Source organism: Molossus molossus, unplaced genomic scaffold, assembly GCF_014108415.1.
Source record: "Molossus molossus isolate mMolMol1 unplaced genomic scaffold, mMolMol1.p scaffold_m16_p_2, whole genome shotgun sequence".
In the NCBI taxonomy this organism is placed as follows: domain Eukaryota; kingdom Metazoa; phylum Chordata; class Mammalia; order Chiroptera; family Molossidae; genus Molossus; species Molossus molossus.
Window position 1 is genome coordinate 108410508 of NW_023425355.1, and position 72089 is coordinate 108482596.

Below are 72089 nucleotides of genomic sequence, written 5' to 3' on the forward strand. Positions count from 1 at the left end.
AATGAGGGCCATAATAACAGACAAAGAAGGTCACTACATAATATTAAAAGAATCAATCCAACAAGAGGATGTAACTCTGGTAAACATATACTCACCAAATATGGGAGCAACAAAATATAGTTTAAAACTGCTGGAGGATTTCAAGGGAGAGATCAATAGCAATACTATCATAGTGGGTGACTTTAACACCCCATTGACACCACTGGATAGAACTTCTAGACAAAAAATTGACAAGTATACAGAGTCCTTAAATGAAAAACTAGATAAGTTGGACTTAATTGATATTTACAGAACATTTCACCCCAAAATTGCAGAATATACATTCTTCCCAAGGGCACACGGTACATTCTCAAAGATAGACCACATATTAGGACACAAAGTAAGTCCCTACAAATTCAAGAAGATTGAAATCGTATCAAACATCTTCTCAGATCACAATGGCATGAAACTAGAACTCAATTACAACAAAAACATCCAAACACATGGAAGCTAAATAGCATATTATTAAACAACAAATGTGTTATCAAGGAGATCAAGGAAGATATTAAAAACTTCATGGCAACCTATGAAAATAAACAGACAACACAAAATCTATGGGACTCAGTGAAAGCAGTCCTGAGAGGGAAGTTCATAGCACTGCAGGCCTACCTCAAGAAACAACCTCTTAAAAATTAAATAATAATAATCCACTTCTAAATAATCCATGAGTTAAAAAGAAAGTCCTAAAGGATGTTAAAAAAGAAACTTCTAGAAGTGAATGAAAAATGAAACTGTAAAGTAACAAAATTTGTGAGATGCAGCTAAAACAATCTATACACAGATTAAAAAACAATTTTTAGATTGAATTTTTTTTAAAAAAAACAACCTTATGGGAACTCCCTTGTAGGTAATTACTCTATCCTGCAAAGCTGTCATTTAGAATTGATGGCCATATAAAGAGTTTCCCAGATAAGAAAAGTTAAAGGAGTTCATCACCACCAAACCGTTATTATATGAAATGATGAAGGGTCTTTTTGAAGAAAAAGATAAAATATATGAACAAACAAAATGGCAATGAATATATATCTATTGACAATTGCATCTACAAACAAAATGAACAGGCAGAACAGAAACATTCTCATACAGAGAGTACTTTGTTGGTTGCCAGATGGGAGGGAGGTTGGGGGAATAAGTGAAAAAGTTGCAGGGATTAAGAAGTACAAATTCACTGCTAAACTGACAAACCTCAAAGGGAAAGGGGTTGGGGGAGTGGGGAAGAAATAAACCAAAGAACTTATATGCATAACCAATGGACAGAGACAATAGTGTGGGAAAAGGCGGGAAGGGGGTGGGAGGGAGGAGGAGGGGGTCAATGGGGGAAAAATGAGGAACATCTGTAATACATTCAACAATATAGATTTAAAAAAAGATAGAGTGGAAAGGAGACGGGGGAGAGAGAGAGAGAAAAATATGTATTTTATATATATATGAGTTTATTTGTCAATAAAACTGAGAAAAATAAAAATAAAAGGGTTAAAAATAAAAGCAAGACCTGCCTATATGCTGTATGCAATAATGTATAATTAGGGGGAAAGTATAGCATTAAATGTTTGTATTAGTAAATAAGAGGGATCTCAAATCAAGAATCTACTCCTCAATCTTAAGAAACTGAAAAGAGCAAAAATTTGTTCTACACTTCTTATTAACATTTTGAACTTGTCTGTGCTCGAAAAGAATTTTAAGGTCATGCATTTCATTTCAAAATGTAAGTTTCAACATGTAGTTTCTACTTTACAATGAAATATACCCTATCAGTCGAATCTACAAAACCAGTCTCATGTGAACCTCAGTACACTGGAATTGAATCAACAAATGGTAAATGGGCCTCTGGTAACCTGTCTGCATTATTGGATCTCACTTTTTTTCTAAGGAAACCATGGACACTGAGGATGGCATACAACAGCCTTCTATGAAAATGGACCAAATGAAGCCAATGGTGTCAGTCTGAATATTAACTGCTCACAAAGATTAATTTCTTTATTTTTTAAAGGAAAAATTCTAATATTTTATTTCCATACCCCAGTAGATCATATCATCTACCACAATTCAGAAACTTCTAAGCTAGAAAATAAAGTGCTAAAAGGACTTAGTTATGAAGTACTTTCATCTCTGAGATGCTCCCATGGAATTCACACAACTGACAGACTATACTGAGCCTAAAGTGAAGCCATGTAAAGGGTAGCTATTTCTGAGGCTGAAATAATCCTTCCAAGAACACATTGTATTTTGTTAAATTGTCAACCATTGGGTTTCTCTAACTCCTTGTATGTCGTGTTGTGACTATCTTCTAAATACCACATTCCACTGTCAGCTTGATATTTAAAACCAGCTGGCCTCACTCCACTCCCATCCATTTTGTTGCACTGTTTTACAAGAAATGTGACTTCTCTGGAAGAGGACATGTTGATCCAAGGAAACTGTATTTCACTTTTATCATGTGGATTTTTTAAATATATTTATCCTAAACACAGAAAACATAACCTTAAAACAAGTGAACTTACCCAAACAGTTAATAGTTTTGTATATGTGGCTCAATTCTCTCAAGATGACTTAATTCTAAATATCTTAAAAATAAAGTTTAAAATCCCATCTTTGCTGGCTCAGATGCCTGAGGGGTGTTTGCTCATAATACTTTCATGTTCAGGATCATCTTCTATTGATAAGAAATTTGAATATGCTTAGGGATGACTTAAGATCATTGGTAGAGACTTCCGGTCAAGATGGCGGCGTAGGTAAATGCGGTATCGCGTCCTCCCACAACCACATCAAAGTTACAACTAAACTACAGAACAACCATCATTCAAAACCGCCTGAAATCAAGCTGAATGGAAGTTCTACAACTATGAAATTAAAGCAGCAGCCACATCCAGACTGGTAGGAGGGGCGGAGGCACAAGGGGCGGCGGCGGCGGAGGTGCAATGGGCTGGTCCCACACCTACGTGTGGCGGATAAAAATCAGGAGGCTCCCGGCAGGGAAGGTCCTTCCTGAGGACTTAGGGGTCCCCGTCCCACACCAGGTGTCCCGCTCAGGGTTCCAGTGCCAGGAAGAGAAGTCCCCATAACTTCTGGCTGGAAAAACCAGCGGGAACTGAGGCTCAGGGAGGCTGAAGCGGCTGGAGCCCCAGGCAGGTCCCTAAAGGGCTCGCGCACGGATTTATCGGACTCTCTTCCTCTAAGTTTGGAGGGGAGGCAGTTCCAGGGGTGCCAGAGACATACATGGGAGAAGTGAGCGGTTTGGAACTGGAGCGAGGGCTGGAAAGGGGGCTTTCTCGGGGACAAACGTGCTATAAGAGGCTTTTGTTCCTTTGGTGAGCCCTTCCCTGGGGCGGCAGACAGTCGCTGTATCTGGGACTCCAGCAACCTGGCTCACACTGGTAGCCCCACCCTGGTGACTCCCTGAGGCCCCGCCCCATCCAATGTTTAGGCCCACCCAAGCTGTTGCCACTTACTTAACCATAGGATTGGCCTGTCTTGGATCCTGCTTCAGGTTTTTCCTAAATTCTTTCAAACGAGCAGCATCTGGTCTCAGCGAGCCCCAAACCTCTCATTAAGTAATACACTGAAACAAGCACAGGGAGGCAGCCAAAATGAGGAGACAAAGAAACAGGTCCCAAATGAAAGAACAGAACAAAACCCCAATAAAAGAACTAAGCGAAATGGAGATCAGCAACCTAACAGATACTGAGTTCAAAATACTGCTTATAAGGATGCTCAATGAACTTAGTGAAAACCTCAGTGAACTTAGGGAGGGCCTCAAGAGCATAAAAAAGGACCAGTTAGAAATCATGGATACACAATCAGAAATGAAGGAGGCACTAACTGAAATAAAGAATAATTTACACAGCTTCGATAATAGAGTACGTAAATCCAAGGAGCAAACCATCAATTTGGAATATAAGGAAGCAAAAAATGCCCAATCAGAACAGCAAAAAGAAAAAAGAATCCAAAACAATGAGGATAGTGTAAGGAGCCTCTGGGACAACTTCAAGCGTGCCAACATTCGCATCTTGGGGGTGCCCGAAGGAGAAGAGAGAGAACAAGAAATCGAAAACCTGTTTGAAACAATAATGGCAGAAAACTTTCCTAACTTGGTGAAGGAAACAGACATACAAGTCCAGGAAGCACAGAGAGTCCCAAACAAGATGAACCGCAAGAGGCCCACACCACGACACATCATCATCAAAATGCAAAAGGTTCAAGACAAAGAGAGAATCTTAAAAGCAGCAAGAGAAAGGCAGCTAGTTACCTACAAGGGAGTTCCCATTAGGCTGTCAGCTGATTTCTCAAAAGAAACTTTGCAGGCCATAAGGGAGTGGCAAGAAATATTCAGAGTGATGAAAAGCAAGAACCTACAACCAAGATTACTCTATCCTGCAAAGCTGTCATTTAGAATTGATGGACATATAAAAACTTTCCCAGACAAGAAAAAGTTAAAGGAGTTCATCACGACCGAACCGTTATTATATGAAATGATGAAGGGTCTTTTTGAAGAAAAAGATAAAATGTATGAACAAACAAAAGGGCAATGAATACATATCTATCAACAATGGAATCTACAAACAAAATGAACAGGTAGAACAGAAACAGCCTCATAGATACAGAGAACATTTTGTTGGTTGCCAGTTGGGAGGGGGGTTGGGGGAATGGGTGAAAAAGATGAAGGGATTAAGAAGTACAAATTCATTGCTAGACTGACAAACCTCAAAGGGAAAGAGGTTGGGGGGGGTGGAAATAAATAAACCAAAGAACTTATATGCATAACCAATGGACACAGACAATAGTGTGGGAAAAGGTGGGAGGGGGGCGGGAGTGGGGAGGAGGGGATCAATGGGGGAAAAATGTGGAACATCTGTAATACATTTTACATCCAACAATAAAGATTAAAAAAAAAAAGATCATTGGTAGAAAATGTACTTAGAAACTAATCTCTGAGTGGCCATTTTTACATAAAGAATCTTGGTTAGATAGACTTTCAAACAGTAGGTAACTTCATTTTCTTTTGACAATAGTAGGAGCTCAAGCCTGAAATTTAAGCATAACCCATCACTATCATGGTCAATATGATTCAATATTCAGGGTGATTTTGACTCTATTAGAGCCTGAATTTTCTTTCTAAATCCCAAGTATTTGCCCTGATACAGAATGAATAAGAAAGTGTAAATACTTACACACCACACGTTTCCATATAATGAGTATATTAGGTATTATTGCATAGTAAATTACCACATATATTTGTTGCTTAGAACAACACACAATTATTATCTCAGTTTACATGAATTAGGAATCTGAGCACAGCTTAACTGAGCCCTCTGCTTCAGGATGCCTTATGAGGCTGAAATTAAGATGTCAGCCAGGGCTGGAATCTCATCTCAAGGCTCAACTAGGAAACAATCCAATTCCAAGCTCAGTACATGATTGTGCACAGCATTCAGCTCTTTTTCGATTGTTGGACTGAGGGTCCCAGTTACTCATTGGCTGTTAGCCAGAAGTTGTCTAAATTCCTTGTCAGGTGAGCCTCTTAGAAAGGCAGCTTGCTTCATCGAAGCAAGCAAAGGAGAGAGTCTGGATAGCAAGATGGAGCTTACAATTTCTTATAACCTAATCACAACAATGACATCTCTTCATGGTTGAGATAGTCCACTGAAGCAAGTTACTCAAGTAAAAAGAATTACACAACGCCATGAACATGAAAAGACAGGAATATGTTGGGTTATCTTAGAAGGTATTTATCACACTAAGACACAAGGTCCCTCTTTCTTTTGTTACGGCCACTTTCAGCCTTCTCATTCCTTTTTTTTTTTTTTTTTTTTTACCCCAGAGTCTAGCTCTGCCCCTTTTATTTACTTATTTATTTTATTAATTTATGTTTCTTACAGATGTTTTGCCTTTTTTCCCCCATTGACACCCTCCTCCCCATCCCCCCACCCCATACCCAGCTCTGTTTTCTGTGTCCATTGGTTATACCTACATGCATATAAGTTCTGTGGTCCATCTCTTCCCATCCCCCACCACTCCCTTTTCTGAGGGTTGTCAGTCTGTACCCTACTTCCATGTCTCTGGGTCTACCCTGTTCTTCAGACTGTTATGGTCATTATATTCCACAACTAAGTGAGACCATGTGATATTTGTCTTTCTCTGCTTGGCTTGTTTCGCTTAGAATAATACTCTCCAGGACCTTCCATGTCGTCTCAAAAGATAAGAGATCGTTCTTTCTTACAGCTGCATAGTACTCCATTGTATATATATACCACAGCTTTGTTTTTTTGTTTTTTGTTTTTTTTATCCTCACCCGAGGACATTTTTCAATATTTTGTTCAGGTAGAGTGGGAGGGAGAGAGAGGAACAGAGAGAGAGAGAGAGAAAAACATCGATGTGAAAGAAACACATCGAGTGGCTGCCACCCGCACAACTGACCAGGGCCGGGGACAAACTGCAACCGAGGTACGCGCCCTTAGCGGGAACCGAACCCGGGTCTCTCAGGACCGCAGGCCGACACTTGAACCGCTGAACCAAACCAGCCAGGGCTTTGTTATCCACTTGTCTACTGATGGACACTTGGGCTGTTTCCAGATCTTAGCTATTGTAAATAGTGCTGCTACAAATATGGGGGTATATATATTCTTTCTGATTAGTGTTTCAGGCTTCTTAGGGTATATTCCTAGAAGTGGGATCACTGGGTCAAATGGCAATTCCATTTTTAATTTTTTGAGGTAACACCGTAGTGTTTTCCATAGTGGCTGCACCAGTCTGCAATCCCACCAGCAGTGTACTAGAATCCACTTTTTTCCACATCCTCGCCAACACTTGTTTTTTGATGATTTGTTGATGGTGGCCATTCTGATGGATACCCCTTCTTTTTTTCCCCAATGCACCCTCCTTCCTGCTCCCAGTGCCCCACCACCACCTTCACCACACTGTTGTCTGTGTCCATTGGTTATGCATATATGCATATAAGTTCTCTGATTTATCTCTTCCCACCACCCACCCCCCTTTCCTCTGAAGTTACATGCACACAATTTTTAAAGTCTGTTCTGCTTATAAGTGATAATGTGCCAGTTAATTCAGCCAGGCTATAGGGCTTTAGACAGAATTTTTATTTTTCAACTTCTGATAACAGCATTTGTTTTTTTTTCTTGATTTGTAATCTTTACCACTAGTAGAATCTGAATATATTTTTAACAGATTAAAATTGGACTATAGTATTTTTCAGACAATTGGTGCCACATGATAGTTACAATTCAATAAAGAGTCTCAAGTCTCCATTAGAAAACTTAAAGACTAAATATATTAGAATCACTGGCTTTATTTGGATTTCTCTAAGAAGAAAACTTGAGACAAGTTTTTAAGTGTAAGTTATTTTTGCAGGGAGGCACTATCAGGAAACAGTAGGGAACTGGGGAAATGAGAATGAAAGTGAATGCAGCCAACAAAGAGTGTTGTTTTTCAGCTAGTTATCATTGTGGCAATTGGAGGTCAGTTCCAGTGGGGAACTGTAGGAGATAGTAAAGAACATACCCCAGAGCTATACCAACTAAGAGTGAGAAAGCTGGGGTATGTTTTCCCTAACTCCCTGTTGTTATTGTTGAAGACTGATTTTGGAAGCATTAACCCTCTGGCACATATACATATTGTGTGTAAGGGTTGAACATGGTTGGTTGGCCAAAGAGATTAAAACGCCTCTGGCAGGGTCACAGGTGTTTACAATAACCAATAGTCAGCATGTTGAAGTGAATGTAAAGAACTACAGATGGTCCATCAATAGCATCTGCTACACTCACTTATAACTGAAGAGCTTTTGAGACCACCCAGTCCTTTCCCTGCTTTCATCAAGGGTTATACTGAAAAACATCCCTAAGGAGACAAACAGTTTTTATTTCATGTCAAGTTACATCACACATTCCTGACCATGGCAGACAAGTGGTGAGACAAAACGAGGATGAAAAATGTATAAGAATCCCTGAAACTCTCCCAAAAGAGCCTGTGCCTTCAAAATGAAAGCAGTGGTTCAAAGTAGCAAGAACTCTAATAAACTCTGGCCAGTTTTTCTCAGTGGTTAGAGCATCAGCCCTTGGACCAAAGGGTATCAGGTTCAATTCCCAGTCAAGTGCACATACCTGGGTTGCAGGTTTGATCCCTGGCCCTGGTCAGGATTGTTTGGGAGGCAACAAACGGATGTGTCTCTCTCACATTGATGTTTCTCCCTCTCTCCCTCCATTCCTTCTATTCTATCTAAACATCAATGTAAAAATGTCCTGGGTGAGGATTAACAACAACAACATTGGTTGTTGGATTGGGCTTATTGATCATTGGATTGGGCAGGCCCCTGGAAGATCACTGGTTACCTGACAGGCTACAAAGTACCCTTGGAAGTAGTGACAAGCCACAGAAGCTTCAAGTTACCCTAAGAGGTGGGACAGATCACATCAACTCCTAAGTAAACTGGGAGATGATACTGGGCTACATCAGCCCCAAGGTACCCAGAGGGTTTGGATGGCCCAGATAAGATCCAGGACAGAGGAATCTCTGATTTTCTAATTTTAAAACACCTCATCACAGACAGAACAAATTGGAAAATACAATCAGCAACAAGCACGCTCTGACAGTTATGCATTCATCCAACCACCTGAATTCTAACTGACATTAACTAATAACTGAACTAAGATTCCTAAAAATAATTGAGCTTTTTTCAAATTTAAATTGAATCAATATTTGAAATCACAGGTAAAATAATTAATAGCTCCACAAAGGCAGGGTTATATTTTGTTTCCCTTTGTATCTCTAGTCTAGTCCTTGGGATAATAAATAGGTATTAAATAAATGGGTGAATGCCTTAGTTTAATTCTCCTTTAAGCCAGAAACTATCAATAAACACTTCTTTTCCTGGCTGGATTTGCTCAGTAGTTAGAGCATACGGCCTGCACATACCTTGGTTGCAGTTTGTCCCTGTCCCTAGTCAGGGATGTGTGGGAGGCAACCAGTCGATGTGTTTCTCTCATATTATTTCTCTCCCTCTCTCTCTCTCTCTCTCTCTCTCTCTCTCTCTCTCTCTCTCCATCCCTCCCACTCTATCTGAAGATAAATGAAAAAATATCCTCGGATGAGGATAAAAAATAGATAAAAATAAATAATAAACACTTCTTTGGAATAGAAGGAATGAGGTATCTGTTTTGATATACATATAGGAACCAATGAATTAAATAAAGTTAAACAGATTTCTTTACTGCAGGAGTTCTCAGAGTCTTTAGTATGTCAACCTGCATTGTAAGTCACCAGGCTAGGGAGATGGCACATACTTCCTGAACTTATTGAACCACTAAACTCTTTTTTTATTTCCCCATACAGCATTTCAAAATCTCAAAGAATTGTCAGATACTCTAACTTTAAAAGTCGCTTAATGATTGAAAAGCATGAACAACAGCAAAACTGAATTGCTCTGGGGGGATTTCAGGGGAAGGATGTAGTTAAGATAAGTGAAGTGGAAACATAATGATTTAGGGTCTCACATGAACTGATTGTGGCCACTGGTAAAAATTAGATTTGTCATGGGTTATGTCTTGTCATAAAACAAGAACAATTGTATTGTAAGGGACTTGGGTTAGTTCCTGCAATTATGACACATCTTTGATGACAATTAGATATTCTCCACCTTTGTATCCCATAACCAGTACTACCCTTAGACCTTGGCAACTGGGACCCCTCACTTGGTCTCCTGACATGTAAGGAAACTCACACTAACTCTAGTTTAGGAGGCCTTGCTCTAGAATCCCTTCAACTGTGCCCTCTATATAAGGCAAGTACTCCATACAGTCAAGGGGAATTGTTCACTCAAAGCCGGAACCTCCCTTCTAGGTCAAGTTCTGGGACTCTGGATCCAGAAATTCCCTGCCCAAAGGAGCCCAAGCCACTTCCAGGACCCATGCAGGCCTGCCCTTGGGTCCATCCTTTTAAGAGCAGATTTGGTAAGGGGTGGCCGGTGATTGGGGTAAAAGGAGTATAGGAGCAGATGAACTTAGTCACATGGGCTAGAATAGCCAACCAAGGCCCTTTGTGGTTTAGGACAAAATCAGAGGTGGAAAGTAAAGGGAGTAGGGTCTGTATGGCTGGGGTCTCCATTAATACTCTTCCCTCAAATCCAGAAAATATTAGGGGCATGCCTACTCTTGAGAGTGTAGTTTTTCTACTCAATGAGCCTATGTGAAGATTCAATGTAAATGCTACAAAAAAAAAATTATCCTTATCCTAGTAAAATTATTTGTAACTTCTTTATCATTTGCACAATTATTATCAGGTAACATGGCATTTCCAAGATTTATATCTAACATCTCATACTTCTTGCACTCCTATTTTGCAAGCATGTACAATAGATTCACTCATGCATATCACTGTTTCATTTATATGTAATATAACCACAAAGACACTTTAAAAGACCCCTGAAGAAACCATCTGTGTCACAACAGCAAACTTGCATCAATTCACAATAAATCATTGAAAAAGCAAACAGATTATCTCCACCAATAGGCTATATTAGGATGACAGGAAATGCCATGTCTCTGATCCATGAGTGACCCTCTTCTAGCTTATATTCAATCTGAAAACTGAAAAATGGGGTGTCAAGAGGATAAAAAGCCACGATGGGTCTGGAGCATTGTGAACCCAGAAGCAATGGGTAGAGATTGCTCAGAGAGAAAGACATCCACTGAGCCAGGTGGAGAAGCCATTCCTAAATAACAAGTGACTGAAATTGGCAGAGAACATTAGAATAAATAATGTTTTCTCTTTTTACATTTTATTTTATTTTATTGTAGTAAGAACACTTAACATGAGATCTACTCTCTTAAATTTTTATGTGTAATACATTATTGTTGACTATAGGTTAAATGTTGTACAGCAAATAATCTAGAGTTTATTCATCTTGCTTGACTGAAGTTTTATATCTGATTAGCAACTCCCCATTTCTCCCACCCCTTAACCCTTGGCAACCACTATTCTACTCTTTGATTCTATTAATTTGACTTTTTTTTTTTTTGGTACATGTCCCTAGCAGGAACTGAAACCAGGACTCTCTGGTCCTCAGGCTGATGCTTCAACCACAGATCCAAACTGGCCAGGGCAAATTTGACTATTTTAAATACCACATATAAGTTCAATACAAATACATGCAGTATTTATATTTCTGTGACTGGCTTATTTCATTTAGCATAATGTCCTCAAGGTTTATCCATATTGTCACATATTGACGAATTTCCTTCTTAAAAACTGAATAGTATTCCATTGTATGTACATACCACATTTTCTTTATCTAATCATCTGGCAATTGACATTTAGTTTATTTCCACCTCTTGACTATTGTGAATAATGCTTCAATGAACATAGGAGTGCAAATAACACTTGTTATCTGTTGTTTTTTTAATAATAGTTATAATTGACAGGTATGAGGTGATATCTCTGTAATTTTGATTTGCCTTTCCCTGATAATTATTGATATTGAACATCTTTTCATATATCTGTTGGCCATTTGTATGTTTTCTTTGAAGAGAAATGCCTCTTTATGTCCTTAGCCCATTTTTAATCAAGCTATTAGGTTTTTTTTACTAGTAGTTGAAGACGTTTCTTATGTATCTTAGAGATTAACCCCTTACCAGAAAGATGGCTTAAAAATATTTTATTAGTTTTTGTAGGTTACCTTTTCACTCTGCTGATTTTTTTTTTCTTTTTTGCTATACAGAAGCTTTTTAGTTTGATATAGTCCTACTTACTGATTTTTGGTTTTATTCCTTATGAAGAACTATCTTACATAAGTCAAACTGATGCTGTTGATCCATGGACCACCCTTTGAGAAGTACTCTGGATCCCCAAAATCCTACCTCAGATCCAGGGAATCAGAATTTCAGCGGAGAGGACCATGATCTGATTTTTTTCATAATCTGATTTTTTAACAAACATTCCTGATGATTGTTCTTGTCTAAATACACGACACCTATTATATGCACTAAAATTCATGTTCTTTCCTTGTTGAGGAGCTTCTCAGACACAAACCAAAGCCTATTATTCTTATTCTATACAGTGTTCTCAAAATTCTGATTAACTGGTTCCTCAACATGAAGAATATTAGAAGCAATATTCCACATGGCATGTAAGCAATTTGTTCATTTGCTTTGGTTTTTAACCTGTAATTTGATATTTTGTTTGTTTGCAGAAAATGATTTGCATTAATGAGGAAGTTTAAAATAAATGTTATATTTATTAAAGTTATAAACTCCAAACCCAGTTTTTCATTAAGCTTATAAGTTCAACCTATAAATCTCATTATTCTATTTATAAATCTAGTAAAGTTTACTGATCACTTATCCAGACACTTTTGACTGATGATTGGTCCCATTTCACTAAGTGCCCTTATAAATTAAAAAATTTAATTTATTTTTAAACCCCCAAATCTTCTCAGCACTTAATTAATTGCTATAAATATAATAAATTAAACATGAGTATAGTAAATCTTAAAATTCTCTTAAATATTCAAACATGTCAGTATAATGTCCTTAAAACTAGGGAAAAAGCCTTGAGAAATTCTTCTAGATATATTTTTAAAATCTGTAAGAGTTGCATTAAAAGGATGGAAAATGCAAAATTATGTCAAGTTCAAAGTAAAATTAAGCATAAAGACTTTAAGTATCTTGAGTTATTAAAATTTAAAATTCCATCTTGAAGGGACAGCCTAAGGTTGCAGGAGTTCTTCAGTGGATGGAATAATTTGGTAATAATTAGGCACAAACCAGTGTCATGGGCTATATGATTGTGAAGGTTAATTTTATGCGTCAATTTGACTGGATCATGGAGTGCCCAAATATCTAACTAAACATTATTTCTCGGTATATCTATGAGAGGGTTTCTGGATATTAGCATTTGAATCAATGGACTCAGTGAAGCAAATTTCCCTTCCCAATGTCAGTGGGCATCATTTAATCTTCTAAGGGCCTGAATAAAGCAAAAGACAGAGGAAGAGAGGATTCACCCCCTCTCTGCCTGATTGCTGAGCCGGGCTGCTGGACTTCTCCTACACTTAGACTAAGACTTACACCATTGAATCCTCTGGTTTTCAGACCTTCAGATTCAGATTAAACTATACCACCAACTTTCCTGTTTCTTCAGTTTGCAGATGGCAGATTGTGGAATTTCTCAACTTTCAAAATCATATGAGGAAATTCTTCATGATAAATCTCTCTCCTTTTCTCTCCTATGAGATAGATAGATGATAGATGGATAGATAGATAAATGATAGAGAAAGATTACATCAGATAGATATTTCACTGGAAAATCCTAATTAATGCAGTGATCACCCTTCTTTATTTTTTGTTTTTTGCAGTTTTTATTAATTTATTTTTGTTATAGATGTTTCTCCTTTTCCTCCCATTAACACCCTCCTCCTGATTCTTTTTTTTTTTTTTTTTTTTTTTTTTTTTTTTATTTTATTTTATTTTATTTTTTTTTTTTTTTTTATGAATTTTTATTTATTTTTTTGTTACAGATATTTTACCTTTTTACCCCATTGGCACCCCCCACCCCACCCCCTCCACCCTGTCCCCGGCTTAGTTGTCCATGTCCATTGGTCATGCAATACATGCATATAAGTTCTGTGGTTTATCTCTTCCCACCCCCCCCACCCCCCATCCCCTCTTCTGAGGGATGTCAGTCTGTGCCCTACTTCCATGTGTCTGGGTCTACTGTATTCCTCAGACTGTTATGTTCATTATATTCCGTATATAAGTGAGATCATGTGGTATTTGTCTTTTTCTGCTTGGCTTCTTTCACTTAGGATAATACTTTCCAGGTCCCTCCATGTCGTCTCAAAGGATAAGAGATCTTTCTTTCTTACCGCTGCATAGTACTCCATTGTGTATATGTACCACAGCTTTTTGATCCATTCGTCTACTGGTGGACACTTGGGCTGTTTCCAGATCTTAGCTATTGTAAATAGTGCTGCTATGAACATGGGGGTACATATATTCTTCCTGATTGGTGTTTCAGGCTTCTTAGGGTATATTCCCAGCAGTGGGATCACTGGGTCAAATGGAAGTTCAATTTTTAATTTTTTGAGGTAACACCATATTGTTTTCCATAGTGGCTGCACCAGTCTGCATTCCCACCAGCAGTGTATTAGAGTTCCCTTTTCTCCACACCCTCGCCAACACTTGTTGTTTGATGATTTGTTGATGGCGGCCATTCTGACAGGTGTGAGGTGATACCTCATTGTTGTTTTAATTTGCATCTCTCGGATGATTAGTGATGTTGAGCATTTCTTCATATGTCTCTTGGCCATTTGTATGTCCTGTTTGGAGAGGTGTCTATTCAGCTCCTCTGCCCATTTTTTAATTGGGTTCTTTGTCTTCCTTTTGTGGAGTTGTGTGAGCTCTCTGTATATATTGGAAATTAACCCCTTATCTGATACATCATTGGCAATGATGTTCTCCCATACAGTGGGTTGCCTTTCCATTTTGATGATCGTTTCTTTTGCTGTGCAGAAGCTTTTTAGTTTGATGTAGTCCCATGTGTTCATTTTCTCCTTTATTTCTGTTGCCTTAGGTGATGTATCAGTGAAAATTCTGCTCCGTATGATGTCCGAAATTTTGTTGCCTACATTTTCTTCTAGAATTTTTATGGATTCACGGGTCACATTTAAGTCTTTTATCCATTTTGAGTTTATTTTTGTGTATGGTGTAAGTTGATGGTCGAGTTTCATTTTTTTGCATGTAGCTGTCCAATTTTCCCAACACCATTTATTAAAGAGGCTGTCTTTACTCCACTGTATGCTCTTGCCACCTTTGTCAAATATTAATTGAGCGTATTGCCTTGGGTCCATTTCTGGGTTTTCAGTTCTGTTCCACTGGTCTATATGCCTGTTCTTGTGCCAGTACCAGGCTGTTTTGGTTACAGTCGCTTTGTAGTATAACCTGATATCTGGTAATGTGATCCCTCCAACTTTGTTCTTCTTTTTCAAGATTGCTGTGGCCATTCGGGGTCTTTTTTGGTTCCATATGAACTTTTGAAGTATTTGTTCTAGTTCTATGAAATATGTCGTTGGTATTTTGATGGGGATTGCATTGAATCTATAGATTGCTTTGGGTAGTATGGACATTTTAATTATGTTAATTCTTCCAATCCATGAACAGGGTATGTGCTTCCACTTTTTTATATCTTCCTCTATTTCTTTTTTCAATGACCTGTAGTTTTCTGCAAATAGGTACTTTACTTCTTTGGTTAAGTTTATTCCTAGGTATCGTAATTTTTTTGGAGCGATGGTAAATGGGATTGTTTTTTCAGTTTCTCTTTCTGTGAGTTCATCATTGATGTACAAGAATGCCGTCGATTTCTTGACGTTAATTTTGTATCCTGCTACTTTGCCAAATTCATTTATTAAGTCTAATAGATTTTTGATGGAGTCTTTAGGGTTTTCTATGTACAATATCATGTCATCTGCAAATAATGACAGTTTCACTTCCTCCTTTCCAATTTGGATCCCTTTTATTTTTTCTTCATGTCTGATTGCTGTGGCTAAGACTTCCAGTACAATGTTAAACAAGAGTGGCGAAAGTGGACATCCCTGTCTTGTTCCTGTTCTTAATGGAAATGTTTTTAGTTTCTGTCCATTGAGTATGATGTTGGCTGTAGGTCTTTCATATATGGCCTTTATTATGTCGAGATATGATCCCTCTATTCCTACATTGCTGAGCGTTTTTATCAGAAATGGATGCTGGATTTTGTCGAATGCTTTTTCAGCATCTATTGATATGATCATGTGGTTTTTATTCTTCATTTTGTTTATGTGGTGTATCACGTTTATTGATTTGCGAATATTGTACCAGCCTTGCATCCCTGGAATGAATCCCACTTGGTCATGGTGAATAATTTTTTTGATGTATTTCTGGATCCGATTTGCTAGTATTTTGTTCAGGATTTTGGCATCTATGTTCATCAGGGATATTGGCCTGTAGTTTTCTTTCTTCGTAGTGTCTTTTTCTGGTTTTGGAATTAGAATTATGCTGGCCTCATAGAACGTGTTTGGAAGTCTTCCTTCTTTTTGAATTTTTTGAAATAGTTTGAGGAGAATGGGTGTTAGTTCTTTTCTGAATGTTCGGTAAAACTCCCCCGTGAAACCATCTGGGCCTGGGCTTTTGTTTGCTGGGAGAGTCTTGATTACCTCTTCAATTTCCTTAGTTGTTATTGGTCTGTTCAAGTTTTCTATCTCTTCCGGGAATAGATTTGGGAGACTGTGTGTTTCTAGAAATTTGTCCATTTCGCTGAGATTGTCGAATTTGTTGCCATATAGTTGTTCATAGTAGTTGTTAACGATCTTTTGTATTTCCGTGGTGTTGGTTGTTACTTCTCCTCTTTCATTTCTGATTTTGTGTATTTGGGTTCTCTCTCTTTGTTTCTTGGTGAGTCTAGCTAAGGGTCCATCAATCTTGTTTATCTTTTCGAAAAACCAGCTCTTTGTTTCATTGATCCTTTGAATTGTTTTTTTGGTCTCTATGTCATTTATTTCTGCTCTGATCTTTACTATTTCCTTCCTTCTACTTGCTCTGGGGTTTTCTTTTTGTTTGCTTTCTAATTCTTTAAGTTGTGAGGTTAGACAGTCAATTAGAAATTTTTCTTGTTTTTTGAGGTAGGCCTGTAGTGCTATGAACTTCCCTCTCAGAACTGCTTTCGCTGCATCCCATAGATTTTGTGTTGTTGTGTGTTCATTTTCATTGGTTTCCAGGAAGTTTTTGATTTCTTCCTTGATCTCCTTGGTGACCCATTCATTGTTTAATAACATGCTATTTAGCCTCCATGTGTTGAAATGTCTTTGCATGTTCTTGTTGCAGTTGATTTCTAGTTTCATGCCATTGTGATCTGAGAAGATGCTTGATATGATTTCAATCTTCTTGAACTTGTAGAGATTTAGTTTGTGTCCTATCATGTGGTCTATCTTTGAGAATGTCCCATGTGCACTTGAGAAGAATGTGTATTCTGTAGTTTTGGGGTGTAATTCTCTGTAGATATCTATTAAATCCATTTGGTCTAGTGCTTCATTTAGAGTCTCTGTTTCCTTGCTAATTTTTTGCCTAGAGGATCTATCCAGTGCTGTCAACGGGGTGTTGAAGTCCCCAGCTATGATTGTATTGTTGTCGATTTCTCCTTGGAAGTCCTCCAGAAGATTTTTAATATATTTTGGTGCTCCTATATTGGGTGCATATATGTTTATCAAGGTTATATCTTCCTGTTGGATAGATCCTTTCAATATTATGTAGTGGCCGTCTTTGTCTCTAGTTATGGTCTTCATTTTGAAATCTATTTTATCAGATATGAGAATTGCTACCCCAGCTTTTTTTTGCTTTCCATTTGCTTGGAAAATTTTTTTCCATCCCTTCACTTTCAACCTATGTGAGTCTTTTGTTGAGAGATGGGTCTCTTGTAAACAACATATAGATGAGTCATGCTTTCTTATCCAATCAGCTACTCTGTGTCTCTTTATGGGAGCATTCAGTCCATTTACGTTTAAGGTGATTATTGATATGTACTTATTTATTGCCATTTTTGTTTAGTGTGGTTCCATTTTTCTTCCCATTTCTACTGCTAATTACAGCAGTCCTTTTAACATTTCTTGCAGTGCTGGTTTGGTGCTAATGTATTCCCTTAGCTTTTTTTTGTCTGGGAAGCTCTTTATTTGATCTTCTATTTTGAATGATAGCCTTGCTGGGTAGAGTAGTCTTGGATTCAGATTCTTGTTTTTCATGACTTTGATTACTTCATGCCATTCCCTTCTGGCCTGTAGAGTTTCTTGTGAGAAGTCAGCTGAGAGCCTTATGGGGTTCCCTTTGTAGGTAACCTGTTGCTTATCTCTTGCTGCTTTTAGGATTCTCTCTTTGTCTTTAATTTGTGGCATTTTAATTACTATGTGTCTTGGTGTGGGCCTGTTTGGGTTCTTCTTACTTGGGACTCTCTGTGCTTCTTGAACTTGAATGCCTTCTTCCTTCACCAAATTAGGGAAGTTTTCTCTCACTATTTTTTTGAATATATTCTCTATCCCTTGCTCCTTTTCTTCTTCTTCGGGGACTCCTATGATGCGAATATTATTACGTTTCCAGTTGTCCCATAGTTCTCTTAAGCTGTCTTCCTGTTTTTTAATAGTTTTTTCCTTTTGTTTTTCTGATTGGTTGATTTTTTCTACCCTGTCTTCTAATTCGCTGATCCGGTCCTCAGCTTCCCCTACTCTGCTTTTTAAACCTTCCAATGTGTTTTTCATTTCGGATATGTCATTTTTTATCTCTTCTTGTTGGTTTTTAATTTCCATTTGGCTTATTTTCAGTGTCTCTATGTCCTTACTCATGCTGTTCAGCTTCCTCAAGATCATGGCTCTGAATTCTAGCTCTGTTAACATGCCTAATTGCTCCACATTGATCTCATCTTCGGTGGAGGTGGTTTGCTCTTTCATTTGGCTTCTGTTTCTGTGTTTCACCATTTTAGCTATCACTCTGGGCTTTGGAGCCTGTCAAGTTCTCCCTGTGGGTGTTGGTGTTCTGCTGTTTGTGGCTCCCTCTCCTGTGTTTAGATGAGCGAGGGAGGACCCGCGTTGAACACCACTGTCAAGTCTTACTTTCCTGGTTAAAGTTGCCAGCCCAGGAAACGTACTGTTATCCTCTAGCTTTTTGCCTGGAAGCTAGCAGTCTAGGTTAATTGATGAGTTTTGGGTTGTCAGTTGATTGAAAAACTCCCTCTGGTGCTCAGCCAAGGGGCTTTCCCGAGGGTGGGGCAGATGCTGGTCCTTAGTGAGCCTCAATTAACACTTCAATGGCCCACAGGGTGGGGTTGGATCTCCGAGGGAGGGGCTGCTGCCTCTCTCAGAGCCCTGGGAAGAAGCAATGTGGCCACCGTCCTGAGTGGCTGCACTCAGCCAAAGCTCCGAGAGCCCTCCAAACCCCGAGTGTCCCGACACAGTTCCAGTCCAGTCTGCCCTCCCTCTGCCGGAGCCCAAGGTGAGTGGCTGTGGCTGTTTCAGCCTCTGTCCCGGCTGCGCTGTGGGGCCGCCTGGGAGTGTAACCCGCGGGCGCCGCTTATAGCTAAGGCCGCTGCCGAGCTGCCGACCGTGCGCTCCCAGCCCCGTCTCGCGCCTTCGCAAGCCTACCGGGATGGAGTCAGTGTCCCTCGTTGTATGGTCCACCAGGCTGCTTTTCTGTTGGTTTTTCCCGTCGATTTGTCTGTGTTATAGTTGTAATTCCAGTTTGGTTCTGGGAGACGGTCTGTGTAGCTCCGTTCACTCCGCCGCCATTTTTCGGTCCTCCCCTCCTCCTGATTCTGCCCCTCCCCCAGCATTGTTGTCTATGTCCATTGGTTATGCATACATGTATACAAGTTCTGTGGTTTATCTCTTCCCTCCCCCATCCCCCTCTTCTGAGGTTTCTCGGTCTGTATCCTACTTCTGTCTCTGGGTCTATTTTGTTCATCAGCTTATATTGTTCATTATATTCCACAAAACAGTGAGATCGTGTGATATTTATTTTTCTTTAATCCTTACTCTGTATATGGTTCAAGACACTATGAATATAAAAAGAGGACTCAGCTTGGCAGCTGGGATCATAAAACAAATTTCCCTAATTGCTGCTCCAAACCCTACATCCTACCTGATACATCTGGATACTATGTAATATCAGATGTCAGAAAATATCTGGGATGGTGTAATGAGGCTATAAGCAGACCTCCAAATCTTAGCAGCTTAAAATAAAATAAGTTCCTTTTTCTTCTTTTTAAATTAATTAATTTATTTTTGTAACAGATGTTTCTCCTTTTTTCCCCACTGACTCCCTGCTCCCCCTCCATCCCCGCCCTGCCCCAGCTTTGTTGTCCATGTCCCTTGTTCATGCACACATGCATAGAAGTTCTGTGGTTTATCTCTCCCTCACCACCCCCTCCTCTGAGGATTGTCAGTCTGTACCCCACTTCCATGTCTCTGGGACTACCACTACCCCATTCCTCAGACTGTTATGTTCATTATATTTCACAAATAAGGGAAATCATATGATACATGTCTTTATCTGTTTGGCTTGTTTTGCTTAGGATAATACTTTCCAGGTCCCTCCATGTCATCACAAAAAATAAATGATCTTTCTTTCTTACAGCTGCATAGTACGCCATTGTGTATATGTACCACTGCTTTTTTATCCATTCGTCTACTGATGGACCCTTGGGCTATTTCCAGATCTTAGCTATTGTAAATAGTGCTGCTACGAACATGGGGGTACATATATTCTTTCTGATTGGCATTTCAGGCTTCTGAGGGTATATTCCTAGAAGTGGGATCATTGGGTCAAATGGAAGTTCAATTTTTAATTTTTTGAGGTAACACCATATTGTTTTCAATAGTGGCTGCACCAGTCTGCATTCCCACCAGCAGTGTACTAGAGTCCCCTTTTCTCCACACCCTCGCCAACACTTGTTTGATAATTTGTTGATGGTGGCCATTCTGGCAGGTGTGAGGTGATACCTCATTGTTGTTTTAATTTGCATCTCTCTGATGATTAGTGATGTTGAGCATTTCTTCATATGTCTCTTAGCCATTTGTATGTCCTGTTTGAAGAGGTGTCTATTTAGATCCTCTGCCCATTTTTTAATTGGGTTCTTTGTCTTCCTTTTGTTGAGTAGTATGAGCACTTTATATACGTTGGAAATTACCCCTTATCTGATATATCATTGGCAATTATGCTCTCCCATACAGTGGGTTGCTTTTCCATTTCGATGATTGTATCATTGCAGTACAGAAGCTTTTGTGTTTGATGTAGTCCCATGTATTATATCCTTTGTTTCTGTTGCCTTAGTGATGTATCAGTGAAAATTCTGCTCTGTATGATGTCTGAAATTTTGTTGCCTAGTTTTTCTTCTAGGATTTTTATGGATTCATGAGTCACATTTAAGTCTTTTTTCCATTTTGAGTTGATTCTTGTGTAGGGTGTAAGTTGATGGTCTAGTTTCATTTTTCTACATGTAGCTGTCCAATTTTCCCAACACCATTTATTAAAGAGGCTGTCCTTAATCCACTGTAAGCTCTTGCCACCTTTGTCAAATATTAATTGAGCATATTGCCTTGGGTCCATTTCTGGGTTCTCTGTTCTGTTTCACTGGTCTATATGCCTGTTCTTGTGCCAGTACCAGGCTGTTTTGATTACAGTGGCTTTGTAGTATAACCTGAAATCTGGTGATGCCTCCAACTTTGTTCTTCTTTTTCAAGATTGCTGTAGCTATTCGAAGTATTTTTTGGTTCCATATGAACTTTTGAAATACTTGTTCTAATTCTGTGAAGAATGCCATTGGTGTTTTGATGGGGATTGCACTGAATCTATAGATTTTTTTGGGCAGTATGGAAATTTTAATGATGTTCATTCTTTCAATCCATGAAAAAGGTATGTGCTTCCACATTTTTGTATCTTCCTCTCTTTCTTTTTTCAATGTCCTGTAGTTTCTGCGAATAGGACCATTATTTCTTTGGTTAAATATATTTCTAGGTATATTAATTTTTTTGCCACAAAGGTAAATGTGATTCTTTTTTTATTTCTCTTTCTGTGAGTTCATCATTGGTGTATAAGAAAGCCGTCAATTTCTTAACATTAATTTTATATCCTGCTACTTTGTCAAATTCATTTATTAAGTCTGATAGATTTTTGATGCAGTCTTTGGGGTTTTCTACATATAGTATCATGTCATCTGTGAATAATGACAGTTTCACTTCCTCCTTTCCAATTTGGATGTCTTTTATTTTTTCTTCATGTCTGATTGCTGTAGCTAAGACTTTCAGTACTATGTTAAATAAGAGTGGTGAAAGTGGGCATTCTTGTCTTGTTTCTGTTCTTAACGGAAATGCTTTTAGTTTTTGCCTATTGAGTATGATGTTGGCTGTAGGGGTAGGGATTTTACAAGGGTTGTGGGTCATTTCGGAGCTTTCTTAGAATTCTGCCTACCACAGGAATAAGCTTCTATTAACTCCAGGAAGATTTAAAATTAAAATGTAAATCTTTAAGTGTTATATGTTTGGGGGTGGTTGCATTACAGGGTGTGCATGTTTTGTATTTATGCACTTGTAATGTCTAAGAGAATTTGTCTAATTGGATGAAAAAGTCAAACTTATAATTCCCATTTAAGATAATAATTTACAAGAATTTAGGCAGATGTGTTAAGTTAAAACATTCTAGTATCTTCAATTTTAAAAGAATTTAAGAATGAGCCCTTTTCACCATTACTATACCAGGATTCCACCATGTCTGTGCTCTTTATATGGTTGACCTTGTAGGAGTTGAAGGGATACCATTTCTGACTTCTTATTTGCTCAGAGAAATCTTAATCTTCACTGAGGTTGTAGCTAACTTCCTCAATCTTGATTAGATTCGTACTTTTTTAAAGGTGTCTTTATCCTAATATCTGGTATACATTTACAGGCGCTATAAGGTAAATGAGTTACTCTAGAAGTAATTGAATAAGGCCATAGCAAATAGTCCACCTGTATGTCTACAACGCATTTTATTCTCTCATTTCCTGCCCAATGCCACAAACTCCCAACAAACACCCAAAGATGCCAACTGCCAAGTACAAAAACAAATGATAGTTTGTTTATTTATATATACGTTTTTTTCCTCATAATTCTGTTTCTCTAAAGAACCCAAACTAAGGGTGATAAACACATAATACAGTGTACATATTATGTGCTGTGGAATTGTTGCTTCTGAAATCTGTATAATTTTGTTAACCTGTGTCACCCCAATAAATAAAAAGGAGGAAAATGAACCCTAACTAATATACCCTATTTGACAGATTCGTAACCCACAGTGGTTTAATGATTTCTAAGCTTACACAGATGGAAAATAGCAACACCAGTATTCAAATACAAAGTATCTGACTCTACAACCCATCCATGCTTTTAACCATTACATGAATGAACTGCTCCAAGGTCATCAAACCACAAGCTCACCATATTTCATACTTGGCCCTTTCCCCATCACTGTGGTGAAGTTTGGGTAACTTCCCCAGTACCTGTCAATAACAATTAATAATCCAAGTGACCCTTTACAGTAGAACATCCAGAAGAAGCAATCTTAGCCATGCCAGGACATCTATCTAACCCAGAGGCTCTCCCACCACTACTAGAAGAAGAAGACTTTCCAGTCAATTTGAAGAAGTCCTTTGAAGAAGGACTTTGAAGAAGAAACGTGAGTCTTCAGTCAGTAGTACCCACTATTTTTAAGCAGCTATATCATTGTTTCTTCATTTTTTAGCCTCAATGTAGTGGATTAGGTTCAGACATTCTACCTGTTTCTGTGATTTCAGGGTCACCAATATGGTGAAGTTGAAGAGTACAAATTTGTGACAGTCTTATTTTTAATGAAAATGTGAAACCAAATCTGAGCAGATGAATAAATGAAGAAAACCACCACATTTTGTTTCTTGTCCTTCCCAATACCAGCACCTATAGAGCCACCCTGTATGAAATGAAAACATGAACAAAACCTCTGAAAGGAACATTCTCTTACCCCAGTACTCTAACTTCTTGCAGTTCAACAATGTGCTGACATTAAATTAAGATGACAGACCTGAGCAAGCTTCTCTTGGACTGTCGCTTTTTCTTGCTGATTTTAGAAGAGTCTCAGAAGCCCTCAGGCATGGTTGCTGAGAAATTCTAACTTAAACTACAAATTATGTGTTATAATTAGCAAATGGGAAAGCTGTAACACTAATATTTTTTCAGAAAATGAGGCTCCAGCTTTTAGTTTAATGCAAAGGGTGCTGGTTGCTGCTTTTGGAATTCAAAGTACAGCTCAGCTCTGCATCCAGCTCCATGATGCAGGTGCTCAGTTAGCAGGATGGTTCAGCAGTCATACACAAGGATGAAGGCATATGACACCATATATAAAGGAAAGTCATGGCGATTACTTTGATCTGAGCCTTTCCTATGTGAAGGTGATGCAACCTAAAGATTGAAATGTCCCCACTGTGCACAAGACTGGTAGAAATGACCCCTTTGTGCCCAGGGAACCCTTAATAGCTGTGGTAAATACAGTTCCAACAACTTTCAGCTACCACCAATTTTGCCTCAGTAAAATAGACACAACTTCAGTTTGCTTCAAGGGAAAATAAACAGAATGAAAATTTTTATAATAAAATTATAACCCTCAACAAATTGGGTATAGAAGAAGCACACAACAACATAATAAAGTTTATATGCAACAAACCTACAGCTGACATCATACTTAACATTGAAAGATTGAAAGCTTTTCCTCTAAGATCAAAAACAAGATAAAGATATCTACTGTCACCACATCTATCAACATAGTATTAGAAATTCTAGCTAGAGCAATAAGAAAGATAAATAAAAGCCATTCAAATTGTAAAAGCAGAAGTAAAATTGTCATGATTTGTTGATGATATTCTATTACATATGGAAAATCCTAAAGACTTCACCAAAAAACTGTTGGAAGTAATCAAATAATTCAGTAAAGTTGTAAGATATAAAATCAACATATAGAAATCAGTTGCATTTCTGCACACTAACAATGAAATATCTGAAAAATAAAGAAAGCCATCTTATTCACTGTAGCATCAAAAACAATAAACTAAATAGGAATAATTTAACCAAATAAGTGAAAGATTAGTATGGAGAAAACCATAAAACTTTGTTAAAAGAAATCAAAGAAAACACAAATAGAAACACATGCCACGTTCATGGATTGAAAGAATTAATATTGTTAAATGTCTATACTACCCAAAGCCATCTATAGACTCAATGTAAAACCTATCAAAATTCCAATGACAATTTTCACAGATATATAGAAAATTCTAAAATTTGTATGAAACCACAAAAGGCTCCAAATAGTCAAAGCAATCCTGAGAATAAACAAAGCCAGAAGCATCACATGTTCTGATTTCAAACTATACTGCAAAGCTGTAGTAATTAAAACAGTATGTTACTGGTATACAAATAGACACATAGACCAATGAAACAGAATAGAGAGTTCATAAATAAACCTTCACATTTACAGTCAGCTAATATTTGACAAGGGAGCCAAGAAAACCCCACGGGGAAAGACTAGTCTCTTCAATAAATGGTGCTGGAAAAATTATATATTCACATGGAGGAGAATGAAATTGGACCCCTATCTTATACCACTCAAATTAACTTGAAATGAATTAAATGCTTAAATATAAGATATGATATCATAATACTGCTAGAAGAAAACAGGAAAGAAGCTCCTGATGTTGGTCTTTGCAATGATTTAATTTTTTTATCTTTATTGTTGAGAGTATTACAGATATCCCCCTTTTTTCCCCTCACTGTGCCCTACCACTGATTTCTGCCTCACCCCAGGCCTTCACCACCCTATTGTCTGTGTCCATGGGCAATGCATATAAATTCTTTGGTTAATTTCTTCCTGCCCCCTCTCTCCCCTTGACTCTGAGATTCATCAGTTTGTTCCATATTTCCATGCTTCTGGTTTTATTTTATTTATCATTTATTTTTTATTAGATTCCACCTATTAGTGAGATCATTTGATATGATTTATTCATTTTTATATAATACCAAAAGCATAAGGAATAAAAGCAAAACTCAACAAGTGAGGCTACACCAAACTAAAAATCTCTGTAGAGCAAAAGAAACCATCAAAAAATGAAAAGACAACATACAGAATAAGAGAAAATTTTTATAAACTATATATCAGAAATAAGAGTTACTATCCAAAATATATAAAGAACTCATACAACTAAATAGCAAGAAAAACCAAGCAATTCAATTTAAAAATAGGCAAGGGAGTTGAATAACATTTTTTTCAAAGAAAATATCCAAAGGCCAACAGGTACATGAGAAGATGTGCAACATCACTAATTCTCAAGGAAATGTAAGTCAAAACCAGAATGAGATATCACTTCACACCTTGTTAGAATGACTATCATCAAGAAGAGCAGATACTATGAGTATGTGAATAAAAGGAAATCCTTATGCACTGCTAGGTGAGAATGTAAATTGGTACAGCCAATATGGAAAACAGTATGGAGTTTCTTCAAAAAAATTAAAAGTAACCTGGCCAGTGTAGCTCAGTGGATTGTGTATTGTCCCATGGACTGAGAGGTCCTGGTTCGATTCCCAGTCGGGGCACATGCCCAGGTTGCAGACTCAATCCCCAGTAGGGAGTGTGCAGGAGGTAGCCGATCAGTGTCTCTCTCTTATGTCAATGCTACTTTTAAAAAAAAAAAAATTCTCACCCAAGGATACCTTTCCATTTATCCTCAGAGTGGGAGTGAGAAAGAGAGACATTGATGTGAGAGAGACATATTGATAGCTTGCATCCTGCAAAACCTGGACAGGACCAGGGACTGAACCACCACTGAGGTACATGCTCCTGACCGGAATGGAACCTGTGACTCTTTGGTCCACGGGCAGATGCTCTAACCGCTGAGCCAAACCAGCCACAGCTCACATCTATGTTTCTCTATCTCTCTTCCTTCCTCTCTCTCTAAAATAAACAAAAAACAAACAAACAAAAAACAATAAAAACATTTTAAAAAATTAAAAGTAGAACTTCTACATGATCCAACAATTCCACTTGTAGGTATATCCAAAGGATATAAAAACAGGATATCAAAAATATATCTGCTCTTCTATGTTTATTACAGTATTATTTACAACAGCCAAAATATGGAAACAACCTAAGTATCTGCAATAAATGAATGAATAAAGAACATACGATATATGCATCTATGTATAGACAATATATATACAGTGAAATATTATTTAGCAATAAATAAAAATGAAATCCTGCCATTTCAGAGAACATGTGTGGACCTTGAGTATATTATGCAAGGGAGATGTCAGAGAAGGACAATACTATTTGATAAGTAAATCTACAAAAACTAAACTCATAGAAATAGATAACAGATTGGTGGTTGCCAGAGGAGGGGTAAATGAGTGAACATGGCAAAAGGTACAAACTTTCAATTATAAGATGAATAAGTTCTGGGGATCTATAGTTAACAATACTATATTGTATATTTGAAAGTTGCAAAAAGAGTAGATCTTAAAAGTTCTCATCACAAAAATAAATTGTAAATATGTGAGGTGATGAATGTGTTAATTAACCTAATTGTGGTAATTATTTTGTAATATATCCATATATATAAAATCATTATGTTGTATATCTTAAACTTACACAATGTTGTATGCCAATTATCTCTCAGTAAACCTGAAAAAGAATACTGCTGAAATTTTAAAATTGTATGTCTAGAAATACATATAACAAGGATATATAAAATACAACAATTACACATAACAATTATAAAATGTAAGATTGAATCTCATAAAATCAAATTGCATGTAGAAACTAGAAGTTCTGAAAGTGAAAAAAAATTTAAACACAAATGGGAAGTTTCTAAGAACTCGAACAGAAAAATCAAATTTTCAATCAAATCTGCTAAAGTGATGCTTTTGCTTCCTTCGGTTTCCCATTGAGAAAACTGCATATTCCTTGTTTTGGGAAAGCCTATGGGCTAAGGGAAAGGAAGATAACAATTACTTTCTAAATGCCTCTTGCTTGACAGGAAAGTTGCACACACTTCCTCTGATAGACCTCACTAATATGAGACCAAGTATTATTGTTTATGGTTTATAGAGGAAGTCACCAAGGCTGAGCGTCTTAGTGTCAGGTCCCAGCATCAATAGTAGACAAGAAGATGAGCTTCAGACCACTTCTGTCTGGTTCAAAAGACCAGAGGCATTGTGTCCTAGTCCTTCAGCCAAGGAAGGCATTTTTGACATGCATACCCATATCTGTAGTTTTTTCCTCCATGAAAGAAAGCTTTACTTACCGATATATTTGTTACCAACTTTCTATTCTTCCTCCTGTCTTTCAAGGGTTCCCACAGTTTCCTTTGCATCCCCTTCCAATTTCTGTGTCCCATGTATCTTTACTCTTTTCCTGAAGTAGCAATCATACATCAATTCCTTCTAAGGGAAGACCTCTGTCTTAGTCTCAAACATGGTAGCATGATACGAAGGCAAAGCAGAATATTTCAGTTATCAAAGTTGGGTGTTCGAGGGATGGAAATCCAGTGTTTCTTGACAAGTACTCCTCCAAAGCCCACATGCAGATGACAGAAACTGTTGTAGCAACTGAGATATTATTCAGTGAAAATTATAAAGGGAGTTATAAAACGCTGTCCTCTACCAGAACTTTCCCCCAAAAAAGGTTTTTTATTAATGAATCTCATTATATCATAATGAGGAAAAATGCACTGTTTCTGTTTATCTAAATGTTAAAATAAAAGAACTTATAACCAGGCTTTCCATACATGCCCCACCCCAGGGACACACTACCCACCCCAAGAGGGCATTTCTGTGTGTTCTCTGTGTATAGCCATGCTGAGAATTAAATGAATCCCTCTAGAGATGGGATACAGATAAACCAAGAGTCCCTGAGCCTAGGGTCCTGAACCAAGAAAATCTTGCCTCCTCTTTATACTCCAGCTATATAAGGACATCTAGAACTAAATCAGTGTTATAGAACAGTGACAAATCATCAAATACACCTCTCTAGGCCAAGTTTCAGAGAGGAATGAAAGAGGGTTTTTTTTAATGTGGCCAGGACTCCCATATGTAAAATCTTTAACAGCAAGAGATGTTAGCACCTGAAAACAAGCTAGCAGAGTTATTCAGCAAGCAATGAAAGAGTCCTGCCCCATGATGGACAGGTAAGAGGACCCACTGAAATGTGCTTAGAAAAAGTATTGCCACAGGCTCAGAACCAAAGCACCACACTGAGGGACCAGCTGTCAGGCCTGCTCTATCTGCACCTGAGAGTCCAGTGACAAAAGCATGAGATGCACCATGGAACCAGAGTGATGTCCAGTAGTGGCCCTGTGCAATTTGCATCACCTTCTTGTAGCCTAGGTTAGCTGAAGTCAGAGAGAGCAAAGAATTCTAAGAATTGAAAACTCTTAGGAAAAAAAATTAGTGTTCCAGCTGTCAGGGTGGCTATAGGACCCTCTCCACCTGCTCATTCCATAGAGATGTCCAGCATGTTTTCCAAAATTCTGGCACAGATGAGACACTACTCCTCTAAAACCAATTGAACACATGGCTAATAGGTAGCATTATATCTAAGTGAGAGTCTTTGTGTGCTGGAACTGAAATATTTCCCTACAGTAATTGTACCCATGTTCCTCCATTCTCCATCAATAATTATTGGCTTTGGAGGCTGAGCAAAAGGAAAAGGAAACAATGAGGGGATGGGGGACGACATAAATGCTGAGAAATAATGCTACAATAACAGTAGACACAGAAAGGAGAAATAGCAGGTATAGACAGAGACAGACAACGTAAAGAAAAACATAAGAAATTCCACAACTTGCCCTGGCTGGTTTGGCTCAGCGGTTAGAGCGGTGGCCTGTGGTCCAGAGAGACCCGGGCCAGTTCCCGCTAAGGGCACGTATCTCGGTTGCAGTTTGTCCCAGGCCCTGGTTGGATCGTGCAGGTGGCGGCCACTCGATGTGTCCCTTTCATGTTGATGTTTCTCTCTCTGTCTCTTCCTCTCTCTCCCTCCCACTCTATCTGAACAAAAAACGAAAAAAAAAATGTCCTTGAGCGAGGATAAAAAAAAAAAAAGGAAAATAATGTCCTCGGGTGAGGATAAAAAAATTAAAAAAAAAAAAACAAAAAAAAGAATTTCCACAACTCTTTATCTGGGGGAAATCAGCCACCTATAACTTTTAACCCTTAAAATCATAGGCATTAGACCCCTCCACTCTGTGTATGACGGTGGAGAAAAAAACTAACAACTAATAATAACGCAAAGAATTCTGAAGGACTAAGCATGGGGTTTGAAGAAATGTCAATTAGTCTTAGTCTATATGTAAATTAATGTACTTAAATACCTTAAGGGTACCAACTTGAGAAGCAGAGCTTGAAACAGGAGATTTTTTTTTTTTTTTACTATTAACGAAATTGTGGCTTTTATTTGTATTTCATTAGTTTTTCTATCAACACTCTCTTTCAGTTCCTAAAAGCAAACAGAGCACCACACTGCATTAATGGTTGTGTTATGATGACTTTTAAAATGTGATGGGCTCTGGCATCTCAGCTGCTCCTCCGGTGTCTGAGGCCATCAGGCCCACTGTGCTTCATGCTTTGTTAACGCTCCATTGCTGCACTCTGAGCATGTGAATTCATTTTGCTTTACTCATCCTTGGCTTTCAGGACGTCAAAATCTCTGCTCAGGAATATCATTTTATTCCCTCTTACTTTCAGAAAATCCCTTTGGAATGGCTGGAAGTAAGCCCCCCTTCAGGTCTCCAAAGCTGTGTACAAATGAGGGCCACAAAGTATGGGTGGTCCAGAGCTCTTTTTCATTCATTTTCCCCAGGCTCTTTCTGACAGAAGACCGAGCGGCATGGAGAGGACTTCCTTTTTTTTTTTTTTTTTTATACAGTTCTTTTTTATTTTATTTTATTTTATTTTTCTTACAGATGTTTCTCTTTCTTTACTCCATTGACACCCTCCTCCCTATCCCCTCCGCCCCGTCCCAGCTTTGTTGTCCATGTCCATTAGTTATGGATACATGCATATAAGTTCTGTGGTTTATCTCTTCCCACCCCCCACCACCCTATCTTCTGAGGGATGTCAGTCTGTGCCCTGCTTCCATGTTTCTGGGTCTACCCTATTCCTCAGACTGTTATGTTCATTATATTCCATATATAAGTGAGATAATGTGGTATTTGTCTTTTTCTGTTTGGCTTGTTTCACATACAATAATACTTTCCAGGTCCCTCCAATGTCACCTCAAAGGATAAGAGATCTTTCTTTCTTACAGCTGCATAGTACTCCATTGTGTATATGTACCATGGCTTTTTTATTCATTCAACTACTGATGGACCCTTGGATTCTTTCCAGATCTTAGCTATTGTAAATAGTGCTGCTATGAACATGGGGGTACATATATTCTTTCTGATTGGTGTTTCAGGCTTCTTAGGGTATATTCCTAGAAGCGGGATCACTGGATCAAATGGAAGTTCAATTTTTAATTTTTTGAGGTAACACCATGTTGTTTTCCATAGTGGCTGCACCAGTCTGCATTCCCACCAGCAATGTACTAGAGTCCCCTTTTCTCCACACCCTCGCCAACACTTGCTGTTTGATGATTTGTTGATGGCAGCCATTCTGACAGGTGTGAGGTGATACCTCATTGTTGTTTTAATTTGCATCTCTCTGATGATTAGTGATGTCAAGCATTTCTTCATGTGTCTCTTGGCCATTTATATGTCCTGTTTGGAGAGGTGTCTATTCAGCTCCTCTGCCCATTTTTTAATTGGGTTCTTTGTCTTCCTTTTGTTGAGTTGTATAAGTATTCTATATATTTTGGAAATCAACCCCTTATCTGATGTATCATTGGCAATGATGTTCTCCCATACAGTGGGTAGCCTTTCCATTTTGTTGGTTGTTTCTTTTGCTGTGCAGAAGCTTTTTAGTTTGATGTAGTCCCATGTGTTCATTTTCTCCTTTGTTTCTATTGCCTTAGGTGATGTATGAAACTGGAGTTTTTGTACAAGCCATTTGTGGGGGAATTTTCTTCGGAGAAGTGGACTAAGGGGAAGCAGAAGCGAATGCAAAGTGGGGAAAATTCAACAAGAATGTGGTCTCAGTTGGAGACTAGCTTCAATCTGCTCAAATGGGGGAAGCCTTGGAACAATGTTTTCAGAAGTAGATCATTTCAGAATAACAGGCTTAGGTGAAGCAGCATAGCTGCTTTATTGTCAGATGACAAACTGTCTCTCTGAACTGACAAAACGTGAGATACTGAAAGCAAATCTACATAAAGATGCTACTAGAACTCTGAGATTTTTATTAATAAAATTAACACATCATACTTCTAAAAATAGATCATCAAGCAGAAAGAGAATTTCATTGGAGCAGGGTTGACAATAGCTAAAGGAAGTGTGGTATTCACAGAAAGAGATAGTTACCATGGTAACAGAATTCAAAAAACAGGGCCAGGGTTAAAATTGGCAATATCCATTCAGCACTGCTGAGAGAGAAAAGGTTCCTGGGACCATGAACACAGCCAACCAGACAGACCCCACAGCAAGTATGTCCCTGTGGTGGAGTTGGTTGTATCTAGATACTGAATCTGATTCTGGCAATTATTTAAATCATATAGCCACCTCCCTTCTCTCTGATTTGTTGCCCAGTATCAGCCTTCTTTATACACCAAGGGTTCTGCTGGAGCTTCCCAACAGGAGAAAATTTATTATCCAGTTTAAAAAGCAATCCTTCAATTCCAAAATGTCGACAAAGTGAATGGAAGCTATACAGACAATCTCCCAGGACCAAACTGGAATTAAAACTAAAATAAAGATAAATCATCGGGAAAGTGCAACAGAAAAGCATCTTCTGAGGACCACATGACCAGTGACACTGAATCGATCTTGGTAGGATTGCGGAGATGAGAGAAAAGGGCTGAGAACCCACTGACAGCAGCAGTCTTAGCTGTGAGTAGCACCCTCGGGGTTAAACTTCCAGCTCGCTCCACAGCACAGACAGCCAGGACAAAGTGCTAAAATATCCACAGGCACTTAATTAGGGCTCCATCACAGGGAGGGTGAACTGGACTGGAATTGTGTAGGGACACTCGGGATTTAGAGGGCACTCAAGGCTTTTGCTGAGTTGCACTCACGAAGGACAGTGGCCATCTTACTCCTTCCTATGGTTCTGGAGAGAGGTGAAGACCCTCCCCTAAAGAATAAACCCCACCTGGTGGGCCATTGAAATGCAAATTGAGGATCATTAAAAACCAGCATCTGCCCCACATTTAGGAAATCCCCTTACACTAAACACATCAGGGAGTTTTCTTTTCAACTCAGAAAACAAGTCTCTTCAAGAAACGATGACTAAAACCCCAAAGATTCCATGAAAAATTTATTAGACTTAATAAATGAATTTGGAAAATTAGCAGGATACAAAACTAACATCAAGAAATTAATGGCATTCTTATACACCAATGATGAACTCACAGAAAGAGAAACTAAGAAAACAATCCCAATTACCATCAAAGCAAAAAAATTAAGATACCTAGGAATAAACTTAACCAAAGAAATAAAGGACCTACTCGCAGAAAACTACAAGTCATTGAAAAATGAAATAGAGGAAGATATAAAAAAGTGGAAGCACATATCTTGTTCATGGATTGGAAGAATTAAGCTCATTAAAATATCCATACTACCCAAAGCAATCTGTACATTCAATGCAATCCCCATCAAAATACCAACAGCATACTTCACAGAATTAGAACAAACACTTGAAAAGTTCATATGGAACCAAAAAAGTCCTTGAATAGCCACAGCATTCTTGAAAAAGAAGAACAAAGTTGGAGGGATAACATTACCAGATTTCAGGCTATACTACAAAGCTACTGTAATCAAAATAACCTGGTACTGGCACAAGAACAGGCAATAGACCAGTGGAACAGAACAGAAACCCCAGAAATGGACCCAAAGCAATATGCTCAATTAATATTTGACAAAGGTGGCAAGAGCATACAGTGGATTAAGGACAGCCTCTTTAATAAATGGTGTTGGGAAAATTGGACAGCTACATGCAGAAAAATGAAACTAGACCATCAACTTACACCCTACACAAGAATAAACTCAAAATGGATAAAAGACTTAAATATGACTCATGAATCCATAAATATCCTGGAAGAAACTGTAGGCAACAAAATTACAGACATCATACGCAGCAGAATTTTCATTAATACATCACCTAAGGCAATAGAAACAAAGGAGAAAATGAACACATGAAACTACAACTCAAAAGCTTCTGCACAGCAAAAGATACACTCATCAAAACGGAAAGGCTACCCACTATATGGGAGAGCATAATTGCAATGATATTTCAGATAAGGGGTTAATTTCCAATATATATAAAGTGCTCATACAAATCAACAAAAGGAAAACAAAAAACACAATTAAAAAAAATGGGCAGAGGAACTAAATTGACACCTCTCCAAACAGGACACACAAATGGCTAAGACACATATGAAGAAATGCTCAACATCACTAACCATCAGAGAGATGCAAATTAAAACAACAATGAGGTATCACCTCAGACCTGTCAGAATGGCCACCATCAACAAATCATCAAACAACAAGTATTGGCAAGGGTGTGGAGAAAAGGGGACTCTAGTACACTGCTGGTGGGAATGCAGACTGGTGCAGCCGCTATGGAAAACATGGTATTACCTCAAAAAATTAAAAATTGAACTTCCATTTGACCCAGTGATCCCACTCCTAGGAATATTCCCTAAGAAGCCTGAAACACCAATCAGAAAAATATATGTACCCCCATGTTCATAGCAACACTATTTACAATAGCTAAGATCTGGAAACAGCTCAAGTGTCCATCGGTAGACAAATGGATAAAAAAGCAGTGGTGCATATACACAATGGAGTACTATGCAGCTGTTAAAAAAGAAAGATCTCATCCTTTGAGACGACATGGAGGGACCTAGAAAGTATTATTCCAAGCAAAACAAGCAAAACAGAAAAAGACAAGTATCATATGATCTCACTTATTTGTGCAATATAATGAACATAACAGTCTGAGGAATGGGGTAGTCCCAGAGACATGGAAGTGGGGTACAGACTCACAATCCCCCAAAGAGGGGGTTGTGGGGGAGAGATAAACCACAGAACTTATATGCATATATGCATGAACAATGGACATGGACAACAAAGCTGGGGACAGGGCAGGGAGGGAGGCGAAGGGGGGAATCAGTGGGGAGAGAAGGAGAAACATCTGTAACAAAAATAAATAAATTGAAAAAAAAAAAAAAAAACCATGACTAATAACCTCCAGGGAACAAGCTAGAGGATAACTGAACAATCCCTGGGCTTGCAACTCTAGCCAGGAAAGTAATACTTGACAGATGTGTTTAACGTGGGTCCTCCCACACTCATTCAAACCCAGTAGAGGGAGCTAAAAACAACAGAACACCAACAACCACAGGGAAAATTTGGCAGAATCCAAAATCCACTGAGAAAGCCACAATGGGGAAACAAAGAAACAAATCCTGAATGAGAGAACAAGAGACCTCTCCCAAGGATGAGATAAATGAAATGCAGTTGAGCAAGGTAACAGAGCTACAATTCAGAGACAGGATCTTGAGGAAGCTCAACAGAATGAATAAGGACAGCAACACCATGAGTAAAGACATAGAAAAATTGAAAATAAACTAATTGCAAATGAAAAACCACCAAGAAGAAATGAATAATAACATAGCAGAAATAAAGAACACATTGGAAGGACTAAACAGCAGAGAAGAGAAAGCAGAGGACAGGAGAAGTGAATTAGAAATGAGGGTACAAAACATCAGCCAATCAGTAAATCAAAAGGAAAAAACAATTAAAACACAGGAAGACAGTTTAAGAGAACTGTGGGACAACTGGAAACCTAATATTCACATCATAGGAGTCCCCAAACAAGAAGAAAATGAGCAAGTGTTCGAGAATATATTTGAAGAAATAGTGACAGAAAACTTCCCTAATTTGGTAAAGGAAGAAGGCATTCAAGTTCAAGAAGCACAGAGAGCTCCAAGTAAGAAGAACCCAAACAGGCACACACTGAGACACATTGTAATTAAAATGCCAAAATTTAAAGACAAAGAGAGAATCCTAAAGGCAGCAAGAGATAAGCAACAGGTTACCTACAAAAGAAACCTCATAAGGCTCTCAGCTGACTTTTCAACAGAAACACTACAGGCCAGAAGAAAGTGGCATGAAGTAATCAAGGTCATGAAAAACAAGGATCTGTATCCAAGACTACTCTCTCTACCAAGCAAAGCTATCATTCAAAATGGAAGGTCTGATAAAGAGCTCCCCAGGAAAAAAAAAAAAGGCTAACAGAATACATTTGCACAAAACCATCACTGCAAGAAATGTTAAAAGGACTGCTATATTCAGAAAAAGAAATAGGAAGAAAAATATAACCACACTAAACAAAAATAGCAATAAATGAGTACATATAAATACTCACCATTATTAATTAATTAACTAATTAATTAATTTATTTATTTATTTATTTATTGTGGTATGTGCCCCTAGGCGGCACTGAACCTGACATTCTCTAGTCCACAGGTCGAAGCTCAACCGCTGAGCCAAGCTGGCCAGGGCCAATAATCACCTTTAATGGAAATGGATTGAATGCTCCTATAAAAAGACACAGATTAGCAGATTGGACAAGAAAGCATGACACATATATATGTTGTTTACAAGAGACCCACCTCACAGCAAAAGACTCACATAGGTTGAAAGTAAAGACATGGAAAAAAATCTTCCAAGCAAACAAAAAAGAAAAAAAGCTGGGGTACCAAAACTCATATCTGACAAAATAGATTTCAAAATGAAGGCCATAACTAGAGACAAACAAGGTTATTACATAATATAGAAAGGATATATTCAACAGGAAGATATCACATTGGTAAACATATACACACTCAATATAGGTGCACCATAATATATTAAACACATTCTGGAGGTTTTCAAAGGAGAAATTGACAGCATTACAATCATAGCCGGGGAATTCACTGACAACACTAGATAGATCCTCTGGACAAAAAAATTACCTAATAAACAGAGACTCTTAATAAAGCACTAGATCAAATGGATTTAATAAATATCTGCAGAGAATTACACCCTAAAAGTAAAGAATTCACATTCTTCTCAAGTGCACATGGGACATTCTCAGAGATAGACCACATGTTAGGACACAAACTCTGCAAGTTCAAGAAGATTGAAATCATATCAAGCAACTTCTCAGATCACAATGGCATGAAACTAGAAATCAATTGCAACAAGAATATTCAAAGACATTGGAAAACAGAGAGGCTAAATATCATGTTATTAAACAATGAATGGGCTTCCGAGCAGATCAAGGAGAAAATTAAACACTTCCAGGAAACCAATGAAAATGAACACACAACAACACAAAATCTATGGGATGTAGCAACAGCATTTCTGAGAGGGAAGTTCATAACATAAAGGCCTACCTCAAGAAACAAGAAAAATTTCTAATAGACTACCTAACCTCACAACTTAAAAAACTAGATAGCAAATATAAAGAAAACCCCAAGCAAGTAGAAGGAAGGAAATAGTAAAGACAAGAGCAGAAATAAACGACATAGAAACCAAAAAAACAATTCATAGCATCAGGGAAACAAAGAGCTGGTTTTCAAAAAGTAAACAAGATCGATGGACCCGTAGTTAGACTCACCAAAAAACAAAGCGAGAGAACCGAAATACACAAAATCAGAAATGAACGAGGAGAAATAATAACCGACACCACAGAAATAAAAAGGATCATTAACAACTACTATAAACAATTATATGGCAACAAATTAGACAATCTAAGCAAAATGGACAAATTTCTAGAAACACGTAGTCTCCCAGAACTGGACCAGGAAGAGATAGAAAACTTCAATAGATCAATAACAAGTAAGGAAATTGAAGAGGTAATCAAGACTCTCCCAGCAAACAAAAGCCCAGGCCCTGATGGCTTCAGGGGAAAGGTTTACTGAACATTCAAAGTAGAACTAACACCCATTCTCCTCAAACTATTTCAAAAAATTTAAGAAGAAGGAAGACTTCCAAACTCCTTTTATAAGGCCAGCGTAATTCTAATTCCAAAATCAGAAAAAGACACTACAAAGAAAATAATATATAGGCCAATATCCCTAATGAACATACATGCCAAAATCCTGAACAAAATATTAGCAACTCGGATCCAGCAATACATTAATAGAATTATTCACCATGACCAAGTGGGATTCATCCCAGGGATGCAAGGCTGGTACATTATTCATAAATCAATAAATGTGATCCACCACATAAACAAAATGAAGAATAAAAACCACATGATTAATGCTGGAAAAGCATTTGACAAAATCCAGCACCTATTTTGGATAAAAATACTCAGCAATGTGGGAATAAAGGGATCATATCTTGACATAATAAAAGCCATATATGAGAGACCTACACCCAACATTATACTCAATGGGCAAAAACTAAAAGCATTTCCCTTAAGAACAGAAACAAGACAGAAATGCCAACTTTTGCCACTCCTATTTAACATAGTGCTGGAAGTCTTAGCCAGAGAAATCAGAAATGAAGAAAAAATAAAAGGTATCTAAATTGGAAAGGGGGAAGTGAAACTGTCATTATTTGCTGATGGCATGATATTATACATAGAAAACCCTAAAGACTCCAACAAAAATCTACTAGACTTAATAAATCAATTTGGCAAAGTAGCAGGATACAAAATTAACATCAATAAATCCACAGCATTCTTATACACCAATGATGAAGCCACAGAAAGAGTAACTAAAAAATAATTCCATTTACCATCTCAGTAAAAAATAAATAAATAAAATATCTAGGAATAAACTTAACCAGAGAAGTAAAAGACCTTTTGGCAGAAAACTACAGCACACTGAAAAAATATATATATATAGGAAGATATAAAAAAGTGCAAGCAGATACCTTGTTCATGGATGGGAAGAATCATCATCATTAAAATGTCCATAATACCCAAAGCAATTTATAGATTCAATGCAATTGCCATCAGAATACCAATGACATATTTCACAGAACTAGAACAAGTACTTCAAAAGTTCATATGGAACCAAAAAAGACCTCGAATAGCCACAGCAATCTTGAAAAAGAAGGACAAAGTAGGTGGGATCACAATACCGGATATCAGGTTATACTACAAAGCTACTGTAATCAAAACAGCCTGGTACTGGCACAAGAACAAACATATAAACCAGTGGAACAGAACAGAGAACCCAGAAATGGACTGAAAGCATTATGCTCAATTAATTTGACAAAAGAGGCAATAGCATACCAAAGAGCAAAAACAGCCTCTTTAAAAAAATGGTGTCAGGAAAATTGGACAGCAACATGCAGAAAAATGAAACTAGACCATCAACTTACACCATACACAAGAATAAACTCAAAATAGATAAAAGACTTATATGTGACTCATGAATCCATACAAACCCTAGAAAAATTATAGCCGACAAAATTTCAGACATCATAGACAGCAGAATTTTCACTGACACATCACCTAAGGCAATAAAAACAAAGGAGAAAATGAACACATGGAACTACATCAAACTGAAAAAGCTTCTGCACAGCAAAAGATACAATCATCAAAATGGAAAGGCAACCCATCTATGGGAGAGCATAATTTCCAATGATATACCAGATAAAGGGTTAATTTCCAATATATATAGAGTGCTCATACAACTCAACAAAAGGAAGACAAAGAACCCAATTAAAAAATGGGCAGAGGAACTAAATAGACACCTTTCCAAATAGGACATACAAATGACCAAGAGACATATGAAGAAATGCTCAACATCACTAATCATCAGAGAGATGCAAATTAAAACAACAATGAGGTATCACCTCACACCTGTCAGAATGGCCGCCATCAACAAATCATCAAACAAGTGTTGGCGAGGGTGTGGAGAAAAGGGGACTCTACTACACTGCTGGTGGGAATGCAGACTGGTGCAGCCTCTATGGAAAACAATATGGTGTTACCTCAAAAAATTAAAAATTGAACTTCCATTTGACCCAGTGATCACACTTCTAGGAATATACCCTAAGAAGCTTGAAACACCAATCAGAAAAAATATATGTACCCCCATGTTTGTAGCAGCACTATTTACAATGGCTAGGATCTGGATACCCAAACGTCCATCAGTAGATGAATAGATAAAAAAGCAGTGTTACATATACACAATGGAGTACTATGCAGCTGTAAGAAAGAAAGATCTCTTATTCTTTGAGACAACATGGAGGGACCTGGAAAGTGTCATCCTAAGTGAAACAAGGCAAATAGAGAAAGACAAGTATTATATGATCTCACTTATTTGTGGAATATAATGAACATAACAGTCTGAGGAATGGGATAGTCCCAGAGACATGGAAGTGGGGTACAGACTACCAATCCCCAGAAAAAGGGGTGGTGGGGGAGAGATAAACCACAGAACTTATATGCATGTATGCATGAACAATGGGTATTGACAACAAAGCTTGGGACAGAGCGGGGAGGGAGGGGGAGGGGGGAATCAGTGGGGAGAAAAGGAGAAACATCTGTAACAAAAATTAATAAATTAATTAAATAAAAAAATATTATGAAAAATAAAACCAACAATAAGTTATCCCCTCACACCTGTCAGAATGGCCGCCATCAACAAATCAAACAACAAGTGCTGGCGAGGTTGTGGAGAAAAGGGGACTCTAGTACACTGCTGGTGGGAATGCAGACTGGTGCAGACACTATGGAAAACACTATGGAGTTATCTCAAAAAATTAAAAATTGAACTCCCATTTGGTCCAGTGATCCCACTTCTAGGAATATATCCTAAGAAGCCTGAAACACCAATCAGAAAGAATATATGTACCTCCGTGTTTATAGCAGCACTAATTACAATAGCTAAGATCTGGAAACAGCCCAAGTGTCCATCAGTAGACGAATAGATTCAAAAGCAGTGGTACATATACACAATGGAGTACTACGCAGCTGTAAGAAAGAAAGCTCTCTTATCCTTTGAGATGACATGGAGGGACCTGGAAAGTACTATCCTAAGCAAAACAAGCCAAGCAAAGAAACACAAATATCACATAATCTCACTTACTTGTGAAATATAATGAACATAACAGTCTGAATAATAGTGTAGATCCAGAGACACAGAAGTAGGGTACTGACTGACAACCCTCAGAAACGGGGGTTTGGGGGAGGTAAGAGATAAATCACAGAACATATATGCTAATATGCATAACCAATGGACACCAACAACACAGCTGGGGACAGGGTTGGAGGAATGGGGTGGAGGGTGTCAATGGGGAAAAAAAGGAGAAACATCTGTTACAAAAATAAATTAATAAAAAATATAAATAAATAAAATAAAAATCAATTATCAAGGTTTTCACTATATATCATATATTGGCATTCTGATTTATGTATTGATAAACTGTGGTTTGAGTTTATGGTATTCAGTCTTACAGGGTTTGTTTAACTTTAGATTCGGCCCTATACTCCTCTGCTTTAAGGGTATTGTTGTACAGGTTAGAGACATTCTAAATAGTAGCATTTGGAAATATGATTAAATTTGTACATCTCTGGTTTCCCAGGCACAGGTATTGATTTTGAATGTGTTGACTCAACTGAGGCCCTACTCCCACCAAGCCCCAGCCAAAGGCCATTCAAGCTGGCCTACCCAAGATAACATCTTTTAACCACAATGGTAAGAGTAAAGAAAAGTTTTTTTACCTTTGTAATAATGCCTTGGGGAAAATTTCTTCAGTCTTTGGTATATTTCTTTAAATTTTAGACAACCTACCATATCACACTGCCTCAGTGGTCTTACAACTGGACATATTTTACTTAGTCTGTATGAGAAAAAGGCAAATGGACAAAATGAAACCTAATGTCATGGACTTTCCCTTGCGAGGCTGTTGTGAGCCATGCTGGAGTCAGTTCCCTTTAGTCTCACCCTACAGCATACCCCTTTATAGCTACATGCATTGCATTGTAGGTGCAGGCTCCTAGAAAGCAGGATCCATGTCTTTTGCACATTTATATCCCCAAGGCTAAGCACAGTGCTTATCACAGAGCAGATGTTCAATTAATATTTGTTAAATCGGTAAACAAATGAATAAGTTTCATGGGTAAGAGAAAGTTTAAAAACAAGTATTATTGGTCCTAGAAAGCAAAGATGAGCACAGCATATTTCTGAAAGATTTTTTTAAACCACAATTCATTTTAATGTCAGTAATATTTCTATCACAAAATATGATCTTATTAAATAAAGCACTCAAAAGTAATTTCAACCCAAACTTACTATTTTTCTCAGTGTAAATGGTTCAGCAAATCCAGTTTCTACATTATTTTTTTATGTTAAAGAAATTTTATGCTTATGATACATTATGATGCAGTTCTATTATAATTTTTAACTTTACCTATAAATGATACATTCATATTTTAACTCTGCCTTAGACAGTAATATATATTGAAGAGTATTTGAAATTCATACAATTTTAAGAATCTTAGACCAGTCTGCTTCAATTATTCCAGCTTGCTGAGCTTTTATTTTATTATTTTTTTATTGTTGAAAGTATTACAAATGACACACTTTTTTCCCCATTGACCCACTCCTTCCTGTTCCTACACCCCTCCTGCCTTCCCCAGCCTAGTGTCCATGTCTATTCGTTGTGGACATACGCATATAAGTTTTTTGGTTTACCTTTTCCCTTCCCACCCACCCCACCCCCAGCCCATCCCTCTGAGGTTTGGCACTCTGTTCCCTACTTCCATAATTCTGGATCTCTTTTGGTCGATAGCTTATTTTATTCATTATGTTCTACAAATAGGTGAAATCAAATGACTCAAATACCAAAGTCCATGATCTAATAGGTTAAATCTTTTATCCAACCTCTCCACCTAAAATGATTGATGAATTGTCTATTTTTCTCATTCTCTTTCTTTCAATTTTTCTTTCCCTGGGGGCCAAAATTTACAGTTATAATTTAGTCATGAAGCATGTTGATTATTCATGTATTAATTTGCTTGAGAGAAAACTAGTATTAAAGAACCCAGAGGGAGGAGAAAAGAGAGGGGAAGATGGCAGTGGGCAGGACCTGAAGGAGGGTTAGTGTGTGAGAGAGTGAGCAAGTGTGTGACAGAGTGTGAGTGGACATGAAGGTGGACTACCAAACCGGAGCAGTGCAGAGAAGTGAAGCAGAAGGTTCCTGTGCTGTGGACAGGAGCAGCCAGCTACCACAGTAAGCAGTCCTTCAGGGTGCTTCTCCCTGCACCACGGGGAGGTCCCACCATTTTGGAAGATCCTGGGTCTTCCCTGGGAGGAGGCAGTGTGAGTGGCTAAGGTCCAGTAACCTGAGCCCACCAGCACACCTGGCACCATCTGACCAGTGGACACTCTGTGTCAACACATACCTGTGCACAGTAGTGGAGCTCCCAAGGTACAGGTTGTGGAAGCCGCGCACAGCCCAGAGCCCAACACCATCCCCCATAGTGGCAGCCCTATCAGAGTCCAGATATACCCCCAGAAACAGAGGCTGGGAAGCAGAAATTTATCCCCCGGCAACAGAAGCACAGACCAGCAGATGAGACCCATCCCCAAAATCTACAGCAAAAACTGAGCAGGAGTTGAGCCCCATAGGGCAGCAGCACTTCTCAGCCACCAGTGGCAGGACCTGGAGCTCCACAGAGGCATGTGCAGTCCAGTAGTTCAGAAGTATAGTGGGAAGCCCTGGCCCCAGAGAGACTGGTGTGATCCAACGGCAAGCCCATGGGAGATGCAGGGTGCAGAGGCACCAGAGAGGCCTGTGCCACCCAGCAGGGACTGTGCAGTCCAGTTGCTTGTGGGTCCTGCAGGGTTCTGAAGCACCAGAGAGGCCTGTGCAACCCAGCAGGGACTGTGCCATCAAGTTACTCATAGGACCTGTGGGGTGCTGAAGCAACAGAGAGGCCTGTGCGACCCAGTAGGGACTGCACAATCTAGGTACCCATGGGGACTGTGGGGTGCTGAAGCACCAAAGAGGCCAGTGCCACCCAGCAGGGACTGTACCATACAGTTAACCACAGGTCCTATGGGGTGCTGAAGCACCAAAGAGGACTGTATGACCCAGCAGGGACTGAAAAATCTAGTTACCCACAGGGCCTGTGGGGTGCTGAAGCACCACAGAGTCCTGTGCCACCCAGCAGTCCATAACATGGGCATAGAGCCAGGTCCCCAGAGGGACTGTGCAATCCAGTTACCCTCAGGACCTGCAGGATGCAGGGGCACCAGAAAGGCCTGTGCGATCCAGCTGAGCACAAGATAGGCTTAGAGGATGTGGAAAAGGAGGCTAGATAAATAGAAGTCAGGCAGACGATCTCCAAGGAACAAACAGGAATAACAACTAAAATACAGACAAATCCTTGGACAAAAGCAACAGAAAAGCAGCAGGACAGGACCATATAACCAGGGACACTGGTAGGATCTGCAGAGGTGCAAGAGGGTGGTGGGCTGGGAGCCAAAGGACAGCAGCAGTCTTAGCTGTGAGCAGCGTCTTTGGGGAATAAAGACCAAGACCACTCCACAGCCCAGAGAGCCAGGACAGAGCACTAAAATAGCCATAGCCACTCACCTGTGGGCATCGGCAGAGGGAGGGCAGACAGGGCTGAAACTCTGTGGGGAAACCTAGGATTTAGAGGGCACTCAGAGTTTTTGGTGAGTTACGGCCACAAAGGACAGTGGCCACTGTGTTCCTTCCCCAAGCTGTGGGGAAAAGCAGCAACCCCACCCCACCCCCGACTCAGAGATTAGGACTTTCCCAGGTGAGTCAAAAAAATGAAAATTGAGGCTGAGTAACAACCAGCATCTATCCCATCCTCTGGAAATACTCGTAGGCAGAACACCAGGTCTACATTCTAAGGCACTGAGTAACTGAGACTACTAGCCACCAAGAAAGAGATAACTGAACCTTTCCTGGGCTTTCAAATCTACCCAGGAAAGTGAGGCTTGACAGTGGTGTTTACAATGAGCCCACCCAGGCTCATTCGAACCCAGTAGAGGGAGCCACAAACAGCAGAACACCAACACCCACAGGAAAAATTTGGCAGGCTCCAAAATCCACTGAGATAGCCAAAATGGTGAAACAAAAATCAAATCCCAAATGAAAGAACAAGAGAACTCCATTGAAGATGAGATTAATAAAATGCAGCTAAGCAAATTATCAGAGGTAGAGTTCAGAGCCATGATCTTAAAGAAACTCAGCAGCATGAGTAAGGATATCACCACTATGAGTAAAGATATAGAAACATTGAAAACCAACCAAATAGAAATAAAGAATGACATATCAGAAATTAAGAACACATTGGAAGGTCTAAACAGCAGTTACAGGAAGTTGAGAAATAGATCAGTGAATTAGAAGACAGGGTAGAAAAAAATCTACCAATCAGAAAATCAAAACAAAAAAAAAATGATTAAAAAACAGGAAGATAGCTTAAGAGAACTGTGGGACAACTAGAAACGTAATAACATTCACATCATAGGAGTTCCTGAAGAACAAGAAAATGGGCAAGTGTTAGAGAATGTATTTGAAGGAATAGTGACAGAAAACTTTCATAACTTGGTGAAGGAAGAAGGCATTCAGTTCAAGAACACAGAGAGCCCAAAGTAAGAACAACCCAAACAGGCCACACCAAGACACATACTAATTAAAATGCCAAAAATTAAAGACAAAGGGAGAATCCTAAAAGCAGCAAGAGGAAAACGCCATCTTGGCCCTCCAGCCCAGACTCTTCCTGCGTTCTGGTGGTTCTGTTTTATTGCGTGCTGGTAGCAATATGGTTTATAGTTTATCAAACAAAAATTGTCTCAGCATTGGAAAGATTCTTCTCCATTTTCTCTGGTTCTCCATGGATTCTGCTGAGGAAGCAGCCACCTTATAAATCATTTTTTTTTCTGGGATGGTGAAAAACAGTGATGGTCAACAATCTGATGCCTGATTAATTATCCATTTAAGTCAGCTTTTAAAACCCCACCTTGTTTTCAAAAGAATCCAGACTTTTATATAACTTGAACTCAATAGAAAATATAACTTGGAGCAAAAAGGTGTTTTCAGTTTTCTAAGTTATCAGATTTATGATGGGGATCTGAAAAAATGGCGGCGGAGTAATGGAAGCTACACAGACCATCTCACAGGACCAAACTGGAATTACAATGAAAATAAAGACAAATCATCAGGAAAAGGCAACGAAAAAGCAGCTTGGAGGACCACATAATCAGGTACACGGATTCAATCCTAGTAGGCTTGTGAAGACGCAAGAGGGGGCTGGGAGCCCACGGTCCTCAGCGGCCTGGGCTGGGACCTGCGGCAGTCTCGGCTGGGACCTGTGCCCTCGGCTGAGACCTGAAGCCTCGGCTGGGAGCTGCACCGTCAGCTAGGACCTGCAGTCTGAGCTAGGAACTGCAGACTCGGCTGGGACCTGTGGCTTCAGCTTGGACCTGCATCCTCTGATGAAACCAGTGTCCTGGGCTGGGAACTGAGACCCGGCTGGAACCTGCAGCGCCAGCTGGGAGCTGCTCCCTTGGCTAAGAACAGTGGCCTCGGCTGAGACCTGCGGCCTCAGCTGGGACCTGCGGGATTGGCTGGGACCAGCGGTGGCCTCGGCTGGGACCTGCAGCCTCCACTGGGACCTGCGGGCTCAGCTAGGCCCTGCAACCTCAGCTAGGAGCTGCACCCTCGAGTAGGTGCTACACCCTCGGCTGGGAGCTTCCACAGCCTTGGCCCTGAGAGACAGCCTCAGCTGGGAGCGGCACCCTTGGGTTAAAGTCCCAAGTGGCTCAACAGAGCAGAGCCAAGAAAGAGGCTAAATAAGCAGCAGCCACTCACTTTGGGCTCTGGCAGAGGGAGGGAAGACTGGACTGGAACCGTGTGGGGACACTCAGGATTTGTAGGTCACTCAGACCTTTTGCAGAGTTGCAGCCAAACAGGACTGTGGTCACCTTACTACTTGCCAGGGCTCAGGGGAGAGGCGGGGGCCCCTCCTTCAGAGATTCAATCCCACCCAGTGGCCATAGAAATGCTAATTGAAGCCCATTATCAACCAGCTTCTGCCCCACACTCTCAGGAAATCCTATCACACTGAGAACCTGAGGGAGTTTTCCATTCAACTCAGAACCCAAGGTTACACAGGTGACAACTACTAATAGCCTCCAGGCAAAAAAGCTAGAGGATAACTACCATTCCCTGGGCTAGCAAGTTTAACCAGGAAAATAGAACTTGACAGTGGTGTTTAAACTGGGTTCTTCCTGCCTCATCCAAACCCAGGAGAGGGAGCCACAAACAGCAGAACACCAACAACCACAGGAAAAATTTGGAAGGTTCCAAAGCCCACTGTGATAGCCAAAATGGTGAAAAACAAAAACAAAAGCCAAATAAAAGAACAAAAGACGCCCTGGCTGGTTTTGCTCAGTGGTTAGAGTGTCGGCCTGCAGTCCTGAGAGACCCCGGTTCGGATCCCGCTAAGGGCACATACCTCGGTTGCAGTTTATCCCCGGCCCTGATAGGTCATGCGGGTGGCAGCCACTCGATGTGTTCCTTTCACATTGATGTTTCTCTCTCTCTCTCTCCCTCCCACTCTATCTGAACAAAAAATGGAAAAATGTCCTCAGGTGAGGATAAAAAAAAAAAAAAGACCTCTACCAAAGATGAGATGAATGACGTGCAGTTAAGCAAGTTAACAGAACTAGAATTCAGAGGCATGATCTTGAGGAAGCTCAACAGCATGTGTAAGGACATGAGCACCATGAGTAAAGACATAGAAATATTGAAAATCAACCAGTTGGAAATTAAAACCACCAAGAAAAAATGAAGAATGACATATCAGAAATAAAAAACATATTGGAAAGTCTAAGAAGCAGAGTAGAGGAAGCTGAGGACTGGATCAGTGAATTAGAAGATAGGGTAGAAAAAAATTAACCAATAAGAAAACCAAAAGAAAAAACAATTAAAAAGCAAAAGGAAAGCTTAGAAGAACGGTGGGAAAAGTGGACACGTAATAACATTTGCATCATTAGAGTCCCCGAAAAAGAAGAAAATGAGCAAGGGTTAGAGAATATATTTGAAGAAATAGTGACAGAAAACTTCCCTAATTTACTGAAGGAAGAAGGCATTCAAGTTCAACAAGCAAAGAGAGACCCAAGTAAGAAGAACCCAAACAGGCCCACACCCAGATACATAGTAATAAAAATGCCAAAAATTAAAGACAAAGAGAGAATCCCAAAAGCAGGAATAGAGAAGCAACAGGTTACCTACAAAGAAAACCCTATAAGGCTCTCAGCTGACTTCTCAACAGAAACACCACAGGCCAGAAGAGAAAGGCATAAGGTAACCAAGGATCTGAATCCAAGACTACGCTATCCAGCAAAGTTATCATTCAAAATGTAAGGTCAAATAAAGACCAAAAAAAAAAAAAAAAAAAAGGCTAAAGGAATACATTAGCACCAAACCAGCACTGCAAAAAAATGTTAAAAGGACTGCTGAAATTAGCAGGAGAAATGGGAAGAAAAATATAACCAAACTAAACAAAAATTGCAATAAATAAGTACATATCAATAATCACCATAAATGTAAATGGATTGAATGCTCCCATAAAAAGACACAGAGTAGCTGATTGGATAAGAAAGCATGACTTGTCTATACGTTGTTTACAAGAGACCCACCTCACAAGAAAAGACTCACATAGGTTGAAAGTGAAGGAATGGAAAAAAATCTTACAAGCAAACAGAAAGGAAAATAAAGCTGGGGTAGCAATACTCATAGCTGATAAATTAGACTTCAAAATGAAGGCCATAACGAGAGACAAAGAAGGCCACTACATAATATTGAAAGGATCTATCCAACAAGAAGATATAACCTTGATAAACATATATGCACCCAATATATGCACCCAATATAGGAGCACAATACATTAAAAATATTCTGGAGGACTTTAAAGCAGAAATTGATAGCAATACAATCATAGCCGGAGACTTCAACACTCCACTGACATCACTGGATAGATCCTCTACACAAAAAATTAGCATGAAAACAGAGATTCTAAATGAAGCACTACACCAAATGAATTTAATAGATATCTACAGAGAACTAAACCCAAAACTACAGAATTCACATTCTTATCAAGTGCACATGAGACACTCACAAAGATAGACCACCTGTTAGGACACAAACTAAGTCTCTACAAGTTCAAGAAGACTGAAATCATATCAAGCATCTTCTCATATCACAATGGCATGAAACTAGAAATCAATTGCAAGAAGAACATACAAAGACATTTGAACACATGGAAGCTAAATAGCATGTTATTAAACAATGAATGGGTTACCGAGGCAATCAAGGAAGAAATTAAAAACCTCATGGAAACCAATGAAAATGAAGACACAACAACACAAAATCTGTGGGATGCCACGAAAGCAGTTCTGAGAGGGAAGTTCATAGCACTACAGGCCTACCTTAAAAAAAAAAAAAAAAAAAAAAAAAAACATGAAAAATCTCTAATAGACTCTGTAACCTCACAACATAAAGAACTAGAGAGCAAACAAAAAGAAAACCCCAGAACAAGTAGAAGGACAGAAATAGTAAAGATCAGAGCAGAAATAAACAACATAAAGACCAAAAACAATTCAAAGCATCAATGAAAAAAGAGCTGGTTTATCAAAAAGATAAACAAGATTGATGGACCCTTACCTAGACTCACCAAGAAACAAAGAGAGAGAACCCAAGTACACAAAATCAGAAATGAAAGAGGCGAAGTAACAACTGACACCACAGAAATACAAAAGATCATTAACAACTACTATGAACAATTATATGACAACAAATTCGACAATCTAAGTGAAATGGATAAATTTCTAGAAACATGTAGTCTCCCAAAACTGGACCAGGAAGAGATAGAAAACTTGAACAGAACAATAACAACAAAAGAAATTGAAGATGTAATCAAGACTCTCCCAGCAAACAGGAACCCAGGCCCGGGTGTCTTCAAGGGGGACTTTTACCAAACATTCAAAGAAGAACTAACACCCATTCTCCTCAAACTATTTCAAAAAGTTCAAGAAATAGGAAGACTTCCAAACTCGTTTTATGAAGCCAGCATAATTCTAATTCCAAAACCAGAAAAAGACACTACAAAGAAAGAAAACTACGGGCCAATATCCCTGATGAACATAGACGCCAAAATCCTGAACAAAATACTAGCAAATTGGATCTAGCAACACATCAAGAAAATAATTCACCATGACCAAGTGGGATTCATTCCATGGATGCAAGGCTGGTACAATATTCACAAATCATTAAACGTGATACACCACATAAATAAAATGAAGAATAAAAACCACAGGATCATATCAATTGATGCCAAAAAAGCCTTCGACAAAATCCAGCATCCATTTCTGTTATAAACGCTCAGCAATGTGGGAATAGAGAGATCATATAAAGACATAATAAAGGCCATATATGAAAGACCTACAATCAACATCATACTCAATGGCCAAAAACTAAAAGCATTTCCATTAAGAACAGGAACAAGGCATAGATATAGATGCCCACTTATTTAACATAGTACTGAAGTCTAATCCACAGCAATCAGACAGGAAGAAAAAATAAAAAAGATCCAAATGGGAAAGGAGGAAGTGAAATCGACATTATTTACAGATGACATGATACTATATGTAGAAAACCCCAAAGACTCCATCAAAAATTTACTAGATTTAATAAATGAATTTGGAAAAGTAGCAGGATACAAAATTAACATCAAGAAATCGAAGGCATTCTTATACACCAATGATGAACTCACTGAAAGAGAAACTAAGAAAACAATCCCATTTACCATTGTGGCAAAAAAATTAAGATATCTAGGAATAAACTTAACTGAAGAAATAAAGGATCTATTTGCTGAAAACTACAGGTCATTGAAAAAATAAATAGAGGAAGATATAAAACAGTGGAAGCACATACCCTATTCATGAATTAGAAGAATTAACATCATTAAAATGTCTATATTACCCAAATAATCTATAGATTCAATGCAATCCCCATAAAAATACCAACGGTATACTTCACAAAATTAGAACAAGTACTTCAAAAGTTCATATGGAACCAAAAGAGACCTCGAATAGCCACAGCAATCTTGAAAAAGAAGAACAAAGTTGAAGAGATCACATTACCAGATTTCAGGTTATACTACAAAGCCACTGTAATCAAAACAGCCTGGTACTGGCACAAGAACATGCATATAGACCAGTGGACCACAATAGAAAACCCAGAAATGGACCCAAGGCAATGTGCTTAATTAATATTTGACAAAGGTGGCAAGAGCATACAGTGGAGTAAGGACAGCCTCTTTAATAAATGGTGCTGGGCAGCCCAAGTGTCCATCAGTAGACAAATGGATAAAAAAGATGTGGTACATATACACAATGGAATACTATGCAGCTATAAGACAGAGAGATCTCTTATCCTTTCAGGCACCCTGAAAGGACCTTGAGAGTATTATGCTAAGAGAAATAAGCCAATTAGAGAAAGACAAATACCACATGATCTCACTTTTTTGTGGAATATAATAAAAAAGGTGGGCTGATGAACAAAATAGATCCAGAGACATAGAAATGAGTATGGTTCAGACAGACAAACTTCAGAGTAGGGGGGCGGAGGGGATGAATGAGATTAACCAAAGAACTTATATGCATGTATGCATAGCCAATGGACATAGACAACAATGCTATGAGGCTGGGGGTGGAATGAGAAGGAGGGTGTCTAGGGGGAAAAAGGAGAAACATCTGCAACAAAAATAAATTAATGAAAATTAGGAAAAATAAAAAAAAATTAAAAAAAAGATTTTCAAATGAGTTTGAACAAAATGCAACTGAAATTTAAAGGACTTGTTCATGCCCTGGCTGGTTTTGCTCTGTGGTTAGAGCATTGGCCTGCAGTCCGGAGAGACCCGGGTTCAGTTCCCGCTAAGGGCATGTACCTCGGTTGCAGTTTGTCCCTGGCCCTGGTTGGGTCATGTGGGTGGCAGCCACTCGATGTGTCCCTTTTACATCGATGTTTCTCTTTCTCTCTCGTCCTCTCTCTCCCTCCCACTCTATCTGAACAAAATATCAAAAAATGTCCTCAGGTGAGGATAAAAAAAATAATAAAAAATAAAGGACTTATTTACATAATATTAAATATTCTTTGGGATACTTTAGTTCATTAACAATGTACTTCCATAAAGTCTCAAACTTTTTTAAATATGTGAGTCATGAGTGGAAACAAAAACAGAGTCATATACCACCATGTTAAAATTTTTGTTTCTATTTTTTATATGACATGTGTCACAAAAGTTTGCAAGTCAACTATTCTAAAAACATATATGTAAATTTGTAAATGTTGCTGACTATAGCCTATATTTTAATTTGTAGATTATTGCAGTATAGGTATAAAAACAAATTATATATGCTCTGCAACTAATTCCAAGTATATATCTGATCCATAGGTTTCTTAGTTTAGTAAGAACATTGTTTTTGCCAGGATAATTATATTCCACCTAAATTTGTATTTGTATTATCATCACAAAATAATTTGATCTTAAGTATTGGATTTTTAGACTGAATTTATAAATAAACATTATTAAAGTCAGATGTTTTACCTTTAACAAACTGAACTTATAAAAGCTATATTTTGCTTGAATTTTATTTAAATATTAAGTCATTACTGAAACTAAACGATTTTCTTTTTGAAGCATCTAATGTCACTGACAAAAAAATACAAAATGGCACCATTTAACTGTTAGCAAACATCTTTTCTTGCTAATGGAGCTAACCCATTAACAGTTATGTCATTCTGTATTTGGATTGGAAAACATAAAATTGAAATTGAATGAAATGAATTTAGCAAAATTATCATTTGATATAATTGAATAGACATGCTTTGCAGAATGTTATATAAATTCACCTTCCACAGCTAACTTTTGAATAGATGTTGATATTTTTTAAGCTGATTTGAGTCTCCTGGTTTTCACATGGTCAGTGATATCACTATGACTTCTAGTTGGAAGGTAAATATGGGCAGACATAATTGTGCAGGTAACACATTCACCATCTCTTTTTTTTGAGTAAAAGAAATTCCATAATTATTCAAAAAACACGCACTTATTTTTCTTATTGCTATTGAAAATTCATTGTCGTGCAGGGCCTATTTGCAAAATAGGAAGACATTATCAAACAGAAAAACAAATAAATAGTTGTAGATTTACACCTTGACATAAATAACAAAACTACTGTAGCAGGAGTGTCATTTGGTTTTCTGTGTGCTCTACTGAAATACTGCTCAACCTCCATTTCTCACATACATTTTACTTATAGTTAACCCATAGTTTCTCATATTTTTTTGCTGACCCTTTGAACTGGTGACCTGGAAACTGTTAGATCACTGAGGGAGAAACACACGTGGCCAAAGTGATGCAGGAACAGCATTTTATTCAGGTTATCTGCAAAGCAGACAGGCTGAGTCCAAAATGTCCTCAGCCCCAAACTGGCCCGGACTTGCCATATATGGAGTTATTTTGGGCAGGCTGATTTGGCGGGTGCCTCTGGTGGGTGCAGGAACAAAGTCCAGGCACACAGGTTATAGGTTGCACAAACGTAGTAGCAAAGGATCTGGTTCCCATACCAGTGAGGGATGTGCGATGGGGTAAAAGAAACAGAATGTTCTCATGAGCAAAAACAATGAAAGGCCATATTTGCAGAGGCACCCCTGTGGCATGGTACTTTCTGGACTAACAGAAACTTTGTATATCTTGTTGATTTTGGCATGGGCCACAGCACAAGTGGCTGGTACACTAACTGAGGAGTAGATGCATCAGATCAAGTACACCACCTGACACCAAGGGTTAGTAATCTCTAGTTGATGGAGTCCAAGAGAACAATGTTTTATAAGGAGGATTCCAAAATGGCAGGGGAGTGAATGGAAGCTACACAGACCATCTCCCAAGACCAAACTGGAATTACAATGAAAATAAGGACAAATCATCAGGAAAAAGCAGCAGAAAAGCAGCTTGGAGGACCATATAACCAGGGACAATGACTCAATCCTGGTAGGATTGTGGAGACGTGTGAGGGAGGCTGGGAGCCCACAGACAGAAACAGCCTTAGCTGTCAGCAGTGCCCTCAGTTTAAACTCCCAAGTGGCTACACAATGCAGAGCCAGGACAAAGGCTAAAATAGACACAGCCACTTACCTTGAGCTTTGGCAGAGGGAGAGTGCACTGAACTGGAACTGTGTGGGGACACTTGGGATTAGGAGGGTGCTCAGAGCTTTTGCTGAGTTGCGGCCACACAGGATGGTTGCGGCCACACAGGATGGTGGTCAATTTAATCCTTCCCAGGGATATGGGGAGAGGCAGTGGCCCCTCACTCAGAGATTCAACGCCACCTAGTGGCCATTAAAATGCAAACTGAGGCCCATTAACAACAGCATCTGCCCCACCCTCAGGAAATCCCCTCACCATAGACACCTGAGGGAGTTTTTCATTCAACTGAGAAGTCAAGGCTCTCAAGACACTGTAACTAATAGCCTCCAGGCAAAAAGTTAGAGGATAACTGTAAAACTCTAACCATGAAAGTAAGAATTGACAGTGGTGTTTAATGTGGGTCCTCCCTGGCTCATCCAAACCCAAAAGAGGGAGCCACAAACAGCAGAACACCAACACACACAGAGAAAATTGGCAGGCTCCAAAGCCCACTGTGATAGCCAAAATGGTGAAACACAAAAATAAAAGCCGAATGAAATAATAAGGGAACTCTACCAAAGATGAGATAAATGAGGTGCAGTTAAGCAAGTTAACAGAACTACAATTCAGAGCCATGACTTTGAGGAAGCTCAACAGCATGTGTAAGGACATAAGAATCATGAGTAGAGACATGGAAATGTTGATTTTCAACCAGATGGAAATTAAAAACCACCAAGAAGAAATGAAGAATGACATATCAGAAATAAAGAACACATTGGAAAGTCTAAACAGCAGAGTAGAGAAAGCAGAAGGCCAGGTCAGAGAATTAGAAGACAGTGTAGAAAAAAACCAATCAGAAAAGAAAAAGAAAAAAACAATTAAAAAACAAGAAGACAGCTTAAGAGAATTGAGGGACAACTGGAAATGTAATAATATTCGCATCATAAAAGTTTCTAAAAAACAAGATAATGAGTAAGGGATAGAGACTATATTTGAAGAAATAGTGACAAACAACTTCCCTAATTTTGTGAAGGAAGAAGGCATTCAAGTTTAAGAAGCACAGAGAGCCCCAAATAAAAACCCAAACAGGCCCACACCAAGACACATATTAATCAAAATGCCAAAAATTAAAGACAAAGAGAAAATCCTAAAAGCAGCAAGAGATAAGCAACAGGTTACCTACAAAGGAAACCCCATAAGGCTTTCAGCTGACTTCTCAACAGAAACACTACAGGCCAGAAGAGAGGGTCATGAAGTCCTCAAGCTCATAAAAAACAATGATCTGAATCCAAGACTACTCTATCCAGCAAGGCTATTATTCAAAATAGAAGGTCAAATAAAGAGCTTCCCAGACAAAAATAGGCTAAAGGAATACATTAACACCAAATCAGCACTGCAAGAAATGTTAAAAGGACTTCTGTAATTAGCAGGAGAAATTGGAATAAAAATAGGACCTCACTAAACAAAAATGGCAATAAATAAGTACATATAAATAATAATCTTAAATGTAAATGTATTGAATGCTTCAGTAAAAAGATACAGAGTAGCTGATTGGATAAGAAAGCTTAATTCATATATATGTTCTTTACAAGAGACCCACCTCACAACAAAAGACTCACATAAGTTGAAAGTGAAGAAATGGAAAAAAATCATTCAAGCCAAAGTAAACAACAACAACAAAAAAGCTGGGATAGCAATACACATATCAGATAAAATAGATTTCAAAATAAAGGTCATAACTAAAGACAAAGAAGGCCACTACATGATATTGAAAGGATCTGTTCAACAGGAAGATATAACCTTGATGAACATATATGCACCCCACTTCCATATCTCTGGGACTACCCCATTCCTCAGACTGTTATGTTCACTATATTCCACAAATAAGCGAGATAATATGATACATGTCCTTCTCTGTTTGGCATGTTTCGCTTAGGATAATACTTTCCAAGTTTGTCCATGTTGTCTCAAATGATAAGAGATATTTCTTTCATACAGCTGCATAGTACTCCATTGTGTATATGTACCACTGCTTTTTTATCCATTTGCCTACTGATGGACATTTGGGTTGTTTCAAGATCTTAGCTATTGTAAACAGTGCTGCTACAAACATGGGGGTACATATATTTTTTCTGATTGGTCTTTAAGGCATCTTAGGGTATATTCATAAGAGTGAGAAAACTGAGTCGAACGGCAGTTCAATTTTTAATTTTTTGAGGTAACACCATATTGTTTTCCATAGTGGCTGCAACCAGTCTGCATTTCCACCAGTAGTGTACTTGAGTCCCCTTTTCTCTACACCCTCACCAACACTTGGTGGAAGATTTCTGATGGTGGCCATTCTGACAGGTGTAAAGTGATACCTCATTGTTGTTTTAATTTGCATTTCTCTGATGATTAGTGACATTGAGCATTTCTTCATATGTCTCTTAGCCATTTGTATGTCCTGTTTGAGGAGGTGTCTATTTAGTTCCTCTGCTAATGTCTTTATTGGGCTCTTTGTTTTCATTTTGTTGAGTTGTATGAGCACTCTATATATATTGGAAATTAACCCTGTATCTGATATATCATTGGCAATTATGCTCTGTCATACAGTGGGTTGCCTTTCCATTTTTATGATTGTATCTGTTGCTGTGCTGAAGCCTTTTAGTTTGATGTAGTCTCAGTGTTCATTTTCTCCTTTGTTTCTGTTGGCTTAGGTGATGCATCAGTGAAAATTCTGCTGCGTATGATATCTGAAATTGTGTTGCCTACAGTTTCTTTTAGGGTTTGTATGGATTCATGTGTCACATTTAAGTCTTTTATCCATTTTGAGTATATTCTTGTGTATGGTGTAAGTTGATGGTCTAGTTACATTTTTTTGCATGTAGCTGTCCAATTTTCCCAACACCATTTATTAAAGAGTCTGTCTTTACTCCACTGTGTGCTCTTGCCAACTTTGTCAAATATTAATTGAGCATATAGTCTTTGGTCCATTTTTGGGTTCTCTGTTTTGTCCCACTGGTCTATATGCCTGTTCTTGTGCCCATACCAGGCTGTTTTGAATACAGTGGTTTGGTAGTATAACCTGAAATCTGGTAATGTGATCCCCCTGACTTTGTCCTTCTTTTTCAAGATTGCTGTGGCTATTCGAGGTCTTTTTTGGTTCCATATGAACTTTTGAAGTATTTGTTCTAGCTCTGCGAAGTATATTGTTGGTATTATGATGGGGATTGCATTAAATTATAGATTGGTTTTGATAGTATGGACATTTTAATGATGTTGATTCTTCCAATCCATGCACAAGGTATGGGCTTCCTCTTTTTGAAATTTTCCTCTAGTTTTTTTCAGTGTCCTGTAGTTTTCTGCAAATAGGTCTTTAACCTCTCTAGTTAAGTTTATTCCTAGGTATCTTAATTTTTTTTACTGAGATGATAAATGGGATGTTTTTTTAGTTACTTTGTCTTTGGCTTTATCAATGGTGTATAAGAATGCTGTGGATTTCTTGACATAAATTTTCTATCTTACTACTTTGCCAAATTTATTTATTTAGTCTAGTAGATTTTTGATGGAGTCTTTAGAATTTTCTATGCATAATATCATGCCATCTGCAAATAATGACAGTTTCACTTCCCCTTTTCCAATTTGGATACCTTTTATTTTTTCTTCATTTCTGATTACTCTGGATAAGACTTTCAGTACTATGTTAAATAAGAGTGGCAAAAGTGGGAATTCTTTTCTTGTTCCTCTTTTTAAGGGAAATGCTTTTAATTTTTGCCCATTGATTATGATGTTGGCTGTAGGTCTTTCATATATGGTCTTTATTATGTTGAGATATGATCCTTCTATTCCAACATTGCTGAGTGTTTTTATCCAAATTGGGTGTTGGATTTTGTCAAATGCTTTCTCAGCATCTATTGATATGATCATATTGTTTTTATCTTTCATTTTGTTTATGAGGTGTATCACATGTATTGATTTGCTAATATTGTACCAGCCTTACATCCCTGGGATAAATCCCACTTGGTCATAGTGAATAATTTTTTTTGATGTATTGCTGGATTTGATTTGCTAGTATTTTGTTCAGTGTTTTGGCTTTTTTGTTCATCAGGGATATTTGTCTGTAGTTTTATTTCTTTGTAGTATCTTTTTCTGGTTTTAGAATTAAAATTATGTAGGCCGCATACAACGAGTTCAGAAGTCTCTTTTCTTCCTGAATTTTTTGAAGTAGTTTTATGAAGAATGGGTATTAGTTCTTCTTTGAACGTTAAGTAAAATTTCCTCATGAATCGTCCAGGCCTTGGCGTTTTGTTGTTGTTGTTGTTGTTGTTGTTTTGCTAGGAGAATCCTGATTATATCTTCATTTTTTTTTTTGTTATTGGTCTGTTCAAGTTTACTATCTCTTCCTGGTTCAGTTTGGGGAGACTACGTGTTTTCTGAAATTTTCCCATTTTGCTTAGATTGTCTAATTTGTTGCCATATAATTGTTCATAGTAGTTAACGATCTTTTGTATTTCTGTGGTGTCAGTTGTTACTTCTCTTTCATTTCTGATTTTGTCTATTTGGGTTCTCTCTCTTTGTTTCTTGGTGAGTCTAGCTAAGGGTCCATCAATCTCGTTTATCTTTACTAAGAACCAGCTCATTGTTTCATTGATCCTTTGAATTGTTTTTTTGGTCTCCATGTCATTTATTTCTTTTCTGATTTTTACTATTTCCTTCTGTCTACTTGCTCTGGGGTTTTCTTTTTGTTTGCTCTCTAGTTCTTTAAGTAGTGAGGTTAGATAGTTGATTAGAAATTTCTCTTGTTTCTTGAGGTAGGCCTGTAGTGCTATGGACTTTCCTCTCAGAACTGCTTTCACTGCATCCCATAGATTCTGTATTGTTGTGTGTTCTTTTTTATTGTTTTCTAGGAAGTTTTCAATTTCCTTGATCTCCATGGTAAGCCATTCGTTGTTTAATAACATGCTATTTAGCCTCCATGTGCTCAAATGTCTTGGCATGTTCTTGTTGCAATTGATTTCTAGTTTCATGCCATTGAGATCTGAGAAGATGCTTGATATGATTTCAATCTTCTTGAACTTCTAGAGACTTAGTTTGTGTCCTAACATGTGGTCTATCTTTGAGAATGTCCTAGGTGCACATGAGAAGAATGTGACTTCCCCAGTATGGGGTGTAATTCTCTGTAGATATCGATTAAATCCATTTGATCTAGTGCTTCATAAAATTCTGTCTTTTCTTGTTAATTTTTTGTCCAGACGATCTATCCAGTGATGTCAGTGGGGTATTGAAATCCCCTGCTATGATTGTATTGCTGTCGATTTCTTTTTTGAAGTCCTCCAAAATATTTTTAATATATGTTGGTGATTCTTAATTGGGTGCATATATGTTTACCAAGGTTATAGTCTCCTGTTGGATAGATCCTTTCAATATTAAGTAGTGGCCTTCTTTGTCTCTAGTTATGGCCTTCATTTTGAAATCTACTTATCTGATATGAGTACTGCTACACCTGATATTTTTTGCTTTCTATTTTCTTGAAAGTTTGTTTTGTATCACTTCAATTTCGACCTATGAGTCTTTTTTGTGAGGTTTTTTAAAAAAAAATAATAATAAATAAAAACAAAACATATATGTAAGTCAGGTTTTCTTATCCAGTCAGGTACTCTGTGTCTTTTTATCAGAGCATTCAAACCATTCACATTTAAGGTGATAATTGATATGTACTTATTTATTGCCATTTTTGTTTAGTGTGGTTCTATTTTTTGCCTATTTCTTCTACTAATTACAGCACACCTTTTATTATATCTTGCAATGCTGGTTTGGTGTTAATATATTCCCTTAGCGGTTTTTTTTTGTCTGGAAAGCTCTTTGTTTGACCTTCTATTTTGAATGATAGCCTTGCTGCATAGCGTACTGTTGAATTCAGATCCTTGTTTTTCTTGACCTTGATTACTTCATGGCACTCCTTTGTGGCCTGTAATATTTCTGTTGAGAAATCAGCTGAGAGCCTTATGGGGTTTCCTTTGTAGGTAACCTCTTACTTATCCCTGCTTTTAAGATTCTTTCTTTGTCTCTAATTTTTGGCATTCTAATTACTATGTGTCTTGGTGTAGGCTTGTTTGGGTTCTTCTTACTTGGGGCTCTCTGTTCTTCTTGAATCTAATGCCTTCTTTCTTTACCAAGTTACAAAAGTTTTTTGTCACTATTTCTTTAAATATATTCTCTAACCCTTGCCCATTTTCTTCCTATTTGGGGAATCCTATGATGCAAATGTTATTACTTTTTCTGGTGTCCCAGAGTTCTCCTAAGTTATGTTTCTGTTTTTTAATTGTTTTTTGTTTTTTGTTTTCTGATTGGTTGATTTTTTCCACCCTGTCTTCTAATTCACTGATTCAGTTCTCAGCTTCCTCTACTCTGCTGTTTAGTCCTACCAATGTGTTCTTTATTTCTGCTATGTCATTCTTCATTTCAACTTGGTTGATTTTCAATGTTTCTGTATCTTTACTCATGGTGCTTATGTCCTTACTCATGCTGTTGAGCTTTTTCAAGATCATGGCTCCAAACTCTACCTCTGATAATTTGCTCAGCTGCATTTCCTTTATTTCATCTTTGTTAGAGTTCTTTTGTTCTTTCATTTGGGATTTGTTTCTTTGTTTTTCCATTCTGGCTATCTCAGTGGGTTTTGGAGCCTGCCAAATTTTCCCTGTGGGTGTTGGTTTTCTGCTGCTTGTGGCTCTCTCTATTGGGTTTGGATGAGCCTTGGTGGGCCACGTTAAACACCACTGTCAAGTCTTACTTTCCTGGGTAGATTGGCTAGCTCAGGAAAGGTTCCGTTATCCTCTAGCTTTTTCCTGGTGGCTAGTAGTCTCAATTACTCAGTGCCTTAAAATGTAGCCCTGGTGTTCTGCGGAAGAAAATTTCCAGAGAATGGGATAGATGCAGGTTATTACTGAGCCTAAATTTGCATTTCTTTGCCTCACCAGGGAAAGGCTGAATCTCCGAGGGGAGGGGCTGCTGCTTTTCCTTACAGCTCTGGGAAGGATCACACTGGCCACCATCATTTGTGGCCTCAACCTAGCAAAAACTCTAAGTGCACTTCAAATTCCAAGTGTCCCCACAGAGTTCAAGCCCAGTCTGCCCTCCCTGTGCCATAGTCCTCAGGTGAGTGGCTGTGGCTATTTTAGTTCTCTGTCCTGGCTCTCTGCATTGAGGAGTGGGCTTGGTCTTTATTCCCCAAGGGTGCTGCTCACAGCTAAGACTGCTGCTGTCCTTGGGCTTTCAGCCTGCCATGCTCTGGCTCCTCTGCAGATCCTACCAGTGTCCCTGGTTATATGGTCCTGCCCTTCTGCTTTTCTGTTGCTTTTTTTTGAGAATTTGTCTTTATTTTAGTTGTAATTCCCTTTTTGTTCTGGGAGATTGTCGGCGTGGGTTTTATTAACTTTGCCTCCATTTTTCACATCCTCTATGCCTATTTTGTGCGCAGCTAGGTCGCACAGGCCTTCATGGTTTCCCAGCACCCTGCAGGTCCCGCAGGTATCTGGATCGCACAGTCGCTTTGTAGACCTTGCTCTATGCCTATGTTATGGTCTTCTGGGGTGCACAAGCCTCTTTGGTGCTTCAGCATTCCGCTGGTCCTGAGGGTAACTGGATGGAACAGTCCCTGGTGGATAGCGCAGGCCTCTCTGGTCCTGCAGCACCCCACAGTTCCAGTGGGTAACTCTAGAGCACAATCCCTGCTGGGTCACACAGACCTCTCTGGTGTTCAGCACCCCAAAAGCCCTGGGGGTAACTAGATTGCACAGTCTCTGCTGGGTTATACAGGCCTCTCTGGTGCTTCAGCACCCAGAAGGTTCCATGGGTAACTGGATGACACAGTTCCTGCTGGTTCACACAAACCTTTCTGGCGCCCCTGCACCATGCAGGTCCTGAGGGTGGGCAGGTAGAGTGCACCAGTCTCTCTGAAGCTCAAGCTTCCCACTGCTTGTGTGAGCTACTGGACTACACAGGCTTCTGTGGAGTCCCAGGTCCCAGAGCTGTCACCTGGGGCATGCTACTGCCCAGTGGGACTCAACTCCGGCTCAGCTTTTGTTGTAGGTTTTGGGGATGGGTCTTAGCTGCTCGTCTGTGCTTCTGTTTCCTGGGGATGGATGTCTGCTCCCCAGCCTCTGTTGATAGGGGTATATCTTGATCTGATTGGGCTGCTACTATGGGGGATGATTCTGAGTTCTGGGCTGTCTGTGGCTTCCCTGACCAGCCCCTTGGGAGCTCCACTCCTGTACACTGGTCTGTGTTGACACAGAGTGTCCACTGGTCCAATGGTGCCAGGGGAACTTGTAGGCTCAGGTTGCTGTGCCCTATCTGCTCCCACTGCCTCCATACAGGAAAGACCCAGGATCTTCCCAAATGGTGGGACCTCCCTGCGGAGCAGGGTAAAGTGCCCAGAAGGGCCCCTTACCGGGGTAACCTGCTGCTCTTGTACACAGCACAGGAACCATCTGCTCTGCTCCTCTGTACTGCTTGGGTTTGGTCGTCCACCTTCAAGTCCACTCACACTCTCTAACACACTTGCTCACTCTCTCACACACTCACCCTCCCTCTGGTCCTTCCTGCTGCCATCTTTCCTTGGTGTTTAAGGATTCTTAGGATATATTCCTAGAAGTGGAATCGCTGGGTGAAATGGAAGTTCAATTTTCAACTTTTTGAGTTAACACCATAGTGTTTTCCACAGTGGCTGCACCTGTCTGCATTACCACCAGCAGTGTACTAGAGTCCCCTTTCCTTTACACCCTTACCAGCACTGGTTGTTTAATGATTTGTTGATAGAGACCATTCTGACAGGTGTGAGGTGATACCTCATAGTTGTTTTAATTTGCATCTCTCTGATGATTAGTGATGTTGAGCATTTCTTCATATGTCTCTTGGCCTTTTAGTAGAGGTGTCTATTAAGTCCTCTGCCCATTTTTTAATTGGGTTCTTAGTATACCTTTTCTTGAGTTGTATGAGCACTCTATATATATATTAGAAATTGACCCCTTATCTGATACATCATTGGCATTTATGGTCTCCCATATAAAGGTATTTTTTTTCCATTTTGATGATTGTATCTTTTGCAGAGCGGAAAGTTTTGAGTTTGATGTAGTCCCAGGTGTTCATTTTTTCCTTTGTTTCTGTTGCCTTAGATGTTGTATCAGTGAAAATTCTGTTAGGTATGATGTCTGAAATTTTGTTTCCTAAATTTTCTTCTAGAAATTTTATGTTTTCACAAGTTACAGTTAAGTCTTTTATCCATTTTGAGTTTATTCTCATGTATGGTGTAAGTTGGTTTTCTAGCTTCATTTTTTTGCATGTAGCTGTCCAATTTTCCCTATACCATTTATTGAAGAGACTGTCTTCATACCACTTTATACTCTTGCCACCTATGTCAAATATAAATTGAGCATATTTTCTTGGGTCCATTTCTGGGTTATCTATTTTGTTCCATTGATCTATCTGCCTGTTCTTATGCCAGTACCAAGCTGTTTTTATTATAGTGGCTTTGTAGTATAATCTGAAATCTGGTAATGTGATTCCTCCTACTTTGTTCTTCTTTTTCAAGATTGCTATGGCTATTCAGGGTCTTTTTTGGTTCCATATAAACTTTTGGAATGTTTTTTGTAGTTCTGTGAAGTACTTGTTCTAATTCTGTGAAGTATGTCATTGGTATTTTGATGGGGATTGCATTGAATCTGTAGATTGCTTTGGGTAGTATGGATATTTTAATGATGCTTATTCTTCCAATCCGTAAACAAGGTATACGCTTCCACTTTTATGTATCTTCCTGTATTTCTTTTTTCAAGGACTGGTAATTTTCTTTGAATAGGTCCTGTATTTCTTTGGTTACATTTATTCCTAGGTATCTTAAAATTTTTTTTGCTGTGGTGATAAATGGGATTGTTTTTTTAGTTTCTCTTTCTGTGATTTCATCATTGGTTTATAAGAATGCTGTCACCCTGGCTGGGTTCGCTCAGCAGTTAGAGCGTTGGCCTGTGGTCCAGAGAGACCTGGGTTTGATTCAGCCTAAGGGCGTGTACCTCAGTCGCAGTTTGTCCTCAGCCCTATTTGGGTCATGCAGGAGGCAGCCCCTTGATGTGTTCCTTTCACCCCTCTCTCTTTCTCTCTCTCTCTCTCTCTCTCTCTCTCTCTCTCTCTCTCCGTCCCTCCCTCCCTCCCTCCCTCCCTCCCTCCCTCCCTCCCATTCTATCTGAGCAAAAAAATGGAAAAGTGTCTTCAGTTGAGGATAACAAAAAAGAATGCTGTCAATTTCTTGACATTAATTTTGTATCCTGCTACTTTGCCAAATTCATTTATTAAGTTTAGTAAATTTTTCATGGAGTCTTTAGAGTTTTCTATGTACAATATCATGTCATCTGCAAACAATGACTGTTTCACTTCATCCTTTCCAATGTGGATCCCCATTATTTTTTTTTTCATGTCAAATTGCTGTGTCTAAGACTTCCAGCACTATGTTAAATAAGAGTGGTGAAAGAGGGCATCCCTGTCTTATTTCCATTTTTAAATGGAATGCTTTTAGTTTTTGCCCATTGAGTATGATGTTGGCTGTAGGTCTTTCATATATGGCCTTTATTATGTCGAGATATGATCCCTCTATTCCCACATTGCTGAGCGTTTTTATCCAAAATGGATGCTGGATTTTGTCGAGTGCTTTTTCTGCAGCTATACATATGATCGTATGCTTTTTATCGTTCCTTTTGTTTATGTGGTGTATCACATTTATTGATTTCCAAGTATTGTGCCATCCTTGCATGTTTGGTATGAAACCCACTTGGTCATGATGAATAATTTTGTTGATGTATGGCTGTATCCGATTTGCTAATATTTTGTTAAAGAGTTTGGCATTTGTGTTCATCAGCGATATTGGCCTGTAGTTTTCTTTTCTTGTAGTGTCTTTATCCGGTTTTGGAATTAGGATTATGCTGGCCTCATAAAATGAGTTTGTGTCTTTAATCTTCTTGGATTTTTTGGAATAGTTTAAGAATGGGTATTAGATCTTTTCTGAATGTTCAGTATAACTCTTTTATGAAGCCATCTGTGCCTGGGCTTTTGTTTGCTGAAAGAGTCTTGATTACATCTCAAATTCTTTGTTGTTATTGGTCTGTTCAAGTTCTATTTCTTCCTTGTTCAGTTTTGGGAGGCTGTGTGTTTCTAGAAATTTGTCCATTTCTCCTTGATTGTCCAATTTGTTGGTGTATAAGTGTTCATAGTATGTTTCAATGATCCTTTGTATTTCTGTTGTGTCAGTTACTTCTCCTTTACTTCTGATTTTGTTTATTTGGTTCTAGCTTTTTGTTTCTTGGTGAGTCTGGCTAAAGGTCCATTAATCTTGTTTATCTTTTCAAAGGACCAGCTTTTTGTTTCATTGATCTTTTGAATTGTTTTTTTTTAGTCTCTATGACATTTATTTCTGCTCTGACCTTTACTATTTCCTTCCTTCTACCAGCTCTGGGTTTTTCTTTATGTTTACTTTATAATTCTTTAAGTTGTAGGGTTAGAAACTCAATTAGAAATTTTTCTTGTTTCTTTAGGCAGGCCTGTAGTTCTATAAACTTCCCTCTCAGAACTGCTTTCACTGTGTCCCATAGATTCTGTGTTGTTTTGTGTTCATTTTCATTGGTTTCCAGAAAGTTTTTAATTTCTTCCTTGATCTCGTTAGTAACCCATTAGTTGTTGAATAACATGCTATTTAGCCTCCAAGTGTTTTTATTGTAATTGTGTTCTAGTTTCATGCCACTGTGATCTGAGAAGATGCTTGATATGATTTCAATTTTCTTGAATTTGTAGCGACTTGCTTTGTGTCCTCACATGTGGTCTATTTTTGAGAGTGACCCATGTACACTTGAGAAGAATATATATTCTGCAGCTTTGGGGTGAAATGTTCTGTAAATATCAATTATGTCCAACTGATCTAGTTTGTCTTCTAAGGACTTTATGACTTTGTTAATTTTTTATCTAGAAGATCTATCCAGTGGTGTCAGTGATGTGTTAAAATCACCCACTATCATCGTGTTGCTATTGATCTCTCGCTTAAAGTCCTCCATAAGTTTTTTAATATATTTTGGTGCTCCCATATTTGGTGCGTATATGTTTACTCGGGTTATATCCTCTTGTTAGAGTGCTCCTTTTAATATTATGTAGTGAACCTCTCTGTCTCTTATTATGGCCCTTATTTTGAAGTCTATCTTGTCAGATATGAGTATTGCTACACCAGCTTTTTTTAAAATTTATTTCCATTTGCTTGGAAAATGTTTTTCCATCCCTTCACTTTCATCCTGTGTCTTTTGTTGTAAGGTGGGTGTCCTGTAGACAGCATATATATGGGTCATGTTTTTTTATCCAATCAACTACCCTATGTCTTTTGATTGGAGCATTTAAGCCATTTACATTTAAGGTAAATTATTGATAGATAGTTATTAATTGCCATTTTAATTTTATGCTTGTGCTCTTCTCTCTCTCTCTCTCTCTCTCTCTCTCTCTCTCTCTCTTGACGTCTCCTTCTCCTTCTCCTCCTCCTCCTCCTCCTCCTCCTCCTCCTCCTCCTCCTCCTCCTCCTTCTCCTTCTCCTTCTCCTTCTCCTTCTCCTTCTCTTCTTCAACAGTCCCTTCAGCATTTCTTGCAGTGCTGGTTTTGTGGTGATAAATTCCTTTAGCTTTTTTTTTTTTTTTTTTTTTTTTTGTCTGTGAAGCTTTTTATTTTTCCTTCAATATTGAATGATAGCATTGCTGGATATAGTAGTCTTGGATTCAGACACTTGCCTTGCACTGTTTTGTACACTTCATGCCACTCCCTTCTGACCTGCATGGTTTCTATTGAGAAATCAGCTGACAGACTAATGGGAGCTCCCTTGTAGGTAACTTTCTGTCTCTCTCTTGCTTCCTTTAAGATTCTTCCTTTGTCTTTAATGTTTCCCATTTTTATTATGATGTGTCTTAGCTATGGGTCTTCTTGGGTCTTCTTGCTTGGCACTCTCTGTGTTTTCTGGACTTGTGTGACTTTTTCCTTCACCAGTTTAGGGAAGTTTTCTGTCATTATTTCTTCAAACAGGTTCTCTATTCCTTTCTCTGATTCTTCTTCTTTTGGTATTTCTATAATGCGAATGTTGTTACATTTTGTATTGTCCCACAGCTTTCTTAAACTTTCTTCCTGCTTTTTAATTTTTTTTCTCATTTGCTGCTTTATTTGAGTATTTTTCTCTACCTTGTCTTCTCAGTTGCTGATTGAGTCTTCAGCTTCTTCTAATCTACTATTAAACCCTTCTAAGGTATTTTTCATAACAGCTATGTCATTCTTTATTTCCTCTTGATTTTTATGCATAGCTTCTACCTCTTTTTTTAAGCTGAAGTAGTTCCCAGCGAGCTCTTCATAATTCTTATTAAGTTGCTCGTAGTTCTCACCAAATTGTTTGAGCACCCTTAAAATCATTGCTTTGAATTCTTTATCTGACAAGTTGTCGTCTTCCCTTTCCTGTAGTTCCTTTCTGGTGATTCCTCTTTTTCTTTCCTTTGGGTGTTGTTTATTTGTCTTCCCATTTTAGCCGTCTGGTAGCTCTATACCCACTGAGGGATGTTTGGATGTGTATGCAGCTCAATGTATATCAAATCAGGCTATTGTGCCTCCCAGACTGTTTTGTTTTGTATCATCTCTTGCCTGTTGTGGATCCTGGAGGACTGACTACTGGGGGCTGGTATTGCTGTATCCTGGTAGGTGTTGCTGCTGGATCATGTGGTCCCCTCTGGAGCTGTGTTCCCTGCTGGTATCTGATCCCACATGTAGCTGTATTGCTCAGGCCCTGTTGGAGCCACACTCCCTGCCCACACCATGGACAGCTGGATCCTACAGTCCCTTTGGAGACCTGGCTCTACATCTATCTTGTGGGTATCTGGGTCACACAGGCCTCTCTGCTGCCTCAGCACCCCACAGGTCCTGAGGGCAGGCAGCTGGATCACACCACTCCCTCTCAGGCTTTGGTTTCCCACAGCTCTTGTAGGCTGCATGGTTGCATAGGCCTCTCTGGTACCCCTGCACCCTGCAGGTCTCATGAGTGGTCAGCTGGATCACACCAGTCCCTGTGGGGCTCTGGCTTCTCACTGCTATTTTTTTTTTTTATCCTCACCCGAGGACATTTTTCAATATTTTGTTCAAATAGAGTGGGAGGGTGAGAGAGAGAGAGAAACATCGATGTGAAAGAGACACATCAAGTGGTTGCCACCCACATGACCCAACCAGGGCCAGGGACAAACTGCAACTGAGATACGTGCCCTTAGCGGGAACTGAACCCAGGTCTCTCTGGACCGCAGGCCGACGCTCTAACCGCTGAGCCAAACCGGCCAGGGCTTCTCACTGTTATTATGGGCTGCTGGGTTGCATAGGCCTCTGTGGTGCCCCAGCACCCTGCAGGTCCCATGGGCAGCTGGATTGGACCAGACCCTCTCAAGCCCTGGCTTCCCATTGCTCTTATGGGCTATTGGGTCACACAGGCCTCTATGAAGCCCCCGGTCCTGCTGCTGGAAGCTGGGGAGTGCTCCTGCCCCATGGGGCTCAACTCCTGCTCAGCTTTTGCTGTAGTTTTTGGGGATGGGTCTTACCTGCTGGTCTGTGTTTCTGTTGCCTGGAGATGGATGTCTGCTCCCCAGCCTCTGTTGCTGGGGGTATATCTGGACTCTGATTGGGCTGCTACTATGGGGGATGGTGCTGGGCTCCCAGCCATCTGAAGCTTCCACATCCAGCACCTTGGCAGCTCCACTTCTGTGCACTGGTTTGTGTTTACACAGTTTTCACTGGTCCGATGGTGCCAGGTGTACTGGTGGATTCAGGTTTCTGGGCTTTAGCTGCTCCCACTGCCTCCTCCCAGGGAAGACCCGGGATCTTCTAAAATGGTAGAACCTCTCCGCAATGCAGGGAGAAGCACCTGAAGAGCCATTTACCACTACTGCAGTAGCTGGCTGCTCCCATCCACAGCATGGGAACCTTCTCCTCTGTGTCTCTGCATTGTTGAGGTTTGGTCGTCCACCTTCATGTCCATTCACACTCTCTCACACATTAGTATAGTCTGTCACACACGCAGCCTTCCTCTGGTCCTGCCCACCACCATCTTTTTTTGAGTCTCTTTTTCGATTGATGTATTTAGACTATTTATATTTAAAGCAATTTTTGACATGTTAGGTATTACCTGCCATTTCATTACTTGTTTTTTACTTCCCATATTTCTCTACTTCTCATTTATACCCTTCCAGTAGGTTATTTGATCATTTTTAGGTTTTTTACCTTGATTTATTTATAGTACTTAAAAATATTTTACTTTGTATAGTTTAGAAAAAAGGCATGGATATGCACTCTCACCACTTTAATTCAATGTGGTGCTGGAAGTTTTAGCCAACACAATATGGGAAGAAAAATGAATAAAAGCCATGCAGTTTTGAAAGAAAGAAATAAACTTTCCCTATTCACAAGTGACATGTTATCTAGATAGAAAATCCCAAACAATTTGACAGAATAAAAAATCTTAGAAATAATAAGTGAGTTTATCAAAGTACTCAGGATATAAAATCAACACACTAAAATAAACTTCAACCCTACCTACTGGCAACAAACACATGAAAACTAAAATTTTAAATATAATACTATTGATAATTGCTCCAAAGAAAGTGAAATACATAGTAATAAATCTAACAAAACAGGTACAGCATTTGTACCCCGAAAAATTACAAAATGCTGATGAAAGAAATCAAAGAAGTACATAAAAGGAATGAAATACTGTTTTCATGAGTTGGCAGACTTATCATAGTAAAAATGTAAATTCTTCCTAAATTGATCTATAGATTAATACAATATTTATCAAAGTTCTAGAAGGGATTTTTGTAGAGATGGAGAAGCATATTTTAAGTTTATATAGAATGATACAGAACCTAGAATAGCAAAAACCATTTTGAAAAGGAAGAAAAAGTGGGTAGAATCATTGTACCTCATACTAAGTTTAACAATTTAGCTAGCTATAGTAGTCAAGAGTGTAATTTTGGTAGAGGCATAAACAACTAAGTCAGTGAAACAAAATAGAGAAACCAGAAATTGACCTCCTCAAATATGTCCAACAGATCTTTGACAAAGGTTCAAAAGTGTCTGAATCCATTTTTGATGTTTGACTGCTGACAGGTTTCAGGTTTCACCTCTATCTCTTCCCCTTTTTCTCTATATCTGGGCAAGCCTGGGCACTACCTCTATTGGAACTGCCAAGAAAAGTCAACTACCTAAATTCCTGCTCACACTTGTGAATCCCTACCCCAGCCACTCTGGAAAATAATATGATTGTTACTTTAAAAACTAAGTATGTTAAGTATGTGTTTACTATACAACCTAGATATTATATTTTGGGGCATTTATCACAGAGAGATTAAAACATATGTCTACATAAAACATGTACTCAAATAGCCAAAGCATCTTTATTCATAATAGTCACAAACTGGAAACAACCCAATGTACATCAACTGATTAATAGATAAACAAAATGTGGTGCATCCAGACCATGGAATAGTATAAAAAGAAAATAAAAATAAAAATAACACTTGCAGCAAGTTGAATGAATCTCAAAAAAATTATCCTGAGGAAAAGAGGATTCCCAAACTGTCACATCCTATATGCTTCCATTTATATAATAGTTTTGAAACAATTAAATTACAGAGGTGGAGAAGAGATTAGTAACTAAAGGGCTTGGGGTTAGATTGGCATAGGAGGTAAGTGAGGTGGTTATAAATGGGCAATTCAAGGTATCATTGTGCTGGAATTCTTCTTTATCATGACTGTGAGGGTGGTCACAGTAGTCTACACATGTAATAAGATTGCATAGAAACACACACACATAGGAATGCCTGTAAAACTAGTGAAATCTGAATAAGGTAGGTAGGTTTTATCAATATCAATTTTCTGGCTGTGACATTATACTTTAACTATACAAGATACTACCACTCGGGGAAACTGGGTAGAGGATACATGGCAGTGATCTCTCTGTATTGTCTTACGAGTGCATCCAAATATACAGTTATCTCAAAATAAATACTTTTTAAAAAGTCTTCCCATGTCTATGTTAAAAAAAAACACATGTTTCAATTTGGACAATAATTTATATGCTCATCCTAGTTATCATCTCTAATACCAAAAGGCTATAGACACAACTGTTTCTAGGTGCACACACTGCTGCTGACAGGGAGAAGTGGGGGAGCAGCATTGCTTTGGGGGGAAATTCTGAAGGTTAGTACCGATCTTTTTTTAAATTGAATTTACTGTGGTGATCTTAGTTAATGAAATTATATAAGTTTCAGGTGTACAATTCTATAATACATCATCTGTATGTTGTATTGTATGTTCACCACCCCACGTCAAGTGTTCTTCCATCACCATTTACCCCCCCCCCCCCCATTGCCTCTTCTACATCTCTCCACACCCTTTACTTCTGGTAATCACCATGCTGTTGTCTGTGTATGAAATTTTTGTTTCTTTGTTTGCTTTTCGCTTAATCCCTTCACCTTTTTCCATCAGTCCCACAACCCCCTTCCCCTCTGACAGCTGTTAGTCTGTTCTCTATCTACGAGTCTATTTATACTGTCTTGATGAGAGATATCATTTGGAGTCCCTGTAGAGTTTCTTGTTTCCTTGGGCAAAGCATTAGAGAAACTAATTAAGAGATAGGGGGAAAAGGGGGGGGGGTCTTTCTATTCCATTGTTGTTTTTAGAAAACCTGAGTTTTCTTGACATTTGGAAGTAGTGATACTTGGTCATTTGGTCTTTCCCACTCTGTAGACAAAAAAAAAAAAAAAACACATTTATATGACAAAACATGGTAGAAGTTGAAGAAGAGAAGAGTTTAGAAGGCTCAGAGACCCTAGTGAGAATTTAAGCCAAATACTTCATTATAACCCATGATCCTAGGAAGAGGATGGTCCTGGAAAATAGATTTATACTGGAGTATCTGATCACTTTAGCCAGTTCTAAATGATTTTGGGTCCTGCTTTCCAATTTTTTCTCCTTGTTCATAGTTTTGGTTCCCATTACTTCTGTTCAAATAAGACCATCTGTTCTTCAAATGCTGCATAAACTTGGGGCCTACATGTTGCAACTTTTTTTTTTCCTC